The 71,577-nt window shown below is 46.2% G+C and overlaps 1 protein-coding gene and 1 non-coding gene across 2 annotated transcripts; one reads left to right on the top strand and one right to left on the bottom strand.

Moving 5' to 3' along the window:
- Window positions 1–6,188: 6,188 nt before the first annotated feature.
- On the bottom strand, window positions 6,189–6,298 carry LOC136379225 (U6 spliceosomal RNA). Its single transcript, XR_010746716.1, has one exon. It is a non-coding gene; the product is annotated as a U6 spliceosomal RNA (small nuclear RNA).
- Window positions 6,299–21,298: 15,000 nt separating this feature from the next.
- Window positions 21,299–30,027, top strand: FAM124B (family with sequence similarity 124 member B). The gene is made up of 2 exons (XM_066345887.1): window positions 21,299–22,030; window positions 28,764–30,027. Exons 1-2 carry the CDS (start codon window positions 21,299–21,301, stop codon window positions 29,403–29,405), a joined length of 1,374 nt encoding a protein of 457 aa, XP_066201984.1. The 3' UTR covers window positions 29,406–30,027.
- The last annotated feature ends 41,550 nt before the right edge of the window (window positions 30,028–71,577 follow it).

The raw sequence follows: 71,577 nt of genomic DNA, 5'->3' as shown, positions 1-71,577 counted from the left end.
GATTACTAATCAGAGGGTTTTGTGCTGGTTCTCACACAGCATAGGAGAGGCTTTGACTCTGGTCTTTTGCCGTACTGTGACTGTGTATTTCTTTCCTGCTTTCAGATTTTATTCCTGAATTCCTTCATAAGATGTGTTTTGTTGATTTTCTGAATCAACTCACTGGAATGAGGCAGTAACGGGGACAAGAATGTCTGTCTGTTTTATTCACATCTCTATCCTTATCACCTAGACCAGTGGTAGTCAACCCGGCCCCTACCGCCCACTAGTGGGCATTCCAGCTTTCATGGTGGGCGGTAGCGGAGCAACCAAAGTATAAATAAAGATAGATTTAACTATAGTAAGTTGTTTTATAAAGATTTATTCTGCCAAACTTAGCAAAAATCCAACATAAAGTACTTGGTAAGTAATTATTATTATATGCTTTAACTTGCTTTAACTCTGCTTTATAAATTTTATAAAGTAAAGTTACTTCCCTACTTTATAAATCACCATTACTGGAACCGGTGGGTGGTTAGAAAATTTTACTAGTTACAGAGATACAAAAGTGGGCGGTAGGTATAAAAAGTTGACTACCTCTGACCTAGAACAAGGCCTGATGCAACCCATAGTCACTGAACGGATGAATAGATGGTCACTGAATGAATGAATAATGACACTGATGTTTAATTTAAGAGAAAAGAAGCAAAATGTACTGACAGGTATTTTGAAAGGGGAAAATCTTTTGAAGTTTCTGAAAAGAGAGAACTTTCTGCACCATTCCAACAAAAGACTTTTCAGGTTCACGGCCAACAGCCACCACGCCGTGCTCTGGCCTGCGTGCTGCGTGTGTAGCTCGGCCAGCCGTCCAGCTGGGCAGAGCCCGCCACACCGGATCAAAGAGCCAGAGGTCAGGATGCGGAGCGGAAAATAGGTTTTCCTTGTTTTTTTGATATAGTGGGTGACTTCTCACCATGGTGATACTTGACTCTTACCTTATAGAAATTCTTCCTCTGGAAATTGAAATATTTGATAAAATCAGGAGCTGTTTTTCTATGATCATTTTGAAATTTAACATTGCTCCAACAGTCTCTATTTCATAGTTTGCAAAATCTGTCAAAAGTTATTTCACCAACAATTGTGATGTTGGCATATGATAATTCAAGGACATTAACATCTTTTTTTTTTTTTAATTGTTAGCAGTAGCAGGAGCCAATATTGAGAAGATAAAACATGAGCCATTTGTTCTAATAAGAGTTAGAGCCTATGAGGTTTATTTACTACCTGAGAGGAAAATGCTTATTTCAACTCCACTCATTTCATTATTTTAATCCAGGTGGAACTTGAGTGATTCTGTTGAGCCAATTAAAGCACGGTTCTGTTTCCTGGCGCTCAGTGTAATATCAGGGAAATAGGTCGTGATTAGCGAATGTTTGCTGAACACAGCCAGAGTTACTGAGCATTCATAACCATGGCAGCACCGTCAGGAGCAGAGCAGGGCTGTGAGGCGGGCTCTCTGCCCATTGCAGGTGGGCGGACTCTCAGGAGATATTATGGCCAATGAAATGACGGACACACGGTAGCCTAGGGGAAGCATGTGCTAACTGTGCTATTGAGCTGCTCAGAGCTCTGCCCTGGACCGTCTCCTCTCTGTACTCACTTCCCTGGCGGTCTCATTCAGGGCTTCTCCTTTCAAATAAAGTAATTTTATTTTATTATAAGAAGTAAAGTCATATTGTCCACTGAGGTAGTTAAAAGAGTACTCGTCAAGTTTCACTCTGGGCTTCTCATAGCTTTCAACACTGTCCATACCTTACTGACCCTCAAAGGTGTGTGTGTTTGGACCCCCAAAGTCCTCACATTTGCATCTCAAATTCACGTGTTCAAAGCAGCCCTGACCCAGCCTGCTCCTTGACCAGGCACACGACATCGCTGTCCACTCGGCTGTTCAAGCCAGAACCTGGAGTATTTTCATTTCTCCCCTGCCCTCATCTCCTACATCTAGTTTACCTCAAGTCTTGTTGGTCTTCTACCTCCCAAATAATTTTATTTAATTTTCACTGTTCTGACTCCAACCCATTTTTCTCATAGCAGTTGGTGTCTAAAACATAAATCAGGTCGTATCACTCATTAAAAACACTTCATGTCCATCTATACATGGAATAAAATTGAATAGAATGACACATGCATACAAATGAATGAATATGGGTAAGAGTCAGTGAAGTTAAGGTCTGTGGTCTAGTCACCAGTGTTGTACCAATTCAACCTCCTGATTTTGATACTGCAGTACATTCATATCAGATGACACTATTGTTGGAAGTTGGGTTAAAGAGACACGGGAATCTATGTATTTTTTCAACTTCTTATGAGTTTATAATGAGTTAAAAATAAAGCTTAAAATAACTTGCTTAAGAATAAAGAAAACCATTGTTTTCCCTGCAGCAAATCCAATGCTAACCACAACCCCACTGCTTGTTGTGATTTTTGCCAACCCCCTTTTCAACCCCGCCCATGTCATTTTCTCATCAGTTATTCTTCCTCAGCTACACTGGATTCCTGGCAGATCAAATGCCTTTCTGCACCAGGACATTTGCACAAGCTGCCCCATCAGTTTAGGATGTCATTCCCACGACAGTTCTTCCTCTTCCTTCAGATCAGCCTATTCTGACACCTGACAACTCTGTTAGACTCCCACTGAGCTCTTTTCTTTTAGAACTGTTAGTGATTTAGAATGTGTGCTGGCCTGGCATTCACTGGAACATACAGCCTAGTGAGAGAACACAGAAAAGATTATGTCCATTTTATTTACTACTGTATCCTTGGTTTCTAGATGGTGCTTGGCCAGTAATCGGTGTTCAACAAATATTTACTGCCAAAAACAAAGAAGAAAGAAACGTGTTTCAGGATCTCCGAAAATGGGGATGTCAGAGTGGAGAGGAGCTTGGAGAAGAAGTTTCGTATAAGACCTTGTTAAAAGGTGAATTAACAAAGGATAGCTGGTTTGGTAAGTGCTGTTGTTTGGTACGTGTGTTGGGTATGTATATACACGCACAATTAGGATTCTGTTTTCAGAATATAATATCACGGATATGCGCAATTCCATTCTAGGTTTTATAGACTCTGAGAATTTGCAATCTATTTTAAAACAATTGCAGGAACTACTGGAAGGTCTAATATTTTAAGTCTCCCCCAATAATCTTTGAATGTATTTTTCCTCATTTTACTTAATATTTTTGTGCAGGATAAAGCAAGGGGGAGCTGCATTAAGTTACTTGGTAAAAATACATAGTATTTATTGTTTTCTTCTAATTAAAGTTCTAATTAGATAATTTGGAAAATAAAGAATGATAAAAGTGGAAGGAAATACCACAGTTATACCACGACCCAGAGATCACACTGTTCACACTTGTATTTTCTTCCTGTTCTTTTTATGAATATTTTGTTACCAAGATTAGAAACATACTACATATGAAATATTACACCCTGGATTTTAAAATTTAACATTGACATCAGCAGTTTTACACCCATAGGTATTATTTGAAAAAAAGCTTTTCAAACGCGAATGCGATGATTCCCCCCCACACACTGTGTTCTATTCTATAAATGCACTCCGATTTATTTTTATCTTATTCGAAATGTAAGCTATTTTTTTCCCACTTTCACAAATTTTCAAAGTGATAAATCTCTTTGTCCGCAAATGCTTGCCGAAGTTTCTAATACTTACTTGGAGTAGCTTTTCAGATGCAGAATGACTAAGTCACAAGGGACTCCCATGTTTAAAGCCCTTGAGAATCTATGGCCTGACTGTTCTCCAGAAATCCTGCATTCCCAGAGCTGCCCCTTTCTTTCCAAACCACTTCGGCATTTCACTGTGAGGATATTGGTATAACTCAGGCCTGTGCTGGATCTCTTCCAAGAGATGTATTGCTAGGGTACCAGAACGGCCCCACTCCGGGGTGGTCTCACATAAAACATGATTGCAATGCATGAAGACTCAAGACAGTGTGATCCCAAACATCCCGCCCATTTGCTACCTCATTATTCTAGGGAGTGCTATTAGCATTTGGGTCTCGTTCCCTGAGCTTTGAGTTGGAGAGAAAAGTGGAGGAAGTGGGCTGGTTGAAATTCCCAGAGCATTCCTCCGCGTTGGTGAAAAGTTACCATCTTTGAATAGATACCTGTATTTCAGCTGGTCCCCTGGTGCCCGAAGAATTTAGGGCATGATTAAAAGTGTTGAAAGGAATCACTGTCAAAAGACCCAGAAAATCTAGTGTGTCGAGCCTGAAAACAGGATTTCAAGCTTTAGAATTCCACCAACTCACTCACAGCGGTGCATCCTGTTGGATTTGGGCCACAGGGTGAGCGTCGCTGGAAGACAGCGTTTGACATTTACAATTAAAAAAAATAAATACAAATTTTTTTGACGCTGAAGGAACATGAATGATCGCAATGACAATAGGTTGACAAGTTTTCTGGAAAATAGTTATTTATGTTCTTAATGTGTTCGGTCATGACTGCTCTGAGTAAAATGAGTATTTGGGGCTGTTCCATATGCTTCTTAAGTATTTAGTTTCAAAATTGTGTTGACTGAACACAGGATTTTTTTTTTCACAGTTTTGATTGTGGTGACTAATAACAAGCCAACATTGTCTGTGTGCACACACACGTGTGTGCGCGCGCGTGCAGAGAGAGTGTGCTAATGTAGAATTATATATTCTGTAGACCACGGAAACCAGCATATCCCAGCAAGTCCAGAACAACAAAGCTGGGCATCAAAGCAGCAGCAGTTCTAGTGAAGTCGAATTCCTGTAAGTCTGGATTTCCTGCTGCTCCAGAGCGTAGGCTGCTCACAGAAATACAAACCGCTGTGCCTGTGTCACGCTCTCCTTTGAAGTTGTGCTCGGGTGTTAACTAATTACTAAGCAAATGGACAATTATTTCTAAGGTTCTTTTTTTGTTTAAAGCATGTTGGTTGATACTATGATTAGGGTAAGTGCAGTCATCTTTGCAAGCAGTTTCTGAGTCTCTGTAAAAGCAAACATAAAATGAACAGAGAGGGTACACAGGGTGCAGTGAGGTGAGTTCTTTGGGCAAAAACGTGGTGCTAACGAGGGCACGATCCCCTGAAGATCAGAAAAACAATTCCATCGGCACCAGCCGAGAATTCTCACCGCCACCAGCTATCCAAACTTGGGCCCACTCATCATGAGAGGAACGAGGTCAATGTGAGCAGATGTTCAGTGCAAACTTGTCGTTGCCTTTGGTTTTCCTGCTGGTGATGAGAAGTTTACCACTGCCATCCTTCAATATGATGACTCTCTTCCTAGTTAACCGACTATTGAACATACACATGGTGATTCATTCCAAGCTTTACTGTGCAAAACAGCAGGGGTCAACTGTCAAAGCTAAGAGTTGAGTGGGGGTACAGAGAGGGCACTGGCTGTGCTCAGAGGAGGGAGGTGGTACAAGGTGTCCCGAGTGACCACAGGAAGCCCTGGGATGTCCGTTATAAACACGCCTCCTATAAAAGAGTCGGGGGCTTGCTCCTGGGCGTGGCTCTCACCCCATCACAGGCACTCAGGAAATACGGACCTGAACCAAGCACACTGAGAGCCTGCTCTTCCAAAGCTACATCAGTCTACCCCTGCCCTCCCGTTCATAGCTGGCCAAACCTAGCAGTGGGCTTCAGGGACGAGCAAAGGATTTTTCTGATCGTTTCTTTATAACACGTTAAAAATATGTCTTCTAATTTATCAGAACTTCATTGCAGCTTTTTCCCTCCATCATTTTTTCCCCCATCATGTGAATTATAACTGCTTAGAACTCTATGGTCCCAGACCATCACATAGTTCAAACCAAGTGCTGTTAAAGACACTTGTAAGATTTAAAAATTATTATAAGATTATATCATTAGAAAGTTATTTATATTCACTTTCAAAAGATCTTAACTAATACCTAAATGTAAAGTGTTCCATTTCTTTTAAGGAATGTAAAATAAATAAAACTTCCACGGTTCTAGGTAGAAATAGAAGGACATGATAAATCAGGGCATGTCGTACAGAATGACCCTTCTATCCCCTATGGGAACTGTTAAGACTCTGCTTTGGGTGGCTGATGAGTATGGTAGAAACTAACTAGTTAACTTATTTCATCTATTATTTATATTTAAATATTTTAAAGTTATTGTAATATTATGACATTTGTCCTGTGAATAAGGACAATGCATCTTTAAAAAGTAAAGACATTTTCTTGTGCAGAGGCCAAGCTAATCTTCTCTGTATTGTTCCAATTTTAGTATGTGTGCTGCCAAAGAGAGCATGCATACCAAATCACTGATTAAAAAGAAGAAATGCACCCCCATGTTTATGGCAGCATTGTTCACAGTAGCAAAGATCTGGAAACAGCCCAAGTGTCCATCAGCAGATGAGTAGATTAAAAAGCTGTGGTACATGTATACAATGGAATACTACGCGGCCGTGAGAAAGAAGAAAATCTTACCTTTTGCAACAACATGGCTGGACCTGGAAACTATTATGCTAAGTGAAATAAGCCAGGCAGAGAAAAAAAAAATACCGTATGACCTCACTCATTTGAGGAATCCAATGAACAATGTGAACTGAGGAACGGAACAGAGGCAGAGGTGGGATCAAAGGATCCATAGGGAAAGCGGACAGAGGGAAAGGGGAAGAGAGGATGGGATCAGAGAAGGGAAAGAGATGAATGAAATTATATATACATAACACAGCATTATAGAGAACAGGACAGCAAATCCTGGAGGGAAGGGGGGAGGGCGTTAGGAGGAGGGGGCATGGGGAGGGTCAAGGGGGAGGAAGGGGGTGGGGGGAGATATATTCGGTGGGACACTTGAATGTATGTAAACAAATTAAAATAATAAATTTTAAAAATAAATAAATAAATAAATAAAAAGTAAGGACATTTTCTTACCTAACCACAATACCATTATCACAGTTAACAAAGTTAGTTGTTATTCCTTAGCTGTATCTAAAACTCATCATTTTTCCCCAAATTTCTGCAGTTGTCCCTAAATGTCACTTATGGCTGCTTTATTTGACCAGTCCAGGTCAGCACACTGCATTTGGCTATGTATCTTCAGGTCTTTTAATCTAGAACGGTCTCCTTCCTCTCCCCCAACCTTACTGACTCGATGAAGAATAATACCTAACTATTATGTAACTGTTAGGTTCATTTTACTAATTGCTATCCAAGAAGGCAACCACAATGGGCCAAACAGCCTTGCCAAGTTCATGAAATCAGATGTCTCCATTTCATGATCGATATTTTTATTCTGGAGCTTTCTGATATTTAATCTTAAGAGCAAAGAAAGCAAAACAAACGAACAAAAAAACTAAACCAAACTTTGACTTTGACTGGCATGACTGTCTGTGTAGTCGTTCTGCAGAAGAACCTGGTGACTCAGTTCTGTGAATCTGAGTGGAGGCCTGCATTTTCCCGATGTGGTTCCCAGTTACTGTGAATGTCCAACGTGCTTCCTCCTGCCTCCCCTTGCTTCTCAAGTCGGTTTTCAGACGGCTAGCCGTCTCGACCTGGGGGTCGCCTCTCAGAAGGTATGTGATCCCCTGCTAGCGCTCCACAGTGTCTCCCTGGAAAGGAGAGTATAGTAAGTGGAAAATGTTTACCGCATTTCTCTTTCACTGGTTACATCTGACCTTCATCTCCACCCTTTTCTTGTACAAAAAAGAAACCCCCCCGTGACAGAATGGCAGTTAGTACTAGTAATTCCCTCCAGTAACCAGTAACCTGTAACCTAAATCTTCGAGTGCATGTGTATCAGAGCTGTGTGGAAAGGGTCTTTTATTCATAGTGAAAGAAAATTGTCACTTAAAAAGGTGACTCCTACAGGAAGTATTTAGAAAGTCGTACACACTGGTTAACTAGTATGGGTTAGAGGTTATCTTTTCTCGTACCTGTGGACCGAAGTTAATCCATCAGACCACGACCTAGTCCTAGCTGAGTGATATTAAACTGGGAGACCTGAGGCTACCCATCCATCTTCCTTAGCCTCAGAGTCTCAATCTAAGAAGTCAGGAGATTGGACAAGGTACCTAAGGTCCCATCTGGCTTTCGAGCTTGACGACTTAATCATGTTAACAGCAACTCCGGTTTTCCCATTTTGACTCTTGTCTCATCCCATAAATAATCTCTTCCCGAAGGCGCCTACCTTCGTGTGTGCTGGGAGCTTCTGTAATGGTTGGGGAGCCGTGAGTCAAGAGGTCCTTGTTCTTAACCTTTAAGTATGACTTTGTTGAGCAGGTAATTTCATGTCTAGGTTTATGTGCTGTAGGTTTCCCACAGATAGAAACTACTCGCCTTTTTAATTAAGACCAGTGAGTCCAAATCCATTTATATGTTAAACTGTGTGCTATCACAGGGGTGTGTGGAACTGGTTGGACTAAAATGAATACACGAAGCAAGCAAATATTCTAGTACTGAACAGGAGAGCAGAAAGTGGGATATACTATAACACACACTTTCACACACACACACACACACACACACACACACACACACACACAAGAATGCATGCATTATTGGGCGTGTACCTTGTGCAAGGTATTTTTTCACCAGTCCCGACAGTGACCAAGGATGGAGCCTTCCCATTTGGGAAATGAGCAAAGACTAAGCCTTGTGCATAATTCCCACCTGCTTTTCTCCTTCCTCAGACCAGTGTTCTTTCCGACGCTGGAACTCAATCCTTTTCGTTGCATATTTGAGCAATGTTATTGTTTATGCTTAGCTGTGATTCAGGACCTGGCCTCCTTTTTCTCATGCTATCCTTCAGAATAGACACCACAGACACATTTGGAAGCCTTTTCAGAATGATTCATATTTGGAGAAAAATTCAGCCATCGGATATTTGTACTAGGTAGCCATAGAAACTGCAACCTCGATCGGTGTCTTATAAAAAAGTTTTTTTATGAAGTTCAATAGATCAAAATTCTGGCTTGGTGTTTTAAAAACAGGGTGGTTATTAATGTGTGTGGCTAGATCTTCTATTTTTAGTCCCGTCAGCTTAGCCTGCCTTTTGCAGCAGCTGGGATGTAAATACCAAGCGGGAATTGAGGCCCATTAGGAGCAGAGGAACAGCTGACAAGGCACAGCCACACCCCAGCCTGCAGGGCCTCCCGGCCGGCCTGGGCACGTTGGTTTCGGTCTGATTGGCTTGTCGGCGTTATGCTGAGCCGGCTCTAATGATTGAAAGGCTGGCATGGGAAGCGGTGTTTCTTGCCATGAGAATACTCATCTCTATCTGTAACCTGTGTGGTAATTAAGGCCAGACTTTTTGATGGAGCCTCATCTTTGCAGAATTTGAGGCATATTCTGTGCCCATTTCTGGCTCGCTTTTAAAGGTGCACATTATATGTCAGTAAAATATTTAAAAATCATGCGTGCTTGCAAGTGAGCCGACATCGTCCTTACCAGTTCGTAGGTGCGTCCCTTCGCGACCGTAAGCCTGAGGCTGGGAAGGTGCTTGTCTAAAACCACGGTGAGAGTTTGCAACATTCATGGTCCCTTTTACGAACCCTGGCAGGGTTTTTGTTTTTGTTGCTTTGTATTGTTTGTTCTTTAATTTAGTTCACTTTTGGGTCATTTCTTAAACTTCTAATGGAGAAGATTGCAATGGCTTATTAATTATAGTTCACCCGCAACACAAATCGTTGACAACTAGCTAACATTCTTCCACTGGGGGGAGTGGGAAGCCTGTGTGTGTATCCAGTAGAAACTTGGTTATATATACTAGCTAACAGCTTACTGAAGCAAACGTGTAGGAGGTGCCACCAGGTGTCACCAGCCATGTGCCAATGGCAGCATGGAAGGGTGGAGAGATGTGACCTCAGCCCTCCAGGGGCACACAGCTGTTTTCCACAGGTCAATGAATCCTCAATTTTCTGTAAAATATATACATATATACATATAAATGTAAGTTATGAATATAATTATATAGAAATATATTTTATTTTTATATATTACTATACATTATAGTTCATAGATAGAAACTGATATATATTAATTTATTATATTTATTTTCTTTATTAATCATTTAATTTATTAAATTATTTTAAAATGTAATTTGTTAAAGTTATTAATGTGTACAATGAGTTCATATGTTATGTTTATAAACTATTATAATAATAAATTCATATGTAATTGTATATAATAAATATGAGTCTATAGATTCTTTATACAGTAACAAAAAACAAAGATGTCAAATAATGAAAGGTAGTTGTGGTTTTATGTGTCATAGATGTCATATGATTAAAACTTCTATGCTTCCATTTTTTTCTCCATCTGTTCCTCAGTTTTCTCATCTGTAAAATGGGCATAATCACAGTACCTACCTCATAAGGCTATCATGGAAATCAGTTAGCTAGCAATGTACAACTAGTTAGTAGACATCGATATTTAGAACAATACCTGCCACAAAGTACATGCACAGTAGGTCTCACAATTATCATCTGACGAGTGACTGGATTCAGTGACTGGATTTGCTTCTTCTCTGGGTTGCTAGACGCATTCTGCATCATATGACATTTCCCCAGAACTTGAATATACAAAACCCTCCAGCCGAACCTGCTGTTTTGTAGAATTTCATGTGTTTGTATGGTACTACCAGCTCATAAGCCAGCTTTTCCTGCCACCACGCTCCTGCTGCCATGGGGTCTTTGCACTGCTGGTCCTTGTCCTAGAGTGTGTACTACTTTTGCCAGTTAACTTCTCATTTTCAGAGATCGCAGCTTTCTTCTGCTGAAATGGCCTGTCTGACCTCCCTGGACATGTCAAAGCCTGTGTAGCACTTGTCTGCAACTTTTAACACAGGTGCCATTTTACATTTTACTAAGTGATTATTTGATTACTGACTATCTCTCCCACCAGAACATATGGTCCATGAAAACCAGGGCAAGATTAATTTTTCTTAGTCATGATGTCTGTGACATCTAGCCCAGTGCCCGAATTATATAGTAGGTGTTTAATAAACATCTGTTGGAAGAATGGACTCGAAGGCTGTACTTCACGTATTTTTTATCATTTAATTACAAAACTATACATGGTATTTGTGATAAATCCTAACAGTGCAGAAATATAAGGAATGGCATTGCTCTTATACCTTTGAGTCCCATCTCTCAGAATTGTCCACTATTGACATACTTTTGGTACAAACTTGGGTTATGTCCTCCTAGACTTCTTTTTCTATTTTACCAATCATACACACGTGCATATATGCATATATATAGTTCTTACAGGAAAACAGAACCGTAGACTACATATGCTTTTGTTTTGTTTAACACTATACTAGAGCTGTTTCTTGGTTGCTACATAATAGATCTTCCTCATTAAAATGATTATGAAATACTTCAGAAAGTTCTAAAAACAATAAATGGGCCTCATGTACCCCCACCCAGGTTGTTAAATAAAGATAATGAATACACTGGTCACAGTTGCTCGCTCCAGAGCCGAAGTAACCACCATCTCGAACAGGGTGTTTCTCATTCCCATGTGTTTCTTGATTCTTTGACTCTCTAGGACTATTATCTATAACCATGGGAAAGTTTTTGCATACTTCCAAATTTTGTACAAATGGTATGATTCTGTATGCGTTTTCTGCAATTTTTGTTTTCCACTTAACTTTATATGCGAATGAGATTCATTCAGACTGAAATGGGTAGTTTAGGTTCATTCATTTTCGTGGATGTAGCGTAGTCTGCAAGAAGATACAGTTAATCATCCATTGTTTTAATGATGTGCATTTTGGTAGTTTCCTCTCCCCTCCTCATATGTTTTGCTATTTCAAGAATGCAGCTATAAAACAGTCCTGAGTCTGTCTTCTTTCGTGCATGTGTGAGAGAATTTCTCCAGGGAACTTATCTGGGAGAGGAAATGCTGAAGTGGAGGGTGTGTGTGTCTTCAGCCTTCCTAGGGAGTGTCCGTCTCCTTCTCTACAGTTCTTTCATTGTTTTTACAGCTGTTCAGTCTTCCACTAAAATCATGTACACGAATTTATTTATCCATTTTTACTGCATTTGCTGGATATTGTTTGGAGGAGTATTCAAACAACATTAGATATAAAGTCTTTCCTGTTGAGCCGATTGTGCTAGTAGAGCAAGGAGAGCTTGGAAGGCTGGGTGTTGCAGCTCATCGGGCCCCAAGGGGAGAGTCAGGTCAGTTATCACCACTGCTGCCTTTTATCTTCAGGGACTGTGACGAGGCAGACCCGAGGGACGGGGGACCTCAGGACCTGTCTGGGCGAGCCGCGGAGCCCAGGGCTCCGGCTCACAACTTGGTCCACCCTCCCTCTCTGCCTCCTTCTGCGGTTACTGAGTTGGCACAGCCGAGAACTGTAACTGGCCAGAGCCTGGGAAACGATGTCACAGCAGACGACCACAACAAAGAACAGGAGGAAACACGCCTTTTTTTGTTGCACCTGTGAAAATGCAGGGTATCAGCTCACAGGCTGCTTATTGGACTCCATTGTCCCGGCAAAGGGGGAAACAGATGGTCATTTAATAGGAACCTGATAGCATTGTTTGGGGCTGGGCAGGGGTTATCCTGGGGGGGGGGGGGACCAGGAGAGGAGCTTTAGGCTAAGAGCCACTGCAGAGTGGAGAATGCGCTTGCTGTGGCCACGCCTCCCTCCCTCCGCTGCCCCAGGAGCAGCCCCAAGAGGGTGGGTGTACGAGGGGCATCCACTGTGTGCCTGCTGCTGCTGCTGCCAGCGCTCCCCTCAGAAAGCCAGGAGCTGTGACTCAGGGGAGAGCCGGGCCTGCATGCAAGCGCATGCGCATGCGCGTGTTTTGGGAGAAGGGCTGAAATGGTGAAAGCTGAGGACAGAAATGACAGTGAGGCAGGGGTGCTTAGGACGGGGAAACATGTTAACCACAGGTGTGTAGGGTATGGGAAATCAACAACGTGTGTAGTACCCACTCCTCCTACCTTCCTGGGCTTGCGTGGCTCCCACCTGAATGAATAGAGCCGCTGTCCCTTGCTTCTCCTGGGGTGGTGGCGGAACGTGGTGCAAGGCCAGACACCCAGGCGCTGCCGCTCACCAGCTGTGTGCCACTGGGCAAGTCCCTTCACCTCCCGGCCCCTTGTCCTGTAGGAGATGCCAGGTCACCTTCACCACGGATCTCCCTCCGGCCTGCTCTGCAGGGACAGGGCTGGGGGCTCTGCAGGGACAGGGCTGTGTGCTCTGCAGGGACAGGGCTGGGGGCTCTGCAGGGACAGGGCTGGGGGCCGCTCTCAGGGACAGGGCTGTGTGCTCTGCAGGGACAGGGCTGGGGGCTCTGCAGGGACAGGGCTGGGGGCCGCTCTCAGGGACAGGGCTGTGTGCTCTGCAGGGACAGGGCTGGGTGCTCTGCAGGGACAGGGCTGGGGGCTCTGCAGGGACAGGGTTGGGTGCTCTGCAGGGACAGGGCTGGTGGTCCCTCTGCAGGGACAGGGCTGGGGGCTCTGCAGGGACAGGGTTGGGGGCTCTGCAGGGACAGGGCTGTGTGCTCTGCAGGGACAGGGCTGTGTGCTCTGCAGGGACAGGACTGGGGGCTCTGCAGGGACAGGGCTGGGGGCTCTGCAGGGACAGGGCTGGGGGCTCTGCAGGGACAGGGTTGGGGGCTCTGCAGGGACAGGGTTGGGGGCTGCTCTCAGGGACAGGGCTGGGTGCTCTCAGGGACAGGACTGGGTGCTCTGCAGGGACAGGGCTGTGTGCTCTGCAGGGACAGGACTGGGGGCTCTGCAGGGACAGGACTGGGTGCTCTGCAGGGACAGGGCTGGGGGCTCTGCAGGGACAGGACTGGGTGCTCTGCAGGGACAGGACTGGGTGCTCTGCAGGGACAGGGCTGGGGGCTCTGCAGGGACAGGACTGGGTGCTCTGCAGGGACAGGGCTGGGGGCTCTGCAGGGACAGGACTGGGTGCTCTGCAGGGACAGGGCTGGGGGCCGCTCTGCAGGGACAGGGCTGGGGGCTCTGCAGGGACAGGACTGTGTGCTCTGCAGGGACAGGGCTGGGGGCTCTGCAGGGACAGGGCTGGGTGCTCTGCAGGGACAGGACTGGGTGCTCTGCAGGGACAGGGCTGTGTGCTCTGCAGGGACAGGGCTGTGTGCTCTCAGGGACAGGGCTGGGGGCTCTGCAGGGACAGGGCTGGGGGCTCTGCAGGGACAGGGCTGGGGGCTCTGCAGGGACAGGGCTGGGTGCTCTCAGGGACAGGACTGGGTGCTCTGCAGGGACAGGACTGGGTGCTCTGCAGGGACAGGGCTGTGTGCTCTGCAGGGACAGGACTGTGTGCTCTGCAGGGACAGGGCTGTGTGCTCTCAGGGACAGGGCTGTGGGCTCTGCAGGGACAGGGCTGTGTGCTCTCAGGGACAGGGCTGGGGGCTCTGCAGGGACAGGGCTGTGTGCTCTGCAGGGACAGGGCTGTGTGCTCTGCAGGGACAGGGCTGGGGGCTCTGCAGGGACAGGACTGGGTGCTCTGCAGGGACAGGGCTGTGTGCTCTGCAGGGACAGGGCTGTGTGCTCTGCAGGGACAGGGCTGGGGGCTCTGCAGGGACAGGACTGGGTGCTCTCAGGGACAGGACTGGGTGCTCTGCAGGGACAGGGCTGTGTGCTCTGCAGGGACAGGGCTGTGTGCTCTGCAGGGACAGGGCTGGGGGCTCTGCAGGGACAGGACTGGGTGCTCTCAGGGACAGGGCTGGGGGCTCTGCAGGGACAGGGCTGGGGGCTCTCAGGGACAGGGCTGGGGACTCTGCAGGGACAGGGCTGGGGACTCTGCAGGGACAGGGCTGGGTGCTCTGCAGGGACAGGGCTGTGTGCTCTGCAGGGACAGGACTGGGTGCTCTGCAGGGACAGGGCTGGGGGGTGCTCTGCAGGGACAGGGCTGGGGGCTCTGCAGGGACAGGGCTGGGGGCTCTGCAGGGACAGGGCTGTGTGCTCTGCAGGGACAGGGCTGGGGGCTCTGCAGGGACAGGGCTGGGTGCTCTGCAGGGACAGGACTGGGTGCTCTCAGGGACAGGGCTGGGGACTCTGCAGGGACAGGACTGGGGGCTCTGCAGGGACAGGGCTGGGGGGTGCTCTGCAGGGACAGGGCTGGGGGCTCTGCAGGGACAGGGCTGGGCGCTCTGCAGGGACAGGACTGGGTGCTCTGCAGGGACAGGGCTGGGGGGTGCTCTGCAGGGACAGGGCTGGGGGCTCTGCAGGGACAGGGCTGGGTGCTCTGCAGGGACAGGACTGGGTGCTCTCAGGGACAGGGCTGGGGACTCTGCAGGGACAGGGCTGGGGGCTCTGCAGGGACAGGGCTGGGGGGTGCTCTGCAGGGACAGGGCTGGGGGCTCTGCAGGGACAGGGCTGGGGGGTGCTCTGCAGGGACAGGGCTGGGGGGTGCTCTGCAGGGACAGGGCTGGGGGCTCTGCAGGGACAGGGCTGGGGGCTCTGCAGGGACAGGGCTGGGGGCCGCTCTGCAGGGACAGGGCTGGGGGCTCTGCAGGGACAGGGCTGGGGGTGCTCTGCAGGGACAGGGCTGGGGGCTCTGCAGGGACAGGGCTGGGGGCTCTGCAGGGACAGGGCTGGGGGCTCTGCAGGGACAGGGCTGGGGGGGGCTCTGCAGGGACAGGGCTGGGGGCTCTGCAGGGACAGGACTTGGTGCTCTGCAGGGACAGGGCTGTGTGCTCTGCAGGGACAGGGCTGGGCGCTCTGCAGGGACAGGACTTGGTGCTCTGCAGGGACAGGGCTGGGGGCTCTGCAGGGACAGGACTGGGTGCTCTGCAGGGACAGGGCTGTGTGCTCTGCAGGGACAGGGCTGGGCGCTCTGCAGGGACAGGACTGGGTGCTCTGCAGGGACAGGACTGGGCGCTCTGCAGGGACAGGACTTGGTGCTCTGCAGGGACAGGGCTGGGGGCTCTGCAGGGACAGGACTTGGTGCTCTGCAGGGACAGGACTGGGTGCTCTGCAGGGACAGGGCTGGGGGCTCTGCAGGGACAGGACTGGGTGCTCTGCAGGGACAGGGCTGGGTGCTCTGCAGGGACAGGGCTGGGGACTCTGCAGGGACAGGGCTGGGGGCTCTCAGGGCTTGGGAAGTAAGAGTGAAAAGACCCTTTCCGGCGGCACCTCTTGCCTAGCTGTGGCCTTCAGTTCTGCAAGGCCAAGCCCCCAGTGAGCAACTGGGCATCGAAGAAGCAGAGTTAAGGTTGCTTCGGAAACAAGGAAAACAGAGGCTTGAGGGGCCCGGGGTTGGTTTCCTTGGGGCTTCTTTTGCGTTTGCTTGTTTGAAGGAGTGAGTCACACACGTTGTTCTCAAACGCTGAGCTACCACGTCTGTTCAGCCACTTCCTGAAGTCCTTGTCACCTCACACACATTCGCCAGCACAGGCTTAGGATGACACACTCATGCTCTGATTCTCTCTGGGCGCCACTGACACATCACTTGTCCCTTAAACTGGGCACTCCGGGGTCCTGCTATCTTACCTTTTCTGTCCTCATCACGTCGTCTGCACCTGGGTCCTCACACGATTCCCGTGGTTACCTAAAGACCCAGGAATCCCCTTCCCACGTTCTCCGACCTGATGCTTCCCCTAAGTTCTGGGTTAGGTGGCCACTGGCCCACTCCAGCCTGATGTCCCACGGGCACCTGCACTCCCGCGTCCCAGCCTCAGCCCTCACCCTCCCTCCCTGCTGTTCTCCTCGGTGGGTGTTCCCTACTCTGCTCCCTATCGGTGTCTGGCAGCCTCGCCCTGGGAAGCCTCCTGGACCACCCCCGCAGCCGCTGCCCGCACCCAGCCAGCGAACGAGCTGTCCACTGACTCCGGCTTTCCCTGTGTCCCTCCGGCCGTGCTGCCCTCAGAGGATGACTTCCTCCTCCAAGCCAACTCCTCTGTGGTTCGGTTTCCATTAGAAGAAAATCCCAAACCTTCAGGGTGACCTGAGTGAGAGGCCCTGGCCGCCTTCCTGACCTCTCACCTGCTGCCTCCTTCTCTGTCTCCACCCGCCAGCCAAGGTGAGCTGCTTGCAGTTCCGCCAGAGTGTCGCAGGCCCTTCATTCTTCTCCAGGTGTGGCTAGTCCCCAGCAGGTCTCTTTCCCTGGAGTCCCCTCCCCCTTCCCCAACCCGAGCTCCTCACCTGTGGGCCTCCCCCCTCCCCCCCTTTTCCCGGACCTCAGTAGCATCTCCTCCGCCTGGAGGCTTCCTCGGCCCTCTCTCAGATGTCAGCTGCTCCTCCTCCGAGGGACCATCCTGGCATCCTGCAGTGACCTTTATCACAGCCCTGATGGCGTCCTTTCGGGTGCTCCTCCAGAGCGGGGCGTGGTGATGACCTGGTCTCTGCTCCCCACACGGGGCCTGCCTCGCAACATGTGGGATCCATTAGCACATTTATAAAGAGAGAGGCCCTGGCCAGTTGGCTCAGTGGTAGAGCGTCGGCCTGGCGTGCGGGGGACCCGGGTTCGATTCCTGGCCAGGGCACATAGGAGAAGCGCCCATTTGCTTCTCCACCCCTCCCCCCCTCCTTCCTCTCTGTCTCTCTCTTCCCCTCCCGCAGCCAAGGCTCCCTTGGAGCAAAGATGGCCCGGGCGCTGGGGATGGCTCCTTGGCCTCTGCCCCAGGCGCTAGAGTGGCTCTGGTCGCAGCACAGCGACGCCCCGGAGGGGCAGAGCATCGCCCCCTGGTGGGCAGAGCGTTGCCCCCTGTGGGCGTGCCGGGTGGATCCCGGTCGGGCGCATGCGGGAGTCTGTCTGACTGTCTGTCCCGGTTTCTAGCTTCAGAAAAATACAAAGAGAGAGAGAGAGAGAGAAGCGCTTTCTCCGCGTGGTCTTGGGGCGGCACCAGGAGCTCCGGGTTCTAACGCACCCGGTGTGTTTAGGAGAGACAGCAGGGACGAGGCCCGTGGACGAGCACGCGTTCCAGCGCACGCTCACCACTAGCTGCCTCACAGGTTTCCTGGTACCACCTGTCACCGCTCCTCCACTTCGCCTGGGGGTGGGGGCTGACCAATCAGCTGCCATCCAGGAGCTGGTGGCTCACACCTCCCCGGGCGTCACTGCCAAGTTTAAGAGAAACAAGGTAGAGGCTCGGGCGTCAGCTGTCCAGGAGCCAGGAGTCAAGCTGACTTCCCCTCGGATTGGATTTGTGTCCGCACCTTCCACAGAGCAGCTTGCAGAACCGGAGCGCTCCCACGGCGGCAGAGCTGCGAATCCGGGCCCACGGTGGGCGGCAGGCGGGGAGGAGGGGGGAGGGCGGGGAGGAGGGGGGGGGGCGGGGAGGAGGGGGAGGGCGGGGAGGAGGGGGGTGGGGGGGGCGGGGAGGAGGGGGAGGGCGGGGAGGAGGGGGGTGGGGGGGCGGGGAGGCGGGGGAGGGCGGGGAGGAGGGGGAGGGCGGGGAGGGGGGGGAGGAGGGGGGGAGGGCGGGGAGGGGGGGGAGGAGGGGGGGCGGGGAGGAGGGGGGGGAGGAGGGGGGGCGGGGAGGAGGGGGGGGCGGGGAGGAGGGGGGAAGCAGGCGCTCCCAGGGTCAGTATTTCAGGCTGTTCCTGGAGAAATAACTGCAGAGTCAGCCGGTCAGAGAGGAGACAGGCGGGACCTCTTGTCTTCCTGCTCCACCCCCCTTGTTTCTTGGCACTTTGCCTGCCATCAGTTACTAAAATCTTTTCAACCCTGACAGGTTTGACAACCTCGTGAGGAAAAACGTGTGTCTTCGCACTGGGTGGGAGATCGAAACAACATCACGAAGCAAAAGCTTTTCCTATACAAGGGCTGGAACACTTGCCTTGCACAAAATGTTGGGAGTTATTGTCTTTGTCTCAGGGGTATAATTTTTCTCCTTGGACCTTTAGAGTTATTTCCGGAATTGTTAAGGCTGTTTTGAAAGCCACGTCTGAAGTTGAATGTGCTCGATACAGTCAGCGTGGGGAGTGGGAGGAAGGACGGGGAAATGGGGTCGCATCACAGTGAAGGATGAGAAAGTTTATGCCTTCAAATGCCAATGTCTAACATAAATGAGGGTACATTTTAAAACCTTGAGAACGATCACGCCTTAACAAAAACCTCTCGTGATTCTTCTAATGCAAAAGAATGGGACTCACAACAAATGGTTAGATGTTTAGGCTAGATTTAGAAAGAAAAACTGAGTAGAAAGAATTTCTTTCCATGGATACCAATATTTGATGTTGTGTTTGGTTATTATTCAATCGAAGGACTTTTCCTAAATAAAATATTATAAAAGTCAGAGTTAGTTATATGTTTCATCACAAAAGCACTTTTTAATTTAGAAAAAACTAAGTTGCACTGTGTTCCATGACAAGTGTTAATAAATCGCTTATTTTAAGAATTGTGTTTTGAGGCCCTGGCCGGTTGGCTCAGCGATACAGCATTGGCCCGGCATGTCAGGGCACACAGGAAAAGCACCCATCTGCTTTTCCACCCTTCCCCCTCTCCTTCCTCTCTATCTCTCTCTTCCCCTCCTGCAACCAAGGCTCAGTTGGAACAAGGTTGGCCTGGGCGCTGAGGATGGCTCCATGGCCTCCTCCTCAGGCATTAGGATGGCTCTTGCCACAACAGAGCAATGCCCCAGATGGGCAGAGCATCGCCCCCTGATGGGTATGCCGACTGGATTCCTGTTGTGCACATGCGGGAGATTGTCTGACTGCCTCCTCACTTCTAACTTCGAAAAAATACAAAAAAAAAAAAAGAAAAAAGAATTGTGTTTTGAGGCCCTGGCCAATGGCTCAGAGAATAGAGCATGGGCCCACCTAGTGTGTGGAAGTACTGGGTTGAATTCCTGGTCAGGACACACAGAAGAAGCGACCACTTGCTTCTCTCCCCCATCCTCTCCCCCTTCTCTCTCACTTCCCCTCCTGCAGCAAGTGACTCGATTGGTTCAAGTGTGGCCCTCGGTGCTGAGGATAGTTCCATTGGAGCACATCAGCCTCAGGCACTAAAAATAGCTTGGTACTTGAGCATCAGCCCCAGATAAGGTTGGCAGGTAGATCCTGGTCAGGGCACATGTGGGAGTCTACCTCACTATCTCCCCTCCTCTCACCTAAAAAAAAAAAAAAAGAATTGTGTTTCAAAAAAATATATGCTTGGCTATACCTTTTTAGAGCATAGCTATCAGAATGGAAAATGATTTTCAAATAGAAATATGAAACACATTAGGGTGGCTGTTATGTTTGAAGCTTGGATATTTTATTGAAGATTATTCATTTTAAGATTCAACAGTGCACAGTATATCTGGGGCAAGCCTGTGTTTTTGGCATCCTTTCCTTATCCTTAAGAAGAGAATCTAGGCCGGGACTTCCAGGCTCCAGAGAGGCACCTCCTCTCTGCTTCACAAGGGGACCTCTCAGTTTCTACAATAGGTTCCAATTTTTTAGCTGTGAGACCTTAGGTGAGTTACTTAACTCTTTGGTGCCTCAATCTCTTCATCAGTTGTTTGGAGATAATTGTCACTTCTTCACAGGTTTTCTGGAGGGTTAAATCAATTTATGTAGTCTTGGGACGGTTTATGACTGGTGCCTAGTAGACCCTCAATAGAGACGAACACTTACTGATATTGGAAAGCTCTCGCTCTTTCTGAAGAATTGGTATGAATTAAGAGAGACTAAGTTTTGCAACATCTTTTTAGTCCCTACCCTCAGACTTGGCAGTAGAGCAAATAACTTCAAAATTAGACCAGACGTCTTGTCTTCTATGCCATAGCATCAGTTGTTCAAAACAAAATAAAAGGACAAAGGGGGTAAAAATCCTGGCAAGGGGACAAGTGTGGAGAATTGTTTTAGAGCCGTCATTGTGTTCAGGTGGCCTGGCAGGCTCCCGTCAACACCACGAGATAGCTGTGTGCAGGAAATCAGAACCCATTGTGGGTCCGTAAAATGGATGTCTTTTCAGCTAAACAGATTGCTATCGGCCTAACAGAGCCGGCTCGGGTTCCTTTCTGCCGGTCATTTCCTTTCCACGGAGTGTCTGGAAGAACCACCCAGCCGGGTGTTTCTCAGGATTGCAGGTTTTTAGGTCAAACACAAACCCTAGGGAGTGCCTGGAAACTCCGGACAGAGGCAGCTACATTACGCACCAGCCGGATGACATCAACTCCACTGCTGTTGTGTGGCGGGGAAGCTGCTGTGCCCGAATTTGTGTAGATTCTCTCGCTGCAGGATCACCAGCAACCGGGACCACAGGTCAGAGCCTCGCTCTGCAGCAGCTGAAGGTTTCCTGGTGCGCTGCAGGCTCTGCGTGAGAACCACTCGCTCTTCCTTCATTCATTTCAGAAGCCGGGGGCCTCCTCCACGCTTTGCCAACCTCCAGCGATCCAGGATGGACGAGACCCAAGAGCCTCTGGCCATGACTGTCCACCTCCTTGCCCACGCTGGGCATGGCTCGCTTCTGCAGCACACTCTGGACCAGCTCCTGGACTGCATCTGCCCGGAGGTCCGTCTCTTCCTGGTGTCAGAGCGGGCCAGTCCCGTGAGGAACCATGACAGGGGCCACCCCAGGCGATCCCGCTTCCCGGGGATGTCTGTTTTGCTTTTTCTGCACGAAAGCCTCGGAGAGGAGCGGCTGTTCCGCGTGCTGGAATCCTTGCAGCGGTGGCCGTGGCAGTGCTACCCTGCCCCCAAGGCGCAGGGGAAGCCCCGTCCCTACCTTCTTGCCGACCAGGAGTTCTACAGCCTGGACAGTCAGATGCCCGTCTGGGGCGTGAGGCAGGTGCACTGCGGCACCGAGATCCTGAGAGTGACGCTCTACTGCGCCTTTGATAACTACGAGGACGCCATCAGCCTCTACGAGATGATCCTGCAGAGAGAGGCCGCCGTGCAGAAGAGCAGCTTCTGTTTCTTTGTGCTCTACGCCACCGAGAGCTTCACCCTGCAGCTGTCGCTGAAGCAGCTGCCCCTCGGAATGTCGGTGGACCCCAAGGAGTCTTCGGTGCTGCAGTTTAAGGTTCAAGAGATTGGCCAGTTAGTGCCTCTCTTGCCCCATCCGTGTGTCCCCATCAGCCGCAGCAGGTGGCAAACGCAGGACTACGATGGCAACAAGATTCTGCTCCAGGTAGTCCCGTTCGCCTCTATGGTCTTGTGGATGCACCTGGGAGGGGGGGTAGGCCTGAGAGGTGATTTAATTGGGGGGGCTCTCGGCCTTGATTGTACATCAGAATCTCTGGGGTGCTTACAAAAATTCCCAGGCCGGTCAGGTTGGAATCTTTGGAGGTGCCCAGACATGGACATTTTAAAAATGCTCCTTGGATGATTCTAATGTGTAGCATGTAGCAGCGTTGAGAGTCACTGATCTAATAAAATCCCCTTGTCTGACAGATAAGTAAGTTCAGGCTCTGTGGGCAGACAGCTGCTTCAGACCATTTGTTGACTGACTGCTTGTTTTGAGGGGACATAAGTTTGTCTCTTCAGGAAAGGTACATATTCCGAAGCTCGTTTGGCATAAACAAGCACGTGTTTCTTTTTATTGTATCGGCAGACATGCAGCTAAGTTCATGTTTATGTTCTTGTTAGTCATTTAAAGTGAAAGAACATAGTCTTTCGTGAAGTAATTCTTTTTCTTCTTCCTCCGTAGCATTTCTTGATGTCTCCTCTCGCAGTTCTGACTCTCAGCGGCCCTCACTGGGACCCTCTTCCTTCCTCTTCGGTTCTCTCATTTCCTTTCCATTCTCCGTTCCTGTCCCCACGGCACCCACACTGCTTGATTCTGCCTTGAAAGAACACTTGTGGGCATTGCTCAGAGGGCTGCTGCTATAGAATAGCAGGTTCAAGAAACTGGCTTCAACTTTTTAAAACAAATTTTTATTAATTTTAATTTATAGTGTTTACATGGATTCAAGTGTCCCACTGAAATAACTCCCTCACCCCCACCCCCGTGTCCACCCCAAACCCCCCTTGCCCCCCTCCCGTCTAAACCCTCCCCCCATCCTCTGGGATTTGCTGTCCTGCTATCTATATCTCTGTGTTATGTATTATATATATAGTTTCACAAATCCCTTTACCTTCTCGGACCCCATCCCCTCATCCCCTTCCCTCTGAAAGTTCCTGATCTGGTCTGATCTCGGAAGCTACGCAGGGTCAGGCCTGGTTAGTACTTGGTGGCTTCAACTTTTAAATGAGCAAGCGCCCTGCTTGGGGGTTGCTCACCATCCGCACTTGATCTTAGCCGAAAGGCCAGGAAGCGGTTGCTTACTGTCTATATAACTCTTCTCTGTGCAATTTTTGTTTCCTTCAATTTAAGAGAAATCTTTTTTTTGCAATCTCTTGGAATCACATTTGGTAAGAGACAATATTATTTTCCCTTTATGATGTCAGTCTGCCCTTTAAAAGCTTAATCATTTTTCAGTGATGTACATATATGTTCTTGTTCCTATAGTGTTTAGAGCCCATTGAATGACAGATGATCTTCTTGTTCATCAAGATCATATCCCTGAAACTTGAAAAGATGAAGAACCTAGTTCTCCATTTCTAACATGTTACAAGTATTCTTTAGAAAGATGGGCTCTGAATAATTAGAATTTCTACAAATGTATTACAACTTGCCATTTTGGGGGGAGGCAGAAGGAACTTTATTGTTCCTCAAGGAATTTATCTCACTCACTCAGTATTATGTTTCTTCTACAAATGCTTCATTCTGACTGCAAACATCTGCATTTCTGTAACAATAATGCGGCACTCGCTTTTGCCATATGGTCTAAGGATTTTAAACCTTTCATAAAAAGTTGACATTTTCGCCTCTTCAAAAGATTGCAGAGACGGCCAGCCATGTGATGAAAATCACTTTTAATTTTCTCGATAAGACTTTATAAATACCTAATGTCCAATAATTAGGGGCATAATTTATAGAGTCTATATTTCTATATGCAAAAAAAAAATGTTTATATTTTTTAGAAAGCAAATTTTATTTATTCAGCAAGTCTCCAGTGATTGTTTACCATGTGTTAGGCACTGTGCCAATTACTGGAAATGCAGCGATGAAGAATTTATCTGGGCCCCCTGCCCTAGACGTCCAAGTCTGGAGGCAGACCCAGAGGAGACAGCGGGCAGGTGCACCAAACACTGTGGGGTAGGACATGGGGCGTACAGGCTGCTGGCCAGGGAGCAAAAACATCAATTATGATGATGATAACCAACTCTTAGCACAACTATGCCCCAGGCACTCTTATCGTTTAATCTTCTCAAAAACCCTGTGATGTTGATACTTAATTATCCCCCTTTACAGGTGAGGAGACTAACGCACAGAAAGATCAGGTAACTTGTCTCAAGTCCCACAAGTAATGAAAGGCAGAGCCAGTACTTAGGGGCCTCTAACCCAGATCCGATGGTACCAAGAAGGCTTCCAAAAGAAAATGACGCGCAAGCTTGGAGAGAACAGGAGTGGGAGTTTCTAGGACTAAGGGTTAGAGGAGACACGGCCCAGACGGAGGAGAAAAGACACGCAAACCCCGGCACTAGGAGAGAACAAACAATGTCGAGTGAACTGAAAGAAGTTCAGTTTTGGTCAGTGGGGCTTGAAAGGGAGGAAGTGGTGATTATCCGGCCGGGGTAAGAAGGAGCAGGCTGGGGCGTGTGCGCTAGGCCATCCTGAAGGGCGTTGAGCTTATCTCCAGAAGAGCGGGCAGCCACTGAAGCAGGAAGGTGACGGGATCACAACTGTTTTCAAACTCCTCTGGCGCTGGAGTGGAGAATGGATTAGAGCAGGGGTCCCCAAACTTTTTACACAGGGGGCCAGTTTACTGTCCCTCAGACTGTTGGAGGGCCGGACTATAAAAAAAACCTATAAACAAATCCCTATGCACACTGCACATATCTTATTTTAAAGTAAAAACAAACAAACAAACAAAAAAAACAAATGGGAACAAATACAATATTTAAAATAAAGAACAAGTAAATTTAAATCAACAAACTGACCAGTATTTCAATGGGAACTATGGGCCTCCTTTTGGCTAATGAGATGGTCAATGTGCTCCTCTCACTGACCACCAATGAAAGAGGTGCCCCTTCCAGAAGTGCGGCGGGGGCCGGATAAATGGCCTCAGGGGGCCGCATGCGGCCCGCGGGCCGTAGTTTGGGGACCCTTGGATTAGAGGGAGGTGCCGGCGTCCCTGGGGAGCCCCTTCAGCCGGCTGCCTGCCGCAGTAATTCAGACCAGAGCTGATGACAGCCTGCCCTAGGCTTGGCGGCCGTAGGCATGAAGCAGAGGAAGGCCCGAGGGGATCTCTGGGAGGCAGTCAATGGGGATCTGCCACATCGCGGATGAAGAGAGGTAGACGATGCTCTCTCTTGTGTAACACAGGCTGAGGTCGCCGTAGTCTAAGGCAAGGAAAAGAGTAAGTGGAACAGGGTTCGTGTGAAGGGGAGATGAGGTCAGTTTTGGAAATGTTGAGTGTGGTGGAGCTGAGGCCTCAGAGACAGTTGGATAGATAAGTGAGAGGCTTAAGGAACAGGTCTGAGCTGCAGTTATACTTCCGGGAGCATTCGTCATTCAGGTCACAGTCAGGTGCTATAGGAGAGTGTGTACAGTGAGAAGAGAAGAGGGCCCAGGATAGCACTGAAGAATTACGCTCTAACAGGGGAAGAGGCTCCTCCCAGGGGCACTAGGAAGGGTGGAGGGGCAGGAAGAATAAAACCCAGAAGATTGGGTTAACATAGAAGCCTAAGGAGAAGAAGATTTCAAATGTGAAGGGGAAAGGTCAGCCTTGTAAAATTCTACCAGACCACAGTAAAAATGACAAGGAGACTGACTGTCCCCCTACAATTGATCTCGGCAAGAGCGATTTCAATGGAGTGGTAGGAGGCAAAGTCAGTGTCAGAGGAAAGGGAAATAAGGGAAGGTTAGTAGAAAAAATGAGTGTGGACAAGTTTTGTTTGTTTTTGTTTTTTAAAATATTTTATTTATTGATTTTTTTAGAGAGAGAGGAGTGAGAGAGAGAGACAGAGAGAGAGAGAAGGGGGAGGAGCAGGAAGCATCAACTCCCATATGTGCCTTGACCAGGCAAGCCCAAGGTTTCGAACCGGCGACCTCAGTGTTCCAGGTCGACGCTTTATCCCACTGCGCCACCACAGGTCAGGCTGTTTTTGTTTTTTTAAGCGAGAGGAGGGGAGACAGAGACAGACTCCTGCATAAGCCCCCACTGGGATCCACCTGGCAACTCCCATCTGGGTCTCTGATGCTCTGCCCATCTGGGGCCATCCTCACAACTGAGCTATTTTTATCACCTGAGGTTGAGGCTCCACAGAGCAATGGCTGTTGGAAGGGAAGAGAGAGAAAAAAGAGAGAGAAGGGGAAGGGTGGGGAAAGGGGTGGAGAAGCAGATAGTTGCTTCTCCTGTGTGCCCTGACCAGTAATCGAACCTGGGACTTCCACATGCTGGGTCAGTGCTCCACCACTGAGACAACCAGCTAGGGTGTGGACAAGTCTTATAAAGAGGTTTGACTGTGAAGGAGAGGACACAGAGAGGTGGCAGGGGGAAGAGAGTTAAAAGAATGTGTTTTTCAAGATGGACTTAAGCAGATTTCATTGGTCTTGGCAAGGAAGATCTATCTACTTTATCTCTCTCTCTCTCTCTCTCTCTCTCTCTCTCTCTCTCTCTCTCTCTATCATCTATCTCTCTATCTCTCTATCTCTATCATCTCTCTATCTATCATCTATCTATCTCTCTATCTATCATCTATCTATCTATCTATCTATCTATCTATCTATCTATCTATCACCTATCTACCTATCAATTATCTATCATCTATCTATCTCTCTATCATCTATCTATCTACCTATCTATATGAGAAACAGATTGAGTGAAGCAATAAGACAATAAAGTGGGAGAAGTTGAATAACTGATAGGGGAGGACCCCCAGGAGGGCAGACATCGGTGGACTCACTGCACAGCAGAGAGCCGTCACTCACGCTGTGAAGAGGATAGGAAAAGTCGCAATGGTAGGACACTGAGAGAGTTGCTAATTAACAACAGCTTTTGTCTTCTCTGTAATCTAGACAGTGAGACCATCTGGTGAGAGAGAGGCAGAGGTTGTGCCATTGCTTGAGGACAGTTCAGAAGGTTTGAAACAACTGTCATGGTGAACGGAGAGCGGTGGCTAGAGAAGCAGGAGGCTTCCCGGTGGCCCTAATCTGAACAGTCATGTGCCTGGATCAGCAGCCTGGGTGCGAGTTCAGGAGATGTGAGCAGGTGGAGGGGCCCAGGGCTGGGAGGGCTGGAGGGACAGAGTGACAGAGAGGGAGCCGTGCGGGGCAGCTGGAGGTATTGGAGGTACCGGGAAATGGTTGGACCGAGGGCCTTCAGACTCACGCTGACTACGGAAAGCGGTGAAGACAGAAGTGGGTCGAGGAGAGCAGGCGGAGGAGGTGTTGCTATTAAGAGCAGATGCAATGGGAGAACTGAGTGCTGGCGCTCAGAGTGGGTGGAGGCCTGAGAGTGCTCGGCTTCAGTCGGGTCCTGCAAAGGGGGAATGTGTTAAGGTGACAGGCCCAGTGGAGGGGCCATGGGACTGGGTGAGCAGAGTTGAGAGGAGGGAGGGCCCACGGGCTCTGGTTCCGGATCAGGCAGGCACTGCTGGAGGCCCCGGGATGCCCCAGGGCTGGCTGTGGCTTCAGGACCAACTTTGTTCTGATGTGAGACTGACTCAGGGGTGCGGGGAACGTATTCAGGCTTCTCTTTCCATTCATGGTTGTTAGAAAATTAACTGATGTCCCCAAGAAATAAACTTATGGATTTTCTCATTTTTACTTCTGGAAAATAAAAACAAAAAATGAGAAAATAGGTCAATTTTTCTTCAAATATCACAGACACATTTATTGTTTTGCTGTTGACAGTTAGGTCTTAGAAGTTAACATTTCTTTTCAAGTGAGAGGACGGGAGACAGAAAGTAAGACTCCCACATGCACCCCCCACTGGGATCTACCTGGCAAATCCCTCTGAGGCCATGCTCTACCTCCCCACCCCTAGCAACCCTGTTACTGGTTGGTTGACAACCTAGCTATTTTTAGTGCCTGAGGCAGGCTCCAGAGAGTCATCCTCAGTGCTGGGGTGGGGCCCAACTTGCTTGAACCAATGGAACCATGGCTGCAGGAGGGGAAGAGAGACAAGGGGGGAAGGGAGGGGTGGAGAAGAAAATGGGTGCTTCTCCTGTGTGCTCTGATCAGGAACTGAACCCAGGGCATCCACATGCCGGGCCAAGGCTCTACCACTGAGCAAACTAGCCAGGGCTGATGTTAACATTTTTTAATGTTTCATACCATGCATTTAAATATAATCATTTAGAAAATGAACCCTAAAAGTAACCCATCAACACCAAATACTGGTGAAGAGGAGGAGTAATCTAAACTCTGACTTATTGCTGTTGGGAATGCAAACTAGTGTAGTCACTTTAGAAGATAATTTGTCACTTTCATACAAAAGTAAACACCCTCTTACAGTAAGATCCAGCAATATTCTTGTTGGTATTGATGCAAATGAGTCAAAAAAAGAAAAACTTACGGATTTCTTCCACCAAGTTGGGCAGTCTAATACCGACCCCAAAGGATTTCTGGTTGAGGAAATACCATGGCAGTTTCTATTTCCAGAAGAAACGACGTCCCCGGGTCTAATAAAAAGGGAGGATACAATGTCAGACGATTCTCCCGGAGACAAAGTGAGCAGCTCAGGCCTTTGAAGGACTGTGCTTACTGCTTCTCTTCAGCGCAGCCGAGTTACGGCCTGTCGGCCAGTCTGCTCTTAGCACTTCGTGAGTAGAAAACATAGGTGACACGTGTTCATCTCTCCTTTGTCCGACAGATCGCCTCGAACCCAGGACTTGGTGTTAGGGAAAGCGAGCTTTCCTTTCTGAACGGTGCCTCCGGAGCAGACACGCTGCCCCAGGGCTCCCAGGGGGCCCTCGTCTCCACGAGGAGGACCCTCGAGCTGAGAAGGCGGAGGAGCCGGGGCCGGAGGTTCAAGGTGGGTTCTCTGGAGTTCCCCGAGCCCAGCGGGAGCCCAGCGTCACACAGCGCCCCCGGCACCTCGCGGGAAAGGGGCTCGTCCCGGGCCAGCGTCCCGGGCACAGGGGCCCTGCTGCCCCTGCGCTCCACCCACCCCGAGCCTGGAGCCAGAAGGAAGGTCTTCAGTCGGGAAAACGGCTTGGAGAAGCTGGAGGCAGAGACCAATGTTGACACGGGGTGCACCGTGGTCAGCTCTGAACCCAGGCCATCTTTTCTGAACAGACTCCCCAGGGCTCTGCACAGCAGCCAGCCGCCGCCAGCCTCCTCCGTAGGGGCCGCTGCCTCCAGAAGCAACAGAGCCTCGAAGGGAAGGGTCCATCTTCTGTCACTTGCTGCCCACAGGGACCTTGGTGCAAGGAAGATCATCTCCAAAGGCCCCCTTCACCTACCGGCTCAGGGGGAAGAGAAAGAAGGCGGAGAAGAAGAATTCTTTATATAGCACAAAACCCATAGTGTGGTTTTCTAAAACACCAGACCAAACGCAGTGTTCCAGAAACGGAGCACTGTTTATTGTTCTTCTGAGGGGGCCTGAATGCTAGCTATGCACAGGTCTGTATTGCTTTTATTTCAACTCTTCAAGGTCTAATGGCGCTGTAAGCGGTTGTTTATTCGCCGTCATGGTCATAAGGGAACACAGCTAACAAACGCCAAGGGAAAAAGCTTGCGCCTCGGTCCCGGGAGACACGCTAACCCAGCAGGGAGTGTTGAGTTCAGCACCTAGCAGGATAATTGCACTGTATGCAGATGAGTTGAATGTGTTACACAGTGTTGATGAGTGTCTGTAATTTGGCTTTAACTTTTACTGGGGTTACAGAGCTCATCCCCCTGGAGAGCATGGACTATTTATTCGTTAGTGTTTTTTTCATTTCTATGTGACCTCCTTTCATAACTAGGCCCTGTTCACCACATACCCTCTAGTGGCTTTGACTTTCAAGTTGTTTGCCTCTGGAATGAGTTAACATGCAAAGTGTTTTGAAAATTGAAAGTAATTGATTTTTCCCCCTGTTTAATGAGCAGAAACACCGGAAGCCAAAAGAATCAGGTTAAAAGTGAACACCTAGAGGTAGGGTTTTCCTGCCCCTCCGTTTCTCATCTGCTTCTGCACAACTACATGGGGCCAGTGGTTCACCTTATTAACCCGAGAGGAATGTGACAGAGATCTCCACAGAGCGTGGCGGGAAGGTTGCGTTGGTTGGGTTACTGGAGTAGGACTTGGGTTCCTCTGGCCGGAACGTTGCGTTGGTTGGGTTACCGGAGTAGGACTTGGGTTCCTCTGGCCGGAACGTTGCGTTGGTTGGGTTACCGGAGTAGGACTTGGGTTCCTCTGGCTGGAACGTTGCGTTGGTTGGGTTACCAGAGTAGGACTTGGGTTCCTCTGGCCGGAACGTTGCGTTGGTTGGGTTACTGGAGTAGGACTTGGGTTCCTCTGGCCATGTTTGACTTCCTACATTCCTTTGCAATATTCATTCATTCACTCATTCATTCAACAAATATTTATTGGGTGCCTAAGTTTGAATAAGACATTGATATATGGTGCACATGCATTCGGTGGCCATCAAGTCAAATGTGTTTATGGTTTCACCACCATGATAAATCTATTCTATCAACTCAAGAATACATTGGAATCCAAATTTATTTCTCTAGGAACTTTTCCCGCAATTCAGTCGCACATTTGTTGCACGTGACCGTGGTCAGCTTCCACAACCGGCAGATGGAGACTGGGCATAGAATGCGTCGCAATTATAACTGTAACAGGAAAATTTCAGCTGCTCATATGCTCTAGTGTTTTGGTTGGGTCTATCTTCACATTTTAAAAAGTCTGATGTCTGTATGTTTCAGTGAATTGATAACGTTATTCTTTTTTTTATCATATATATATTTTTTATTTCTCTATCACAGGTGACATTCAATATTATTTTGTATTAGTTTCAGGTGGACAGCCTCATGGTTAGACAATCATATATTTTACAAAACGTTCCCTCAGTATTTCAAGATCCCATCTGGCCCCATACAGAATTATTACAATATTATTGACTATAGTCCCTGTGCTGTTCTTCACATCCCTGTGACTATTTTGTAACTGCCAATTTGTACTTCTTACTCCCTCCCCCCTTTCACCCAGTCCCCAAAGTCCCTCCGCTCTGGCTACCACCAGTCTATTTTCCGTGTCTGTGAGTCTGGGCCGCTTTTGTTTGTTTATATTTTTCTTTAGATTCCACATATAAGTAAAAGCAGATGGCATCTGTATTTCTTTGACTGACTTATTTCACATAACATAATACCCTCTAGTTTTATCCATACTGTTGCAAATGGTAAGATTTTATTCTTTTTTATGGCCGAGTAATATTCCACTGCACATATTGACCACAGTCTGATACTCTAGGAACTTTCTTTGTCCAGGACAGATGTTACATAAAATAACAAATATGGATTTATCTCTATCTTTGAGAGATCTGGCTCATTAGTACCTGCCACTGGGGAGAAGAGTGTGTTCAGCCCTAAGGACGAATCTTATGACAGCAAGACTGGGCTGAGTTCAGGGTGCTCTGCCTAGCTTAGGACGACACAAACGGATGAGAGTTGCTAATGGACGAAGACATGACTTCTAAACTGATGTCTTTACAACATCAATATATTCTCATTCTTATTTTCTCTCTTTCTTCTAGATTAAGGTAGACCTTAGCAAGTGGGACAGAGAACCTGATTTCGGTATGGTTTCCTATAATAACATTTAGGAAGGAAAGTCTCATTTAAGCTGAGCTATCCAGCTGCTTTGAAAAGCACAGCAGGGGAACGCTCTGACGTTTCTTCTCCACCTTTAAGAGGCTACCTACATTTCTTTAACGTAATACACAGGGAAGAATGTAAGTGCATGGAAATGAGGAAGGTTATTGAGAAATTTGAATGAATACCTTACAAAATTGAATTGTAAAATTAAACACTCTTAAAATGTCAGCCACTCTATCCTACTCCACAGAGGAATCCAATTTGCAGCACCGTTGAATGCAAGCAGCAGAGGGCGAGGTGGAAGAGGCCCGGAGTTTGGTGTCAAGCTTTAAAATGGACTCGTTTTAACTTTTGGTGATGGGCATTCAACACAGTCAGCAGTTCAAATGCTAATGAGAGGTCCACCTGAAACCTATGTACTCATATTAACGCATGCCACCCCATTTAATTTAATTTTCTAAATAAAAAAGAAAAGAAAGAAAAACTGACTGTTTCTGTGACCCTGAACTGTCAGCCCCTTTGGTCCTCTGTTGTCTTATCTACTATAATGCCAGGTTGTTAGAAGAATCAAGATGATGCATAAGGAATGCATTTGGATATTGTCAAGCATTATAAATATGCAAGATGGCATTAGTGCCTGGTCCTTCAGGCCCACACTTAAAAAATGTCACGGTGGCAAATGAAGAATTTTTTGAAACAAGTTTTAGTAAAATCAATGATACAATAAAAAAATACAGTGATGTAATGATTCCAAATAAAAGAAGTCTTTCTAAGAGTTTTAGTGTGTGTGCCATTTACTTTCATCTGTTGAATAGGAGAATTACAGAGAGAAAGAATTGAAGTATATTTTAAAGCTCAATCGAGATTATATGGAAGAGGTTAACTATACACAAATTTAATCCAACTTATCATATTAGTCAGACTCCTAACTATAATGATACTGTATTCCCTAATAGGTATAATGGGTCACTTTTTCAATCTGAGGGACTCTTGGTGATCTGAGTATTTCATTTTCCCTTATAAGGGCTGCACTGCTGTTGCTTGGCTATTGTTAACCTTGTTAACCGTGTTTCACACTTTTTTTGCAAGTGTTATTTGGACAATACTAAACATTAATAGAAACAGTAACATTTGCAGATTCGTGGCTGCTTTGCTGGTTAGGGGAAGCAGAGCAGTGAACTTGGGGTGCACACACCCTGACTTAGGAAAGGACGTGGACCAACGCCTCAGCTGCGCCTACTATCTACCCTCTGCATCAGGGGTTGGGAACCTTTTTGGCTGAGAGAGCCATGAATTCCACATATTTTAAAATGTAATTCTGTGAGAGCCATACAATATGTTTAACACTAAATACAAGTAAATGTGTGCATTTTATGTAAGACCAACACTTTTTAAAATACAATAAGTCTCTCAATTCTTTTTAATAACGTTGTTATGCTGTTGCTAACCAATGATGAATAAAGTACTTCTTACCATTAATGTGACTTCTGGTGCTGCATGGTTTTGCTGATGGCTTTGTAGTCTGGTTGATATGTGGTGAGGTTAAGCTTCATGCAGGCGTTAACACTTCCATCCGTTAAACGTGATCGTAGGTTGGTCTTAACGTTCTTTAGATGTGAGAAAGACTGCTCACATGCATATATAGAGCCAAACATTGTCAGTACAGCAATACTCACACGTTGCAGTGTGTGGTATGTGATGGGAAGTGAGTTCCAAGTTTTGACAATCAGCTGGTCTGCGGGTTTAAGTTTTTTCATTTCTCCCCACTTGTGTTTGCTCGCCAACTCTGCTTGCTGTTGTGCAAGTCTTTCCAAATCTTCATTCAGTGACTTGAACTTATTCACCCACATGTCTGAGGCCTTCAGGTCAGCAGCTTGTAGCTCAAAATCTCTGATGGAGACACTGGGGATGTAACTCAGGTCGGTGCTGTCCACTGCACACTCGTGTGGATGGGTGATGAAGTTAAAAAGACGAGTGCACTCACAAAATTCTCCAAAGTGTGCTTTGAATGACTGCAGGAGATTAGATGTGAAGCCCGTTAGCTGCTGGAGATGAAGATGTTGAGCAAGGTCACTTGCTGTGCATGCATCTTTAAACTCTCCCAGTTTTTCAAAGTGTAGTAAAACAACCTGTTTCAATGTCAACAATGAAGAGTTCCAGCTTGTTTTCAAATGCAAACACTGCTTGTTGAAGGGATAAGACTGTATTTCCAACGCTTTGCATTTTCATGTTGAGCTGGTTCAAATGTTCAGTCATGTCCATGAGATAGTAGAACTTCAGGAGCCACTCAGTGTTAGCTAACTCAGGATACTCAACATTTTTCATTTCAAGAAAAGTCCAGATTTTGCTCAGACAAGCCGCAAAACAGCTGCGCACCTTCCCTCTTGACAACCAACGCACGTTGCTGTGCAGAAGCAGACCAGAATAATTATTCCCAACTTCATCCAATAGTGTTTTAAGTTGGTCATCATTTAAAGCTCAGGCAACATTAAAGTTGACCACCTGAATGACCAGCAACATCACCTCACCAAGATGCTCGCCACACATCTGAACACAAAGTGCCTCCTGATGTAGGATGTAGTGAAAACTTAGGATGGGGTTTTTTTCATGTTCACAAAGAAGCGCTATGAATCCTCTGCATTTCCCCACCATGCACGGAGCACCATCAGTACACACCGAAATAAGTTTATCCATCGGTAGATTTTTTTCTTTAGCGAACTCAGTGAAAGACTTGAATAAATCCTCCCCTCTTGTTGTCTCTTTCATAGGCAAAACAGCAAGACTTTCCTCAGGTAGTGTGTCACCGACAGCATACCTTGCAATCATGCTGAACTGGGATAAATGGCTTACATCTATTGACTCATCCAAAGCTAGAGAAAAGAATGGTGCTGCATTTATGTCCTTCACTTGGGTTGCCTCAATTTGATTTGCCATCATGATGGTACGATTGTGAACAGTTCTTGCTGACAGAGGCATGTCTTTTATTCGTTTGATTATCTTGTCTTTATCCAAAAAGTCGCCAAAAAGTTTATTGGCAACATCAAGCATAAATGTTTCGGCACACTCCCCATCTGTGAATGGCTCTCCATTCCTCACAATTGCTAAAGCACCAGCAAAACTAGCCGAATTCCAGTCACCTTATTGGGTCCAAATATGGAGTTGCTGCTGACTAGCTTGCACTCTGCACAGGAGCTCTTGACATGCTTTCTTCCTGCTGTCCCTCGCTGGATATTTTGATGCAAATGTAATATGGCGTGTGTCAAAGTGCCGCTTTATATTTGACCATTTCATCGATGCAATTTTATCATTGCATATTAGACATATTGCAGAACCTGCTCTCTCTACAACGGTGAATTCCTCTGTCCATTACAGCTGAAAAGTACGATACTCCTCATCTTTTTTTTCTTTTAGCCATCTTCTTCGTCAAAAGGGTTTCTGTAATTAGCTAGCTGACTACTTGATTAAAAGGAGGGAAGTTTAGGGCCCTGGCCGGTTGGCTCAGTGGTAGAGCGTTGGCCTGGCATGCCGGAGTCCCGGGTTCGATTCCTGGCCAAGGCACACAGGAGAAGCGCCCATCTGCTTCTCCACCCTTCCCCCTCTCCTTCCTCTCTGTCTCTCTCTTCTCTTCCCGCAGCCAAGGCTCCATTGGAGCAAAGATGGCCCGAGCACTGAGGATGGCTCTGTGGCCTCTGCCTCAGGTGCTAGAATGGCTCTGGATTCAACAGAGCAACGCCCCAGAGGGGCAGAGCATCGCCCCCTGATGGGCATGCCTGGTGGATCCCGGTCGGGCATGTGCGGGAGACTGTCTGACTGCCTCCCCGTTTCCAGCTTCGGAAAAATGCAAAAAGAAAAAAAAAAGGAGGAAAGTTTACTTCTGACCTTACAATGACCCGTGCACTTCATGCATTATCCAATAAAAATCTGGTGTTGTCCCGGAGGACAGCTGTGATTGCTCCAGCCACCTGCAACCATGAACATGAGCGGTAGGAAATGAATGGATTGTAATACATGAGAATGTTTTATATTTTAATGTTATTATTTTTTTATTAAAGATTTGTCTGCAAGCCAGATGAAGCCATCAAAAGAGCCACATCTGGCTCGTGAGCCATAGGTTCCCGACCCCTGCTCTGCGTGATGGGACTTTGTCCAGAGGTCTTGGTCCCTCCACCACTCCCCCAACAATCTACTTGCTGTGTCCAGATACGCTCAGAGGTGCCCATGGAGGTGCCCAGAGCGTAGATAAGAATGGAGAGAAGTGTGGGGAGGGGGAGCCCCTTTCTTCCCTCCCAGAGGAAGATGGAGAGAGGGGAAGAGGAGCACAGGGCAGACAGGAGAGCCACAAGCACACACCCCATGCTCTGCTGATGAGCACCTCTTAAATTTCCTCTCCATGTGATACACCAAAGAGGTTCCTGATCACTTCACTCTGCATCTTCTCTAAGCTCCTCTCATGTTTAGACTCTTTTCCCTTTTCCTTTCCTCTTTCCAGTTCTCTTTTTCCTCTTCCTCCCTCTCTTCTCCTCCACCTCCCCCATTTTTTTATTTTTATTTTTTTTTTTCTGAAGCTGGAAACGGGGAGAGACAGTCAGACAGACTCCCGCGTGCGCCCCACCGGGATCCACCTGGCTCGCCTACCAGGGGTGAAGCTCTGCCCACCAGGGGGCGATGCTTTGCCCCTCTGGGGCATCGCTCTGCCGCGACCAGAGCCACTCTAGCGCCTGGGGCAGAGGCCAAGGAGCCATCCCCAGCGCCCGGGCCAACTTTGCTCCAATGGAGCCTTGGCTGCGGGAGGGGAAGAGAGAGACAGAGAGGAAGGAGGGGGGGGTTGGAGAAGCAAATGGGGGCTTCTCCTATGTGCCCTGGCCAGGAATCGAACCTGGGTCCCCTGCATGCCAGGCCGACTCTCTACCGCTGAGCCAACCGGCCAGGGCCTCCACCTCCCCCATTTTTGTGTGTTCCTGTGCATGGATTTGATACCGTCTTCATTCTTCCCTTTTTAAAAACACTTGGTCTTTGCAGCCTCCCCGAGGATTCTCAAGGGGTGACATGTAGCTGCAACTTCGAAAAGGGCTATGCTCTGAGGGAGTGAGGAAGAGGGGGCCTTCCCAGGAAATGCTCCCCGATTCCAGGTCCCCTTGGGCTTCTGTTCTGGGGCTACTGAGCCCACATCCTCGGAAAAACGTTGCCCCCCCCCCCTTCACGCCTACCAAACCGTTCTCTGAGGTCTGAGATGGTTCTGGAACAATTTTCAAGATTGACTGTGGTATGAGTTAGCAAAACAAAAGGCGTTGTGTTCCCTAGAGAGCCCATAATTAGGATTTATGTTAAGAACTTGTTCCTGTTAAACTTTATTTTCAAATAGGTTATTTAACAAGTCTAGTTATTCCAGAGAATCTCAATGAGGTCTCTGCTTAGCATGAGAAGAAAGGTATTGTTTTTTAACAAATTCCATTTTGACCGGAGATGTTTCTTTTAAGGATAATAATTCTAAGGAGGGGCAGTATTACTAAGTCCAAGCTGATGAGGATGGAAGACTTAGGCAGCACCTGTGGCATGAGAGGTGCTGTCTTGAATAGTTCAAGCTTTGCGTTAATCCTGAAAGGTAGGTGCTATTATTACCCCCATTTTACAGATGAGAAAATGGAGGCACAGAGAGGTCAAGAGCCTAACCAGAACTGCACAATGAGTTAGGTATCACAACTGGGCTTAGAATCCAGACTGTCTGGCTGTAGTCTGTGTCCCTAACCACTCTCCCACCCTGCCTCTAGAAGCGGGGTGCAGGAAAGGAGAGCTGAGCTTCAGCAGGTGCCCACAGCACCTCCACACTGTGCCTGGCACATTGCCCTGTTTCCTTTCCACTCCCCAGGCATGTCCTGCTTGTTCTGTCTGCCCCAGGCCTGCCCTGTGGGGGGGCTGCTTGTCCCTGCGGTATCAGGTTGAAATGCCTGTCACGGGGACCTGACCAGATGACACCCTGTTGGAGCGGCCCAGTACCCAGCCCTTTGCCAAGCGCCAGGACCAGCGTACGTGCTTTTACAAACACTGTACTATATTCAGTGGGTGCACAGCAAAGGGTGCGAACACAACAATCTTTCATTTTCTAGATGCCAGAGGTAAGAGACTATCCTAGTCAGCTGGGTTGCCACAACAAAATAGCACAGGCTGGGGGGCTCAAACAACAGACGGGTATGTCTCATGTTCCGGGGGCTGGGAAGTCCAAGATCAAGGTGCTACCATGGTTGGGTTCCAATGAGAGTTCTCTTCCTGTCTTGTGGAAGGCCACGTTCTTGCTGTGTCCTCACACGGCCGGCCGAGAGAGAGACAGAAAAAGCTCTGTTGTGTCTCTTACGAAGCCCTAATTGCACTCACAAGGGCTCCACCTTCATGACCTAACCACCTTCCAAAGCCCCGTCCTCTGAATACCAGCACACCGGGGTAAGGCTTTGACATAGAAATTTGGGGAAACACAAACATTTACTCCATAGCGGAGATGAGCCCTATCATTGTCGTCTGTCCCAAGTGCCAGGTCTCTTCCCACCAGCCCCTCGTTCCATTGCTGCTTCCTCCCTTTTTCAGGTGTGTATTTTTCCTCCATGGGTGGACTGCAGACGGATGACAGCTCACAACTGCGTCTTCCTCATCTCGTCTGTCCCCTCCAGGGTATCACTGCACTTCTCTCTCATTGTCCCTGCGGCAGTGCTCTCTGAACCTCCCCACCCAGGTCCGAGTCCCTCCATCTGTTCCACAGGCATGTCCAGTCTGCCAGACCCCAGGATGCGGGCAGCAGGCACCCGCCCGCATCCCTAGCCTTCATCTTCAGAGCTTGCCTGGGCTGCTAAGAGCCTCAGCCAGCGAGCCTCACATCAAGGCATCCAGTTTTGCCTTCAAGAGACGCAGTCACACCGGACGGTCACAGCAGAAATGATGCTTGCTGTTCTCATCACAAGTGTTTGAATTCCCGCAGGCATGGACCGTGGTTGATTCAAGTTGACGTCCACAATCAGCCACGCTCCTTTTTTATAGCCCTCTCACGGGATAATATGTGCATCTTGGAATTTTCTTTCGGTTTGGTCTCAGTCACAAAACTAAGTGTGACTGAATTTCAACAGGACTTTGTAACGTGGCGTGTAGATATTTCCCTTGTTTTCATCTTATCATCAGTCTGTCACCAGAGGGCACTATTGTGACACAATCAAATCGCTATAGGATAGGGTCATCTGCCAGCTCTTTTTTTTTTTCTTTCTTTCTGTTTCATCCTGATAGAGGATGAAAGATGTATTTTTAAATTAATGCATGTTCAGGAAATTTTATCTTAGGAGTCTGACTAGGAGGCAGAGCCTACCTGAGACAAGTACCATCCACACCTCTCCTGACTTGGCCATGAGACATAGACGTGGCCAATCCGCTGTATTCTCCCTGGAGTTTCGACGCTCCCCCTCAGGGATGGGGAGACTCCTTCTGGATGGGGGGAAGCTGCAGCAGCACTCTGCTCCAGGAAGGAGCGATGTCAGTCCTTGGCCCTGGAACGCTTTGTCCACATTGGTCCGAGGGCCCAATTTTGGTTGTGATTCTATCTGTTCAGCCTCTTTTGTTTTGTTTGTTTTTGTGCATTTTCTTAGCCTGGTTCTCCAGCCTCCTGATAAACTCATTCCCAGCTTGAATCAGCCAGGATCAGTTCTGTTCTTGCACCAAATATCTGAGATTGATAGGGAGTGAAACACTGGTAGAGGTGAAGGCCAGGAGCAAAACTGGGGCACTGTGTTAGGGAATTGAATTTTCAAAGGGATAAACAAAGATGTTCAGAAGTGTTCGTTTGGGGGCTCAGTGTCTCTTTGAAGTTCTCTTGGCTTTGATTCCTTTGACTCTTTTCTTTCTGGGCGGCTTCTTTCTCCTCCCTCATGGCTGTAAGAGGAAGACCTGCTCCTTCCCCTTTATCAGGCTAAGGGGAGAACAAGATGGGACCCACTGGGGGAGGGGCAGTCTCTTTTGAAAAGCAGGTTGGCTTCTAGACTTTGGTGCAGGCTAGACAAAAAAGAAGTCTATGAACTACATGTGCTCTGGACTAGACCACGGGGACAGGACCTCAATGAGTCAGAACCCTTTCATTTATAACCAAGAGAGACTGCGTAAAGCCAGTAGCCACAGCCACTGTCACAGCTGCTTGGCCCATGCAGGTTCAGGTTTGATTCGGACAGATGGTAATGAAACAACAGAGCCAAGAACTGGTGGGCCATTACCTTTAATCCTAGCTTGCACCTGGCAGGCAAGAAATACACACAGTGGGAAAACACTTCCGTTTCCATTCAGGGCTCCCAAAGCCACTGACTCATCTGAGTATTCCTAGAATCAAAGATTTCTACTTCATCAGCCTCATTCACCTCCGTTCCCCATCTCCTTCTCTCTGCACAAACTCTGCACAAACTGGCTTCTCCTTCAGCACTCTGCCATCTTGGCTGCCTCTCCTCTGCAATGCTAATTTTAGGAACCAAGAGCAAGAGTGCCTGGTCTCCCTTATATTATAGTGTAGAAATTAAAGCCTTTAAGCCAGTATACAAATAAGGAAGTCTCTGATACGAAGCCACTTATCTGAGGCATAAATAGAATTCCTCATAAGAGTGCACCACTCCACATCATGCAACAGTCAAGGGTGTGGGGAATAGCTGAGTGTTGAGAATATCTTAGTCTTAAAAGGGTAGGAAAGGCTTAGTATTAAAACTAAGCCTTAGGCTATAAGGACTCTGCCTGCTTACAGCCTGTCCCCCACACCCAATGCAAACTATAAGCAAGCAAACATATACATCATATTTGCAAACTTATTTGATCCACAGACTGAGAAGGAAGGCTACTGAGTCATTTTAAATAACTGTGTCAGGGAACCGTAGCCCCAGCATCATACAGTGCAGGTAGAGCCCCCTAGTGGCCAGAAGGAGTCCCCCCCTCCCCGCCCCCAGCTCCAGAAGAAAATTTCCAGGGAGGTCTCTGATTGGCTTATACTGAGTCACATGGGCCAATCACCGTGTCCCAATAATGTGATCAGTGTCTGTTAGTGTGAATGAGAGCTGGGGAGTCAGAGAAAGGAAGTCAGCTCCACTTGAATAACATGTGGGTCCTGCACAAGAAAGAGGCTTTTTTTATTAATCAGAAGTAAGAAGAGATGTTTGGCAGGCAACAAAAATAGGTATCACCTCCTGGCCCAAACATTATCTGGTAATAAAAGAAGAGCGCCCTCTGCACGTCCCGATGAAGGGGTTTTTGGATGCGGCTCCTGTCACCTCTTCCTTGCAAAGAACCTGCCTGTGAAAACGTGAGACCTCCCCGCATCCGGCCTCCATGAGTCAGCTTCATTTTCTTTAGAGCTTGTATCAGTATCCTCAAGCTGTTGTAGCAAATGGGCACAAATGTCATAGCACAAATGTCATGGCTTAAAATGACAGAAAGATATTCTCTGACAGTTCTGGAGCCAGGCATCCAAAATCGGGGTGTTGGTGGGGCCACACTCCTCCCAGAGGCCCAAGTGGAGAACCGTCCCTTGCCCCCCCCCCCTGCTTTCCCGGCTGCGTTTGCAAAACTTCAAGCTGTGCCTCCGTCTTCATGTCACTGTCTTGTCTCTGTGCCGCTCCCTGTCTCTTACAGGGATGCTTGCCATTGGATTCAGGGCTCATTTGTGTAATCCAGGATGATCACATTTCAAAATCATTGCCTTGATTACATTTACAAAGACCGCTTTTCCAAATAAGATCTTATTCACAGGTTCTCTAGAGCGGTGGTCCCCAACCCCCGGCCGCGGACTGGTACCGGTCCATGGGCCATTTGGTACCGGGCCGCAGAGAAAGAATAAATAATTTACATTATTTCCGTTTTATTTATATTTAAGTCTGAGCGATGTTTTATTTATTTATTTTTTTTATTTATTTTTTTTTTTTTCATTTTTCTGAAGCTGGAAACAGGGAGAGACAGTCAGACAGACTCCCGCATGCGCCCGACCGGGATCCACCCGGCACACCCACCAGGGGCGGTGCTCTGCCCCCCAGGGGGCGATGCTCTGCCCATCCTGGGCGTCGCCATATTGCGACCAGAGCCACTCTAGCGCCTGAGGCAGAGGCCACAGAGCCATGCCCAGCGCCCGGGCCATCTTTGCTCCAATGGAGCCTTGGCTGCGGGAGGGGAAGAGAGAGACAGAGAGGAAAGTGCGGCGGAGGGGTGGAGAAGCAAATGGGCGCTTCTCCTGTGTGCCCTGGCCGGGAATCGAACCCGGGTCCTCCGCACGCTAGGCCGACGCTCTACCGCTGAGCCAACCGGCCAGGGCGATGTTTTATTTTTTAAAAGTGGCCAGATTCCCTCTGTTACATCCGTCTAAGACTCATTCTTGACGCTTGTCACGTGATACATTTATCCGTCCCACCCTAAAGGCCGGTCCGTGAAAATATTTTCTGACATTAAACTGGTCCGTGGCCCAAAAAAGGTTGGGGACCACTGCTCTAGAGGTTAGGATCTGGACATGTCTTTTCAGGGGCTACCGTTCAACCCACGGCAGAGCCCTGACAGTATGTCATCTTTTCTGGGTTAGCTTAGTTGTTTATCTGTGTTGTCTGCCACTCTTCATTCACCCACCTTACTTCTCTCTCTCTTTTTCTCTCTTACACACACTCACACACAAATATAATTCCCTTCAGAGTAAGCACCTCCCTGTCATCTGCATACTGTGTCCACTTATTTAAGGCATAAATAGAATTCCTTATAAGAGTGCACCGCCCCACATCATGCAACAGTCAAGGGTGTGGGGAAAAGCTTAGTGTTGAGAATAGCTTAGTATTAAATCCCTTAGTATTAAATCCTGTGTCCATAAATCCTAAAACAGTACCAGAACCAGAGTAGATGCTCACTGAGTGTTAGTTGATTGAATAAAGGAATGCAAGAGTTGATCTCCTTAGGATGGTATCTGGTTAGCATTTTCTCCATACATTTGGTAGTGTTCCTAACTGGGGGGAAAACAGCTGTGTTAGGCTTGCTCACAGGTTTAGCGGCTGCAAGCACTTTGCCTGATCAGTGTGTGAGCACGTGGCAGCACCGCGTGCGTGTGGCCTCAGTGAGGCTAGGGGCGCTTTCCTTCAGAGACTATCCTCCCAGATCGCCCTCCCGCCACTGTGAGGTGCGCTTTTCCTGCTCCCTTTGCCCTTACTGCGAGAAGCAGGTTTTCCTTGGTTTATTAGCTCTTTTCCTGTTTTGTTTATTTGCTCGCCTGTCTTTGCAAGCCTCCAATAAACAGATATGGCCCGAAGCTTACCGGCACCTCAGTTCCTCTACTGCAGTGGTTCTCAATCTATCTAATGCTGTGACCCCACAATACAGTTCCTCATGTTGCAGTGACCCCAAACCAAAAAATAATTTTTGGTGGCTACTTCATAATTGTAATTTTGCTACAGTTATGATTTGGAATGTCAATACCTGATATGCACTATGTATTCTCATTGCTACAAATCAAACATAATTTAAACATAGTGATTAATCACAAAAACAATATTTAATTATATATTGAGAAATATTTATTACTAATGGACCTCCTTACCTAGTGTAGTGGGGCTACCATTCTGTAAATAGCTGCTTAACTAATGGATCTGTTTTTTCCAGATTAGTGGCAAGTTTTCTATATAGAACAGTGTGAACTATGTCATAGGATACACTGCAGTTTCTGCACAGCATGGTATTTTTCAGGGCTCTTTCACACTATAAAGCAGCGGTTTCTGCGGTGGAATCCACATCTCATTTACTTCAATGGGAGACCCGTGGATTCTACAGAAGAGAGATCCCCTGTACGGCAGAAATGCAGTTCCGACACATTTCTTCCTTTCCTATTCAAGACAATGGGAGGCCGCAGCAGATTCTGTTCAAATATAGAGCATGTTGCTTAATTTTTTCCACGCTAGAACTTTTCCTAGAGCAGAAAAATTCCAAAGGTGGAATCCGCCACCCCCAATAGACTGAAAGAGGCCTCACACTGAGGAATCTGCTGTGTGGATTCTGCAGTGTAAAAGATCTGCCTCCTATAGAAGTCTGTTGGGGGTGGCGGATTCCACCTTTGGAATTTTTCTGCTCTAGGAAAAGTTCTAGCGTGGAAAAAATTAAGCAACATGCTCTATATTTCAGCGGAATCTGCTGCGGCCTCCCAATGACTTGAATAGGAGAGGAAGAAATGTGTAGGAAACTGTCATTTCTCCACCTCTTATTGAAATCAAAAGGAGGCTGTGGCAGATTGTGCGGTAACCGGAGATTCTCGGGAGCTCTCTTCCACAAAATCCGCCGCACTCCCAATGAAATCAATAGGAGGCGGACTCAATGCCGGAAACCGCTGATTCCAGCAGTTTCCTCATTCAAAATATGGGAAAATAGTGGGAGATACGGGAGATAATTATACATTGGGGAACAGTGTGAACTACATCTTATAGTGGTCTCTTATAGTATAAGAACGATGTAGTTCACACTGTGTAAATGTATGGTGCTTTGTGTAAGTGTAAGCTGCTTTGTGTACTGTGTAATGACTACACACAAAGCACCTTACACATACACAGTATTGTGTGTATGGTGTGTGTACTGTTTTTACATTATTAACCTTTTTTACACCAGCAGACTGTCTCTCAGGCTCTCTTGGCTCTTCACCTCTTGCCTCTCCGCCTCCTAGGCTTCTGTCCTCCACGCTTGTTGCACCCGCCCACTGATGACGTCAGCAAGGGCCGGACACACGTAATGCGCTGCTATGGACGAGCAGCCGCGCTGCTATGGACTGTGGAGCGTTCCCCCTGCTTCCCCCGCCCCTTAGGCCCCAGACGGATGATGCAATCACGTCTGCGCATGACCGCAGGCATTCAGTTAGGAACGCACGTCACGTCCATAACGGCGTGCGTTCAAGCTGAATAGCGCTGCTGCAGACGGTAGCGCGGCTTCTCAGCGGCTAAAGCCATCGGAAATATGTATTTTCCAATGGCTTTAGGCGACCCCTGTGTTTTGGTCGTTCAACCCCCGCCGGGTTGCGACCCACAGGTTGAGAACCGCTGCTCTACCGTCTGCTGTCTGCCCGAATTCAGTGAGAACCTGCCTGGCTCACACCACCGGCGATACACTGACCCACTGCGTTGGTGTTGGGCACGTGTGGATCTCTACCCTCATTCGGATGCCGGCTCTCGCTGAGCCTGCTTTTCATAATTCTGGGTGATCACTGCTGTCCTTTATTTCAAAGGAACAAATTTATTTGCTACAATATATGTATATATTACATAGGTTTAATTTTATTTTATTATTATTTTTTTAGATTTTTTAAATTGTTTTTAGAGAGAGGAGAGAGGGAGAAAGAGCGAAAGGAAGGGAGAAGTGGGAAACAAAAACTTGTAGTACTTGCTTCTCATACCTTGACTGCGCAAGCCCAGGGTTTCGAACCGGCGACCTCAGCGTTCCAGGTCGATACTTTACTGAGCCACCACAGGTCAGGCGGTTTAGTTTTAAATGTCTGTTCATCTGAAATAACTTTAGCTTCACTCCTTCCCGGCCTATTTCTAATCTCAAATTACAGATTAAACTGGCAATCCTTGGACCATGTGTGCTCAGGCCTTGAAGGGTTTTTTTTGTTTGTTTTTGGGTTTTTTTTGTCTAGCTTTTTTCAAGTCAGTCACCTTCTTCAGTTTTTATTTCCTTAACTTGACCCTGAACAACTGAGGCGTGAAAGAGAGGCTTCGCATGGACACTACCTAACCTGGTACTGATTGGTTGACTAGCAGCTGGTTATGACGAGATCGGGCGCGTTCAGGGTGGTGTGGCCGTAGACGATTAGCAACTGGTTAAAGCTCGTTTTTGACCGTCTTAAACCTAATGGAAAAAAAATCATCATTAACATGTCCTACCACCTGAGCAGCAGCTGCCCACCAGTCTGAATCACCTACTGGGACGAAGGGTTAATGGAGTCATTTCTATGGAGACACTTCACAGCCACAGAGATGGTTAAATGACAGCAGCGTCTCCCACAGCTCTGAGGGTCGGGGTGTGACACTCACCTGTGCGTGTCTCTCCTGAGTCCCGTGCCCAAGAGCACAAGGCCGGGCTCCCAGGACTGTGTGCCTGGCTCGGAGCAGAGGGACGAGGCCCAGTCCTGCCGCTCTCAGCGGAGGGGAGGTCTCACGCTGTTGAGGGATGTCATCAGCGCACCCCAGAGAACCGGCTCTCAGTTATTGGGTGCATCGCTGTGCGGAGTAAGCAGTCTCTAAAAGGGCCCCTCAGGCAGACGGAAACGCTCCCCAGGTGCGACAGCGTCAGCACATAACTGCCTTGCTGTCGCTGTGGCCCTGCAACCTGACCCAGGACTCCGAGGAAAGGGAAGCCGGGCCGGGGGCAGGTCGCCAGGTGCCTCAGGAGAGAGCCGAGCGCCTCCGAGCGGTGGCTCATGGGTCCCCACCGCAGCCCCGTGGGCCCCCTGCGCGCTTTTCATCACACCCACCCGCGTGTCGCGGGTCTGAGTCAGGGAACGCGGCATCTGACTCTGGGAATATCTGCAGTTGGCAGATAAAAAGGAGCTGTTCCAAAGCGGCCATTGAAATCCACTTCCTAAGGACATTTCTTCCCTTTTGTGGTGAGCGTCATGTAGGAAAGATGCAAAAACATAACTGTGTCCTGGCCGGTCGTTATTAAGTCTGAGAAATGCTTTTACCGTCTCTGGAATATAACGCGCTGGACCCCGCTGAGTTCCGCGACAGGCTGGCGCGTCTGTCCCACGGTGTGCTGAAGTCAAGGGGACCCGTGTCGGTGCCTATGTTAGCTGTGGCAAGGTTGCTTGTCGGGAAAGCCCCCAGAACGGGGTGAAAGTGGAAAGGTCTATAGTGACATAAACCAATGTCCTCTCAGCTGTCACAAGTGGCTGTGACCAGTTCCCTCACCAGACGTGGAGCGAAGAGGAGGGGACAACAAGGAGACATACTTTAATATTTACTAAGAAAGTGGTGCCAGAGCTTCAGCGTTTAAAGGAAGGCAAGAGCTTTGCCTCTTGAAGTCGACAACTCGGTAGTGTCTGCTTCCCCATCCCTGGGTCACAGCCACCCCGAGGGCCAGCCCGATCAGCTGCGGCAGGTGGAGGGGGTGACTTGGGGCTGGGGCGCTGTTGGCCGCGTTCTCTCCTGCGAGGGAAGGGGGCGTGGGGGGGGAGTGTTGTGTCTCTGCGGTGATTTTATTATGCAGACAAGAAACAGCCAGGGAGGAGAGCGAGCCTGCTGGGACCAGAGCCAACCGCAGGAGTGTGAGTCGGGACAGGAACGGGTCCAAGGTCTCCCTCTCCGTTGCCTATGGCCATGGCAACAGAGCCTTTTGTTTAGTGTAACAAAGGGTGGACCTGGGTCCCTGGCACTCTGAGGACAAGTTGCTATGGGGAGAAGTGTTGGCCCCTGAGCATCTCAGATATGGTGCCTTAGCCAGCACGGGCTCAGAGCCAGAGCCCATGGGCTCTGGGCCAGGAACCAAGAGAGGCCATGGAAGAAAAGAGAAAGTGAGACTGGTGTGTGTGTGTGTGTGTGTGTGTGTGTGTGTGTGTGTGTGTACGTACACGTCTGTCTGTTGGTCTGTCTGTCTGTCTAGGGGACACACAGGTGTTTAGTAGGATAACAATAATTAGATGAGGCCTCAATGGTCTGAGGCACTGCTCTAGGTTATTGTTTTGTGTGTACAATTAAAGTTCAAAGCTTTTTATATGTTAACTCCTTCAACCCTCACAGTAACTGTACAAAGGAGGCACTAGTCTTATCCTCACTTAACAACTGAGGAAACTGAGGCAAACAGAGTGGAAGCAACGTGTGCGTGGAGCCCAGGCCAGCCGACCCCGAGTTCCTGATGCTCCTCGCATGTGTGGTCGGCTGAGTAGCGGGCCCCTCAGACACATCCAGTGCCTGACCTCTGGGACCCCTGAGACCTCTGAATGTCACCTGGTGAGGAGAAAAGGGACCCTACAGAGGTGACTGAGGACCATGAGATGGGGAGAGTGTTCTGGACTATCTGCTGGGCCCTGAAAGTTATCACAGGTGTCCTCACAAGACGGGGGCAGGGTGGGTGGAGGGAGAATTGATCACGAAAGAATCAAAAGGTGATGTGAGGGTGAAAACAGGGAGAAGAAAGGTGATATGATTTGAGGAAGGGGAAGAAGTCACCAAATGCCAGTGGCTTGCCTTGTGACAGCTCAGTTTCAGCCTGGTCAGAGACCCGTTTTGGACTTCTGGCCCCCAGAATTATAAGATACTTCCTTTATTTTGTGGTGTTAAGTCACTCAGTTAGTGGTAACTTGTTAGAGCAGCCATGGATAATTAATAGACCATGGTTCTCAACCTTCCTCACAGACACAGACAGAGATGATACCTTCAGGAGAACCTGTGTCCACAGGCATACACACACGGTGACACCCTCAGCGCCCACTAAATTAAGTAATGTGTGTGCGTGTATGTGCGTGTGTGAGTCTGATGATGGCAAAGCATAATAAACACATGCTATAAGTAAGTGACTCAGTAATATAAAAAAAATCTCAAATTGCCAGGCCAGGCGGTGGTGCAGTGGATAAAATGTCGGCCTGGGATGCTGAGGACCCAGGTTTGAATCCCCGAGGTCACTGGCTTGAGTATGAGGTCATTAGCTTGAGTGTGGACATGGTCGCTGGCTTGAGCCCAAGGTTGCTGGCTTGAGGCCAAGGTCACTGGCTTGAGCAAGGGGTCACTAGTTTGGCTGGAGCCCCTGGTCTAGGCACATATGAGAAAGCAATCAATAAACAACTAAGGTGCCACAACTATGAGTTGATGCTTCTCATCCCCCTTCCTTCCTGTCTGTCCTTGTCTTTTTCTCCCCCCCCAAAAACCCTCAAATTTTATTTTTTAAGAAAGTGTAAATATTACTAATCAAACACTATATTTTAAACCTTATTACTTTGACTCCACATAAAATATGAACAAGTAAGTAGTATTAGAGAATCCATTTATGTAAGCCTGGTTTGATTGTGATGATGTGCAGTATTATTTGCCTCATTAGTTTGGTTTGGTGATTGTTAATGTCCCCTGACAGTCACAGAAATGCTCACAGAATTATTCTGACCTCCACAAATGTGGATGGAGATGCTGGATACAGGGTTTTACACCTTCGCATGCATCCATGGTTAGAAGGGTAAGGAAAGGGATCTAAAAGCAGAAACGACGTGAACATGAACCCCAGCGCACCCATTGGGGTGAGGTCTGGGCTGTCGGTATTCTACCAGCGAAAATGTCATCTTTTTTTGTTCTTGTTCAGAGAGCTGATCAGGATGCAAATGACAGGAAGGGAGGTGATAATTGAAATACCCCGGAATCTTATTTAATAAGACACGCAAACTATTTACAAACTTGGGTCCTATGTTACTCTTTGCTAAGCAGTCGTGGATACAGGCCCCCGGTGTTGAGATGGACATGGAAGGGACGCTTCTCTTCTGTAGGGGCAAGCAGAGCTCCCAGGCGGTGGACAGGTCGGGCATGCACACTCCAGGGGCTGCCTTCCTCATCTGAACAGGTGTGGGGCTCTGTTTGTGGGGACAACTTCTCAGAGGCACCTGGAGAGTTAGTTGTAAGGAAAGGTACCCTTTTTCTTTCTCTCTTTTTTTTAAATTTATTTATTCATTTTTAGAGAGGAGAGGGAGAGACAGAGAGAGAGAGAGAGGAGAGACAGAGAGAGAAGGGGGGAGGAGCTGGAAGCATCAACTCCCATATGTGCCTTGACCAGGCAAGCCCAGGGTTTCGAACTGGCGACCTCAGCATTTCCAGGTTGATGCTTTATCCACTGCGCCACCACAGGTCAGGCTCTTTCTCTTTTTTTAAAAATTAAATTTATTGGGGTGACATTAGTTAATAAGATTACAGAGGTCCCAAGTGTACAGTTCTATGATACATCATCTGAATGTTGCATTGTGTGCCCACCGCCCAAAGTCTTCTGCCCCCGTCTATTTGACCTCCTCTACCCTTCACCTCTCTCTCGTCCCCCTTTCTTCTGGTAACCGTCATATTATTGTCTGTGTCTAGGAGCTTTTGTTTGTTTTTCTATTCGTTCATTTGTTGTTTTCAGTTTTACATCCCCCGTATGAGTGGAGTCATATGGTCCTTCATTTTTCCCGTCGGACTTATTGTGGTTTGCATGGTATTCTCCAGGCCCCTTCATGTGGTCGCAGATGGCTCTGTTTCATCTTTTCTTCTGGCTCAGTAGTAGTCCACTGGGGAAATGTATCATGCCTTCTCTATCCAATCATCTACCAGGTCTTGGCCACCGTGAATAATACTGCAATCCTTCTTCTGCATATCCACCTGAAAAAATTTAAAAACATTTGTTAATGAAGATATTTGCCCTCCCTCCCCCCCCATGTTCATTGCATACTGTCTTCCGTAACGCTGTACCAGTTTAGATTTCCACCAGCAATGAATGCGGGTTCTGGTTTTCTTCGCAACCTTTCCAACACTTGTTATAAAGCGGCCCCTTTTCTAATTTACACGAGGGCTGCCTATGGGCAAGCAGGGACCGTGAGAGCGTTTGCACGGGTGCAGCAGGAAGAAGGTCAGTACAGGGAAAGTCACCTAGGAAACCAGGGCTATCTTGACCTCGAAGAGGTGGAGACAGAAACTAGGAAAAGGCAGAAAAGACACCTGCCGTTGGGAGTAAGCCTCATGGGAAAGTCTTCCTGGGATTACCTAGAAATCTTAACTAGAAAACATCTGCAGTCATTTTATGTGAGATGACTCCCCGACAATCACGAAAGAACAAGGTTTTTTAAAGAATGATTTTAATGTCTTTATTAACCTCCACATTCACATTGAAAGGACTTCATTGTGCAGAATAAAGTAATGTAGAATAAATGAGGAAAGATAAAAATGTTGGATTCCACCAATAACAAAATCTCTTCCTAGAGCGAGCTTTCCCTTCCCCTGCCCTCTCCTGATGTCCCTGCACCTCTCTAACTGCAGTGCCCAGCCTGTCACATAATCCCCGAGGTTTATGTTGAATGTGTATCTGACTCATCTAAGAGGTGCTGTTTTAGCTGAGTTAGGTGACTTGTCCAAGGGCATTCTGCAGGTAAATTGGTAAATTAGAGTTATCAACCTGTACAGCTTAGCTCCCAAGAACCACAGAAGGGCCCACTACTTTCAAATGGGGGTGGCATGGAGCAGGTCAAAGAACACGGCAGCAGAAGAGAGAATGAACTTGGTGAGAAGATGGGGGCCGAGTGGACTGTATGTTCTTCTGAGTGCAGAGAAGGATGAAAAACTGTGTTTGGCATGAATGGAAAATACTTACACCCAAAATATCAGCAAGCTAAAAATATATACTATATATATATATATACTCTCAATGTTACTCTATTCTGAGTGTTGGTTCAAATGGACTCAAGCTAATTGTCTTATATGAAAATGCACAATTAAAAGAAAAATGGTATCAAGGCTGGGCTTCAGCAAAGGTGGGCATGAGTGTGTCCCCAGATGTGAGCAGGCAGGAAATAGGAAGGACCACCTAGGGAGAGACATGGCTAACGTCAAGAGAACAGGGGGCTGGCAGTCCCAGTCTAAGTCTCAGTGTCAGAGCCATTAGCGAGTCTGAGGGGTCAGGGTAGGGGGGCTGCATGGAGGTGGTATGATGGTGGGCAGCCAAGTGGAGTTGTCATTGTCAACGGCAAGAATGGGCGAGAACGAGGCCGGCCTTAAAGAACCCCTGTCATTTGTGATAAATTATCAAAAAGAGCACAACCTCAGATTATCTTCACCTGGGAAGATGCCAAGACCATTTCTGATTGGAGTGCCCCAATCCAGTACAACCCCAGTTGATGCTAGCGACCCACTCAAAATTCTCTCTTGTTCTGGACTATGTGTTGAGGTAATTCCTGCAAGGTCTATATCAAAACCAAGAATTTAGGCTTCCCTCCGAGTAGCATTCCAATATTTATTCATCCAATTAATTGTTTCCTTGAGAAAACTGACCTGCACAGCGAGGTGTCGCACATCTTGCTTGTACACTCTCGCCTTGGTGGTACGTGTGTGTGTGTTTGTGAAGTCCCAGGGAGCTGGAGTCATGTACATTCATCTATCGCCACCTTGTGATCAGAGATAAAAGTGTTTTTATTTTGAGTGTATTACTGAAAGAATGTCCTTCATTTAAATATAGATTAGCTTCCCTCGTCTGTTTTTGAGCAGTTCTTTTACCTATTCTTATTTTGTTGCTTCATATGTAGCTAGAGAAACTTATGCTAAAATTAAAAAAAAAATCTGCATTGACCCAAAAGGACAAGGAATACCCCCAAACCGTTAGAAGCAAGGAAGGACACTTTCATCGTCTCTGGTTCACACCTGTTCATCTCAGGTGGGCTGAATTCAGTAGCTTTGGGGCCAAATTCTGAATGGCAGGGCACCTGTTAGATGAAATCCTAGGAACTCCAAACTGCATAAGCCATCCTTCAAAGTAAATACTAAGAATTTCTCCACATCGAGTTGTCAAAGAGATTGGAACTCCCTCTTAGTTTGACTTAGCACATTTTTATTTTTTGGATGAGACGATTATTACAAAATCAAGTTACATATTTTGTATACCTTCTCTAAAAAGAACATGGACAACCATTGGGAATTAAAATAAACAAAGCATCAGCAACAGCCAAAACTGCACGTTGGTTTCAAACTAAACCTTTTTATAAGCTTCAGAAACTAGCCCTGCCCCCCAACTCCTCACCAAATAGGTAGATCATGGATTTAATACCTTACACTTCCTATGTAATCTTCACTCAGTTCTTCCTTATCAGTTGCCTCTGTAACTTGCCCATCTCCTGAGGGCTGTCTGTAGGTGGTTGTGATAGTTAGTATATCTGTGTGGTTGTTCCTTCCTGGTCTGTTATTGCTCCTAACTGGGCCCCTCTCGTCACACTCTCTCACCCCTTACTTCCGGCACCCAGAGCTTTAACATTATCTAACATCAAACAGGGATGCTCTTTGCCCAGCACAGGAGTGTGCTCGTGGAAGGGGCAAATAACAAGTCTTTGTTTTTATCGGCTATAAATAAGACTCTAGCCCTTATTCAGATATTCCCAATAAAAACTTATTGGATAAGAAAAAATAAATCAGGATCCTAATGTATGGAAGCTACCTGGTCTTGAGAACAAAGAGTTGCCTGATCAAATGAAGTTGTCTGAAGTGTTAGTTTGAACCATCTGAAACGGTTATAATAGTCATAACTTTCTGGGGGAAAAATAGGGCATTCAACCAACAAAGTGTATCTTGAGACTAATGTGAAAAGGACTACTTGCTGTTTTAATAGGCTCATCGGAGCCTGAGGGGGAGTAGGACTGGGACCCTGGGGACCCTTCTGCGGCTTCAGGATAACACTTGGATAACAGATTCATTAGGGTCTCCTAAGGACAAGGCATCCACGTTCCTGCTCAGCCTGTGAGTCCCTCCGTCAGAGAAAGGTTGATTTCCTGGGTATACTTTTTATTTCTGGGTCGGTGCCAAGACAGCATGCCTGAGACCCTCCCTAAAACCATATGCTTTTATTTTTTCCTTAATTACAGCATTCCTTTCAGTTTCCAGCTGTGTGTGTGGGGGGGAGGGGAGGGCGAGGCGGAGAAAGCTAGCAATCAAGCGTTCCAGGGCATAGAATCCTTGAGCCATGAGAAGCTTCCTACCACCTTGACTTTTTTGGCGGGCAAGTTACAGAGGCAACTGATAAGAAAGAACTGAGTGAAGATTACATAGGAAGTGTAGGGTATTAAATCCATGATCTACCTATTTGGTGAGGAGTTGGGGAGCAGGGCTAGTTTCTGATGGCTCAACCCCGCCCACAGCCCAGGATCGAGTTCCGCCTGGGGAGGAGGTGCTGAGTGGACACATCTCTCCAGGACGGGACAAGAAGGCTCAGACTGGGTGAGACCGAGGGATGGCTTAGGGCTAGTACACAACTCCCACTTCATACTCAGCACGGGCTCACTCATTGCTTTACAGCTTTCCACGTGGGTCTTGTTCTCCCAGCTAAGGTGGAGCACTTTTAGCGATGGGGAGCTTGTCGACTGTCTTCAGCTTTCAGGGAAGCCCTGGAAACCGGTAGAAACTCAGTATGAGATGGTGCTGGATAAGCAGATGGATCATGAAGAATGAGGAGGGGAAGAAGAAGGTGGAAATAGGAGGAGAGGTCAGCAAGGGGGTAGATATCAAGAGACCCCGGGGAATCCAAAGGGTGATACGGAGACCCAGGGTTCAGAAGCCCTGGATACAGGCAGGATGTGCACAGCTGTTGCGATCTTGGGCTAAAGATGTCTTCGTTTGCATCTTGTCATTTTGTGTGTGGGATCTGGGGGTGTCTACTGGGAGACAAGAAAAATGAGGCGGGATTGTTCATGGACTAGGGGAAAAGTCAAGGAAACTGTCCGGTAGAGGGCAATAGAGAGCTTCTCGCCACTTCCTGCGCTCACCCTGGATCTGCCCCGTGCGTGGGAACGCAGACTAGGGATCCTCTCCAGCAGAACCAGGCGACAGGCCGTTACCAGGCCTATTTGGATCTTGCTGGTGGAAATGTTCCGGATTTTGCCCTCTTCCATATTTAGAGAGCCTTTTTTCCCCTAGAATGTCTCTGAAGTTACAGCACGGTGGTCAGAGATGTCCTAAACTGTTGCCACCGAAAATAAAGTGTTGAAGCCTGGGGGACCTGTATACAAGGCGCTCAGTGGCGGCTGTAGACATAGTGGCAGGGCCAGCACTGTTCCAAGGGGACAGCCGGGGCCGAGCTCCGGGTGGCTGCTGCCCCCGCTGCCCCCGAGGGAGATGGTCCGCTCCACACGCCACTGCAAAGCACAAAATGACCCACGGTTCCAAGAAGAGCTTGACTACTTTAGCAATGGTAATGGGTAAATTTGGCAATAGGTAAAAAGCTCTGAGCAAGGCAGGTGGTGACAGGTGGTGACAGGTGGGGGACAGCATAAGCCCGAGGCTGCGTGGAGGGTGCCCTGGAGGCCTTGGAGTAGTAGAAGCATGTGTGGAGAAGGAAACCAAGTTTTGTTCATGCCTTCTCTGGGCCAGGTTCTCTGCTCAGCATTTTGTATCTGTCACGCTGACTTCTTTTCACTTTAACTGGACAATAGTTTCAAGATGAAAGAAAGTCCAGAAAGCAGAGTGGGCACTCATGTGATTGCACCTGGCTAGAACTGATGTTGACCTTTTGTCAAATTCCTTTCCATGTCTTCTGAGGTCTTTTTCAGCATCTGGGCCTTGAGTCCTTGAGGGCGTTGCTGGGGTGGGGGTGGGGGCCTGTGGTAGAAGCCCAGCTACGTAATTAAAAACAACAGCAACAAAGAAGCAAGCAAGCAAGCCAGAACCAACATTTGAATGCCAAGGAGGCCATATTCTATACGTATTTCTATATTCTTTTAATGTCTTCTTTTCAGAGATATTTTAATGTCTTCTATTATTATAAGTGTGATATTACATAGATCATAATTCCCCCTCCGTACACAACTGTTTCCATCTCCCTGTGCTCTCGTGCACTTCTCTGGCTTTTATGTTGTTTCAACCAAGGTTTCTCTGGAATTCGGACCCCTATTTTCCCTGTCAGGACCACAGAATATTATATGATAAGGTATTATTGTATTCCCTGGTTAGCATCCGTGATAACTTGTGGTGCTTGCCGACCATTCTGTGGAGTTTATCTGCCCAAATTTCCTTTGGGGGAAATATTATGTTATTTCTATTGGTTTTGGGTTTGTTCCTTTTTCAGTGCCAAATTCTGATCACGAAGATGTTTTAGATGCACCGAACTGAGCTGCTCATGCCTGTTTCACGGGTGTAGAAGCACCATCATTTAATGCCGTGGCCTATTTTATTTTATTTTATTTTCTTCTTTTCATTCCTGGCCCCCAATCTCATTCCCTCCCTGTGTTTGGTATATTTGTTATATATCTTTCCAAATACCTTTTAGTGAGTTTCTTTATATGTGTGTTCTATTGCTTTCTGTTTTAGAAAATGTGCTTAAATGCTATCACGCCCTATATCAATTCTGTTTCTTAGTTTCTTTTTTCAATCATTATAATGGTTGTGAGATCTGTGGATGGTTAGTTACCTCTTTCCTGTCTCCTTCCTTCTGTACGCCATTTGCTTGTTTGTGTGGTGCACATTTACTTATATGTTCTGTTTTGTTTTGTTTTAAGCAAGAGAGACAGAGGCAGAGAGGCAGAGAGAAGGACAGATACGGACAGACAGGAAGGTAGAGAGATGAGAAGCATCAATTCTTCATTGTGGCACCTTAGTTGTTCATTGACTGCTTTCTCATATGTGCCTAGACCAGGGGGCTCCAGCCAAGCCAGTGACCCCTTGCTCAAGTCAGCAACCTTGGGCTTCAAACCACCAATTATGATCATGTCTATGATCCCATGCTCAAGCCAGCAACCCTATGCTCACACTGGTGAGCCTGCACTCAAGCCGGCGACCTCGGGGTTTCAAACCTGGGTCCTCTGCATCCCAGGCCAATGCTTCATCCGCTGTGCAATGACCTGGTCAGGCCTATATGTTCTGTTTTGATGAACATCTTCATGGTCTCTCATTCCTGGAAACTGCAATGCTGCACTCCACCCACATGGTCTCTTGGGCCTCTGTGAGGGCACTTTCCTGGAATATAGACTTAGGATGAAAAGCTGTGTCTGGGGGTAGAAGTGTGTCCAGTCTCACAGAATCCTGGCAGGTTGCTCTCCAAACGAACACACAAGCTCTGGTCCCACTACAGTGCACAGAGGTTCACGTTTTTCCACATCCCCAGCAACAAATAATTCTATCAAAATTCTGAGTTTTTTATAATGTGGTAGGTGAACATGGTATCTCAGGGTTGTTTCTATTTGCATTTGTCTGATACTAGTGAGGGGACCATTTTCTTCTGGGATTTGCATATTAATATCCTTTGTCCATTTTTCCTAAGGATTCTGTCTTTTCCCCCTTTCATTTGTAGGAGTCTCACTGATACACGAATAGTGCTCTAACTTGCCTGGTTCTTTTCCAGTTGCATTAAAAATAGGCTACTAACAATTTATCTATGTCTAAATAAACTGACACATAGGGATAAATATTTGTTGCCCTGACACCTGTCAATTTCCAAGCTGGAATTGAGGAAGAAAAAATCAGAGAGGAGAGGTGCTCTGAGCTCTGAGCTCTTGAGTCAGATGCTTTTCTTTGTAAGTAACAAAAACTTAACTCAAATTGATCTAAGCAAAAAGAACTGACTATATCGGCTCACAAAAGTTCAGGGAGGTCAGATTTCAGACACAGTGGGAAACAGGTTTAAAAGAAGTGTCTTTTCATTTCTGGGTTCTGCCTTCTGAAGTGGTCCTGCTCCTGGGCAGATCGTCTCTCCATAGCAACCAAGATGGGCTCTGGGCTGTCCGGGCTAACGGATCTTATCCTTGGTGCCTGTGACCTCCATGTCCAAGTGAGTGTTTGATGTCATCGAGGGAAGAGTTTGTGCTCAAAAAAGATTATTCAGAGTCTCATCAGCTTGTGCAGAATTAAAATTTAACTTTAACAGGTCAAAATTTAACTTTAATAAGTTATAAATCCCTGTCAGGTCACAGTAGTAACTTTAATAAGTTACAAATTTAGAATCCTAATATTTCCTTATCCTTAGAATTTAAATTATGACTCTTATCATTGGTTTATAAACCTTGAAAATTTCAACAGTAACTTTTTTTTTTTCCAAGTGAGAGGAGGTGAGATAAAAAGACAGACTCTCACATGCTCCCCAGTCAGGATCTGTCCTGCAACCTCTGTCTGAGGCCATTGCTCTGCCCATCTGGGGCCATGCTTACAACCAAGCTATTTTTAGCACCTGAGGTAGAGGTTCCATGGAGCCATCCTGAGTGCCCATGGCTAATGCACTCAAACCAATCAAGCCATGGCTGCAGGAGGAAAAGAGAAAGAGAAGAGGAAGGGGAAGGGTGGATAAGCAGATGGTCACTTCTCCTATGTGCCCTGACTGGGAATTGAACCTGGAACATCCACATGCTGGGCTGATGCTCTACCACTGAGCCAACTGGCCAGGGCTCAACAATAACTTTTAAAGGTGGTTTTATAATCTAATAAAATTTCCTTAAACATTTTACACTGCATCTGTAAATTTAATACAATCAGTTTTTTTGAAGTCCTTCAAATGTCTAATTAACACACAAACCTTCCGAATTATTTAGACATTTTGATAAATCAAAAACATTAAAACAGTACATATGGAGAATCATAAATTCTCTTAAATATTCTCATACTGTTTATAGCCTTAGTCAACTTTCTCTTATTCTTTCCATCTTAAAAACTCACAGCTAATCAGGTGGGTATTAGACTTACCGATGTGATCACTTTGTAAGTTATATAAATGTCTAATCACTATGTTGTACACCTGAAACAAATACTATTGTATGTCAACTGTAATTCAAAACATTTTTAAAAAATTAAGAAAAGCCACTTAAGTCTAGATCAATTACTCAAATGCCCTTTACATGGGAATGATTAGATTACTCTGTTAAGAACTGAGATTCTCCCAAGCTTTACCAATGCTGAAAATATCCAATGGGCACTAATTGTTTTTATTTCCATATTTGATGAGGTTGCACACAAGTGGAAGTCTTACTCAGGACAGAAGATCTGGAATCACATGCCAGGTGGGTATTCTTCTCACCATCCAGAAGCACAAACAGAGCCCTCTTTAATGAGCATTAAGCCAAGAGGGACCTGAGTCCAAGTCTGTCAAATGGGGTGGCCTTATGACCTTCTTCAGATTATATATACATTGTTTAATTCTGACATCAGATCTGAGACTACCAGCCCCTGCCCTGGTGCTCTCAATATTTGGTTAGATTCTACTGTTTACCGTAGGATTCTATTCTGAACTCCTTCCATGGTCTTCTAATCTAGCAGCCCCAAAACTCTTATAACTTTGTAAATACATCCAACTGGATCCTTCTACGCACCGCTAAAGGATTGGGTAGGCCCTGCAGTCACAAAGTCAAAGTCATACTACTGACATGCCAGAGAGGAAAAAGCCTTTTCCCAAGTACCTGTATCACTTTCAATCCTGAGGAGAGAGAACTCACTTGTTCTGTTGTGTCATGTGTCCATGTCTGACGTGATCTCTGTATCCCAGGCTACGAAATATTTGGAAGGATCTGTTTTGAGAAAAAGGCTTTCTATTTTTCATGGTGATATTAGGAAAAATACACATATTTATAATGATCTAAACACCACTGCATATTAATGTCTGTATGTCTTGTAGAGAGTTACATGGTGTAGAAATCATGGTATGAAACATCTATATATTTTAAAAAAGGACAGATGTTAGATATTATCAAATGACTTTCTAAAAATAATAAAGATGATAATGTTATTTTTTCTTCAATTTTTATTTTTTATTTTTAAATTAAATTTAATGGGGTGACATTGATCAATAAGAGTACATAGGTTTCAGGTGAACATCTCTATAGCATTTGAACTGTTGATTGTGTTGTGTGCCCATCACCCAAAGTCAAATAATTTTCTGGCACTTCATTATACCCTTCCTCCCCTCCCTCCCCCAGGTCACTGCTTAGCTTTTATCTATGTTCATGAGTCTCAGTTTTATATTCCACCTATGTGTGAAATCATATAGTTCTTAATTTTTTCTGATTTACTTATTTCACTTAGTATGATGTTCTCAAGATCCATCTATGTTGTCATAATTGTCACTACGTCATCATTTCTAATGGTTGAGCAGTATTCCATTGTATAATGTGCCACCTCTTTGTTATCCAATCCTCTACTGAGGGACACTTTGGTTGTTTCCATGCCTTAGCCGCTGTGAATGATACTGTGATGATCATCATGATGATCATCATGGGGGTACATGTGTCTTTGTATACCAATGTTTTTGAGTTTTTTTGATAGATACTCAGTAAAGGGGTTGTTGGGTCATATAGTAAGTTCTTAATTTTTTGAGGAACTACCATAATTTCTTCCATAATGGCTGTGCAAGTTGACATTCTCACCAACAGTGAATGAGGGTTCCCCAACCTCTCCAACACTTGCTATTATCTGTCTTGTTGATAACAGCCAATCTAACAGGTATGAGATAGTATCTCATTGTAGTTTTGATTTGCATTTCTCTAATAGCTAGCAAAGATGAGCAATATTTCATATATCTGTTGGCCATATGTATGTCGTCTTGGGAGAAGTGCCTGTTCAGGTCCTCATCCCATTTTTTAATTGGATTGTTTGCTTGCTTGTTGTTGAGATTTGTGAGTTCTTTTTTTTTTTTTTGTATTTTTTCTGAAGCTGGAAACGGGGAGAGACAGTCAGACAGACTCCCGCATGCGCCCGACCGGGATCCACCCGGCACGCCCACCAGGGGTGACGCTCTGCCCACCAGGGGGCGATGCTCTGCCCCTCTGGGGGGGGGGGGGTCGCTCTGCCGCGACCAGAGCCACTCTAGCGCCTGGGGCAGAGGCCAAGGAGCCATCCCCAGTGCCCGGGCCATCTTTGCTCCAGTGGAGCCTTGGCTGCTGGAGGGGAAGAGAGAGACAGAGAGAAAGGGAGGGGGGGGTGGAGAAGCAGATGGGCGCTTCTCCTATGTGCCCTGGCCAGGAATCGAACCCGGGTCCCCCCGCACACCAGGCTGATGCTCTACCGCTGAGCCAACCGGCCAGGGCCAGAGATTTGTGAGTTCTTTATATATTTTGCATATTAACCCTTTATTGGAGCTGTTGTTTGTGAAAATAGACACACATTTGGTTGGCTGCCTTTTTGTTTTGTTGTCAGTTTCTTTTGCTGTGCAGAAGCTTTTTAGTTTAATATAGTTCCATTCATTTATTGTTGCCCTTACTTCCCTCGCCTTTGGGGTCAAATTTATAAAATGTTCTCTGTGGCCAAGATTCATAAGTTTAGTACCTATGTTTTCTTCTGTATAATTATTGTTTCAGATCTAATATTTAGGTCTTTGATTAATTTTGAATTAATTTTTGTGCAAGGGGACAAACTGTATTTTATTCTTTTGCATGTGGCTTCCAATTTTCCCAGGACCATTTATTTAAAAGCCTTTCTTTTATTCATTATGTATTTTTGGCTCCTTTTTTGAAGATTATTTGTTCATATATACATATGTGGTTTTATTTCTGGGCCCTTGATTCTGTTCCATTGGTCTGTATGTCTGTTTTTCTGCCAATCCCATGCTGTTTTCATTATCATGGCTCTTTAGTATAATTTGAAGTTAGGTAATATGATACCTCTGACTCTATTATTTTTTTCTCTCTCTCAGAATTGCTTTGGCTATTTGGGGTCTTTTATGGTTTCATACAAACCTGGTGATTTTTTGGTCCACTTTCTTCTGGCTTGTAGAACGTCTTCTGAGAAGACTGATGATAACCTGATGGACCTTCCTTTATGTGTTCAGTTCTTTTCCCTAGCTGCCTTGAGGATCCTTTCTTTGTCATTGATTTTTTACATTTTGATTACAATGTGCCTTGGAGAAGTCCTGTGTGGGCTGAGGTAACTAGGTGTTCTGTTTGTTTTTTGGATTTGAGGATCTAACTCTTTCTGTAGGCTTGTGAAGCTCTCATCAATTATTTGTTTAAATAGGCTCTCCATTCCCTTCTCTCTCTCCTTCTTCTTCTTCTGAAATACCTATTATTCTTATATTGCTCTTTCTGATGGAGCCAGACAATTTTTATCGGTGTCTCTCATTTTTTAAAATTCTGGAGTCTCTCTCTTGTTCTCTCAATATCATCTGTCTTGCCTGTCTTTGGTGTCTCCGATTCTCTCCTCTATCTGGCCCGTTCTATTAGCTAAACTTGCTAGTTGTTTTTTCAATTCATGTTGAATTCAGAGTACTTCATCTCTGTTTTTGAAGTTTCAATCTCCTTCATGAGGTATTTTTTTGTTTTCTGAGCTCATTAAGTTGCCTATCAGTATTTTCTCACATCTCACTGAGTATTTTCGGCACTTCAATTTTGCATTCTCTATCATTTAACTCCAGAGTTTCTGTATAATTGAGATTGCTTTCTGAAGATTTTTTATTTTCTTTCTGAACTCCATCTCTTTCTTGGGTAGTTATGGTAATTGCTTTATTCTGCCCTGAGGGCTTTTGAGAGCAGTATTGTTAAGAAACCAAGCAAAAATCAACAACAAAAAATAAAGATAAAAATCAATTTAAAGATAAAATTAAATTAAAATTAAAAATTAAAGAGAAAAAGCACAAAAACAAAACAAAACCCTCAAAACAAATAAAGCCACAAAAATTAAAGAACAACAAAAAATTAGAAAATTTTTTCTTAAGCTTTTTCTATATTTTTTCAGTAGGTGGCACTGGATTAAAAGTTTTAGCTTTGTTATATTCCAGGCTGAATTCTGCTAAGAAGCTGCTGTCACAGCTGCTGCTGTCACAGGTGGAGGTGCAGCTGCAGTCCTGATGATGGGTGAGACTTTTGAGAGCTTTTCAGCTTTAGCAATGGTGATCTCTGACCTCAGAGTGCTCCGATCCCTGCATCCCAATAGAGCATAGGACCAGACAAAGAGTGCCTCTGCTCTTCAGCTGTGCAATATGTTACTGCCACTCTCCATACCTTGGCGGGGAGGGAGGCAGTGTCTGGGAGGTTAGGGGCTGCACATTGTATTTTTGTGTCTCTGTCTGAGTACAGGCTGTGGGCAGACCTTGGGAACCCTGGTGCTGACTTCATACTCTGCTGCTGTGTGTCAGTATCACACTAATTTCCCCGGAATCTCTCTGCTTCTCCCAGCAGAAGGAGACCCAGTCACTTCAGGCTTTTCCCCTTTCCAGAGTCCCCAAGTGCATCTTATCTTCTGTCCCCATTTTATTACCCTTCCCACATATAGTCAATTGGGTGCCCAATCCTTCAAGCACAGCTGTGAGCCCAGCTGGGGCTCTTTTGCTGAGTTATAGCTGTTGAATTTGTTGAAATTTCAAAAGGAGAGATCGAGGGTGTCTCTCACACTGCTATTACTCTGATGTCATTCATTACTTTTCTATAATCTACTAAAGTGATAAGTTAGATTATAAAATGGTTAACTTCCTGATGTTGAACCTTACATCATTAATATGGATTCCACCTGGCATGGCATCAGGCATTTTTGCTTTAAAGTTTTGGTAGTTTCTTCTGGCTAATATTATGTTTCATTATATTAATATTTGTAATAAAAATTCCCCCATATCTCCATTCCTGTCTATCTGTCCTTGTCTATCCCTCTCTCTGACTCTCTCTCTCTGTAAAAAAAAAAAAAAAAAAAAAAAAATCCCCCATAATTTTATTTTCCATGGGTTTTCTTCATCAGGTTTTGGTATTATATGTAACTCCAAGAGAAGTCTGTGCTTTGTCAGCTGTTCCCAGACTTCCCAGCTCTCTCCAGGATTCAGGTTTTTAGTGTTTTCTATGTTTTTAGAGATTGAATTGCCATTGCTATTAATATTTTTTTGTGTGTTTGGTTGTTTTCAGAATGGAAAAGAAGGTAGAGGCACCTTTAACATATTATATAATCCAAAATCCAAAATCCTAGTTTGTAGGGTCTGATTTGGGCAAACTCTACCGTTGGCTGGCAGTTTTCAATAAGTTGGCGCATTTTGTCGAAACAGTGACTTGCTATGTCACTTGCTTAGAGCCTCAGAGCCACCACCTAAATCTGTATTTTTGACAAACTATAAATTATGCTCACAGTATTACAAGAAATGAGGAAACAGACATGTCCCAATTGTGATGCATTAATGATTCTAAATAACGCTGTATTTTCCACAGAGGCAATTCAGGATTGATGAGTTCTATAAATCTGGTGGCCAGTGTTTCTTATGATGGGAGGTGACAGTACCACCAGCAAACTGTGGGTGTCACAGACACAGAGCATTATCTGGATAAAAAAACTCTGGGAGACTGGGAGCCCTCTGCTGCCTTGTGCGACACAGATTTCCTGGACAAAGCCGGCAATTTCCTACGTTTCTGAGTTTTTGCATTCTCTTCCTCTAAATAAAATATACTCGTCATATCCTTAAACCAGGGGTCCCCAAACTACGGCCCGCGGGCTGCATGCGGCCCCCTGAGGCCATTTATCCGGCCCCTGCCGCACTTCTGGAAGGGGCACCTCTTTCATTGGTGGTCAGTGAGAGGAGCATAGTTCCCATTGAAATACTGGTCAGTTTGTTGATTTAAATTTACTTGTTCTTTATTTTAAATATTGTATTTGTTCCCGTTTTGTTTTTTTACTTTAAAATAAGATATGTGCAGTGTGCATAGGGATTTGTTCATAGTTTTTTTTATAGTCCGGCCCTCCAACGGTCTGAGGGACAGTGAACTGGCTCCCTGTGTAAAAGGTTTGGGGACCCCTGCCTTAAACTATAACCTTATGTTAAAACCTTAAAGTTGTAGTGATATATACTCTGTCAGTCTTCAAGTACTCTCCTGCTACACCCAGAGGACCTGAATGAAATTGGAACTCTGAAAATAATCCACCACTTAGAGGCAGTAGTGACCATTTTATTAAAAAGTATGTCACTAAGTGCAATGCCAAGTTTTGGCTTAAGGTGGCAACGTAGGGCAGGACAAGGAGACCTGGTTCTTCAGTGTATTATTTTTTCCCCCCTGCTGTTGTGTACTATGTAGTGGACAGGTGTGATTTTTTTCCAACTTTCTTACAATTAATATCACTACAGGAAGCCAAATAAAATGAATTAGAAAGCGCTTCTAAAAGTTTTAAAAGGATAAACAATTTGGTGCAAATTCTTTTATTCTCATTTAACAAGAGGTACGCATTACTTTTTACAACCCTAGGACTGCTAATCATGTCAGCAAAATGATGCCTTTATCACATGAGTCATAAATCTCGGTCCCATTTAACAGTGAAGGACTATTCATAACTTCAGGTTAATAAATAGGTCTCTTTTTAGTTTCCAAAAATCTTATTTTGAAGTTCTGAGTCACTGATTTTTTCTTTAATGATGTGGTGGCAGTGAGTAATTCCATTAACGTTGTCTTTATTGGAAGCTGTGCTTTGTGTGTGGGTGTTGCTGGAATTTTGATGTTCCATTAAAAGCTTCATGACTAGGTTTTCTGTACTGTTCTGAAATATATTTCAAAAATAAATGTACTTGTATTGACTGGATTTAAAGCTTGTATTGATGAGATCAGAAACACTGATGAAATTAATCAAGCTCTTAATTAATCTGAAATATATCAAAGGGATCCAATCAATTGTTTGGGCGTGGGGTTGTTATTTGCTTGCTGGAGTGTTTACAGCATTTTTTCTTTCCCCGTTTGCTATAGAAAATATTTTATATGTCAAGTTCCTTCCCTCCCTCCCCTCCCCTCCCCCACCCTGGCCATGACCGCTCTGCCCCCTGATCGCCAAGGAGGAGAAGGCCATGCTGGCTGGAAATGAGGTTAGATGGAGCCACAGAAAAAATAAAATTGGAGAAAGGGAAAATAAAAATAAGGTCCTTGAATTGGGATTAGGAAGGGAGTCTGAGGGTGTGGCTTGTGAGAGTTTCCCAAACAGACTTAGGAAGCAGAAGAGGCTAAGGTAGGTCAAGACTCAAGACTTTTGTCCTCTTTAAATATGCTTTGAGGCACACCTGTTAAGAATACACTTCCTTTTTAATTTCTATTGGTTGTTGAATTGTGCTTCTTTAAATGTGACTTCATAGAACAAACCCTAAACAACATGACAGCTTCCTCATCATTTATTCAGGGTATCTCTCTCTCTCTCTATCTAGAAGAGAAACTATAAGGTGATAGTGACTAGAAAATCACTATTTATTTTTGAAATACTTTTAAAAATAATTTTGAAAAATAACACAAACTTTTCAGCACGCATTACCCTTCCCTAAATTACTTATTTGTCATGTTCTCATGATCAATCATTATCATATAATATGACAGAGAATCTTATTGTATTAACTCTTTGTTTAAACATTTGTGAATCACATAATATGTATGGTACCTGGGTTTTCAGAAGGTTTTTTTAAAATGATTTTTCCCCCCTGACTTTAAAATTGATATTTTGGGGGAAAATATAGAACAATAGAAGTAAGAAATGTTACTCACAATGTGACCTATCAGTGATAATTGTTGCTAAAATCTTGGCTTCTAAGATTTTTCTATAATTAAACTGTATTTAAGTTTTGTATCCTATTTTGTCTCTAACAACATTGTTGTGGCTGAGAAATGTATTATTAATTCCAAGAGTCTAGCTGAATTATTTTTCTAAGAGAAGAATGTATATTTGGGACCATCTGAGCAGTCCCTGTCACAGATATCTAGTTCTGAAATTAATGTGTCGGATGTTTCTCACCTTCTGTAAGGCCCCGATATATAGGTGGCCAATAAGTTTCCCAGAAATGTTTTTCTACTTTGTTCTTTCCAGTAGTAAACAAGAGTGTCTGTTTCAGATAGCTCTTGACAACATTTAGTATTATCATTGGAACAAAATATTTGAGTTTATAGAGGAAAAATAAATCACCACTATATTTGCATTTCTATGATTATTAGTAGGACTAAATTCTTTTTACTATGTTCATTGGCAAATTAAACTTTTCTTTTTCTCTTCTTTGCAAATTGTCTTTTTATGTCTTTAGCCCACTTTTTTTTTTTTTTATATCTGCATTCAGACACTTGGAACATTATGCTTGAAATTAGTATGTCTAACAAGTGGGGAAGGTAAGTGAATTGTTTCCTTTAGTGCTGAGAATTAAAAACAATCTTAACACAAACAACAGACTTCCTCAGGCTCACAGAAAACCCCATTGAAAAACAGCTCAATGGAAAACTGTTATTTGGCTCCCTTATAAACTAGGAAACCCAAACTCATATTGGCTTTATCTGGATGCAGCAGGCAAACCAGAAAGAGCAGAAAATGCCCCCCCCCCCCCACGATGAGTCACGGGTTTCATTATTTCTTAGGAAACAGTGGAGCAATGCCAGCTTATCTCTTTCAATCAGAGCTACCCTCGGAGTCGGACTGATGGTCGGTTGCCCTGATAGAGTGCGCACGGCACATGAGGAAAGAGCGTCTTGAGACGAGAGAGAATCCGGAGCCCAGGATGGGAGGGACACGCTCAGAAGGAGACTTGAGAAATGGTAGGTCCTCCTTGGTAAGTTCTGCCACTTGCACTTATGTGTCATGTTGGCCAGAATGCCCATTTTTAATTAAAATATCCAAAGCAAAAAGGGGGTAAGAGTCTCAATACGCTTTCAGCGTTTGCATTTTAGCCTTATATTCAAGCATCTATGAAGCGCCACGTCATTCTGCGCTAACTGGTGTCATAAGTGAAGTGCGTTTGTGCTTTAATTGCACCCAAAGACTTGGACCCTCTACTACCTCAGCAGCAGGGAAGCCTTGGCTGATTGCGCCAATTTCTGAACCATCATGGCAGAGAAGAAGGGGCTTATCAACAGTACATGGGTGACATTTGGTGGTTCTAATGCAGAATTCCTTGCAGTGTGGTTGAGAATAAAATGCCCTGATCTGTTAGTTGCTGCAATGGGCAACAGTGCACCAATCCAAATAAAAGTTGGTTTTTATGGTGAGTATACATTTAACATAGAAAAATATTTCCGTAAGTGGGTGAATCACTTGGTAAGCCAACTGATCACCCACAAGGTGGTCCCACTTGAGCCCTGTCTACCCTGAACCCCTCATATAATATAGTACCGTGAGAGTATCCTGGCTACACACAGTTGATGGTTATATATCCATATCTAAAGGTAACTCACTGGGTTGGCTTTAAAATGGGTTATCTCAATTGTGACTTGAATGGTGAAATAAATCATAGCCTAGATTGCCAAAGAAATAGAAGTTCATGTGTTTGATAGGTATAACTTCTTAATTTCAGAGTTGACCATTAATTCTTCTCTATTCTGTAACCTGCAACAATGAACTATTTTATGGTAAATTACATATAATTACTGTCTTGGGATTTTTGATTGTATAGTAAATAAACACCTGTCGATCACATTATACCGGAATAGGAATAAACTTTGCAATCAGATATTTCTGAGAAAAGTTATCTCAGATTGCCCTGCAGGTGGAATTTTCTATACCATTTAAACATTTCAATGGTGAAGAGTATTAAATACCACAGAATTTCCAGTTTTTTGTAGCTTTGCTATATCCTTATTCTCTTCCAGGTCTACAAAGCCTGAATCAAACTTTTATTCTCTTGCCTCTTTGGACAAAGCAGAGCTGTGTCCCAGTTGATTACTAGATGAAAGCTTGCAGAATATGGCTGTACTTTTTTTTTGCTCTAACATTGTCTTTTTGTTTCATCCTAACAAAAATCATTAAATTTTGAAATTTCTAGATCTCTAGAGTAAAAAGGAGGCCACAGAGAACTTAAAAACATTACATTGTTCTGGTGTTGAACGATCAAAATAAAATTATAATAAATGATCTTGTGTAATTTGTTTTTTTTTTTTATAACCTAGATTATCTTGGAGTTGTTCACAATTCTCTGGCGGCACATGATAGCGACACTCAGAAACGACGAGATGGGTTTCCAGTGTGGCGGTGGAGATGCTGGAAACCCCGGGAAATGATGCCACACTGACCAAGGATTTGAAGTCAGTGGAGGTTGCACGTGAGAACGCAGAGGAAAGTCTTGATCCTGAAAAGATGACATGAACTTAAAATTTTCCACTGTTATCAACCTTTTCTTAAGTTAAGGTCTATTGCTTTGAGGTAGCTCACTGAGGTTTAGCACTACCAAGTAATTTTGACAGTTTGTTACCATCATGTAAGGTCCCAGCCTTCATAGCTGTTTCAGTTTGGTTTGGGGTGGACATCAGAAAGAGGTGATGGGTTTCACAACAGGAAGCTCAAGAGGGCAGGCGAGAGTGTGTGTAGCCGAGGGGTGCCCGGAAGTCCCCTAGAGAAAAAGCAAGCTCCCAGAGAGGAGAAGTGACCCTGGACAGCAGCCCACACGATATTTCTCCCAGCTGGGAGACAGGAGGATTGGGTCTAGTGAGATCACGTCACGGTTCTGGGAGTTTCTCAGGAGCCAAGCACAGGTACCGACTACACTCGAGACTCTCATTCTTCCTGTACAAGAAAATCTTGTGTGTGACTGATTGCTTCTAGTGTGGCTTTAAATGGGAAGAAAGGAGGCTCAAGGAAAAGAGATTCTTAGAAAATAAGGTTCTACTGAAGAGAAGACTGAGGAAGAAAATATAAGATTTAATCCAAGGGTAGAAACTAACGGCTGCTTCCCTGCAGAGCTGTCAGTTACCTGTCTTTGAGGATCCCATCAAAGGCTACACCTGGGTGTATACATTACTTTAAGGGATTGTAAGATTAAGAAAAAAGGGTCGGGGGCTTAAGAGGAACTTTCTTACTTAAAAGGCTAAAGAAAGGTTAAGGGTTACTTCTGGAACTGTCTGAGGACCTACTTTGGGAAAGGAGAATTTTGCTTGCTATGAAGGAATCTGAAACATAAAAGCTCATGGTCAGATTTGATCAAACATCACACACAATTTTGTCCCTCCCTTGTTTTCCCAAGGATTCATTTTGATAGTAAATTTTACCAGTGTGGAGGGAAAAGGGAGGAAGAGGGGCCAGGGGTGTCATTTCCTTAAATATCACCTTTTATATGGCACAGATCAAACGGTCAAATTGGAGGTTCTCTCTCGTTGCAAAGAATTGTGTTGCTCTCTTTTGTGAGAGGCTCATAAAATAAGCTGGGTTCCATGAGCACGTGGATTGTGCAAGTTAAAGGTCACTTAAAAATTCACAAAATTTCAGTAAGGAAAGTCAACAACAGGAGAAAACAGCACAACAAATGGTGCATTAGAAGATCCTTCTCAAAGCACTACAATGTTTGTTCTGCCCAATCCCCGGCTCCTAACACAGCAAAACCGCCCAGGTCAGCCGTTTCTTTCCATCCTTATTAAAAGTTCTGCAACATTTTAAAAACAACATCCTGATCAATCAGACCTCTCTAAGTTTGTTGAAGTTTTTAACCTATGCTGGTATTTAAACCATAGTTTCTGGCTATTCTGGGGGGAATTCCTTAACACTTGATGCATTGGAAACCAGGCACCGCTTAGAGGCTCATTCTAATAAGATTCAGAGAGTAAGAGATGCTGTTTTGTGCCACAGAAGAACTAGCCCATCACCTGTGAATGCATTTATGTAAATCTGGCACGTCTAATGAGCAATTTAGCTTAAAATACATGGCTTGCCGATGGTGAATCAGCGGCAGCATAGAAACGTGCCCAGAGTAAGCGCTGCTGGGGCCGGGGGTGGTGCTGACATTTTTGTGGAAGCTGCACCAGACCTTCAGGCCTGGGGCACTGTCCTGGGTTCTGAGGGTTGATTGCTGAGGGTTACAACAACCCCATCCACCACCTGATCTCTTCTGGCCTCCATGGTGGCTAATGCCCCAGGGAATCCTAGAAGTTGGACCCAGTAGGAATCTTAGAGAACATGGTGTCTGTAAAGCCAGTAGCCACGGCCACCAGCACAGCTGCCTGGCCCATGCAGGTTCACATTGAATTCGGACAGTTGGTAATGAAACAAAAGAGCCACGAACTGGTGGGCCATCATTTTTAATCCTAGCTTGTACCCGGCGGGCAAGTAAAAACACACACTGGGCTCCAAAACCCACTCATTCAGTGCTCACAAAGCTACTGACTTATCCAAGTTTCCTAAAATCAAAGGTTTCTAGCTCACTTATTCACCTCTGTTCTCCATCTCCTTCTCTCTGCACAAACTCTGCACAAACTGTCTTCTCACTCAGCATTCCTCCATCTTGGCTGTTTCTCTTGGCCTCCTCCACGTGGCCTTTCTCTGCTCTCTGCTCTAATGCTAATCTCAGGAACTGAAAAAGCAAGCTCCCAGTCTGCCCCACTTTATAGTGTAGAAATCAAAACCTTTAATCCAATATAAAAAAAGGAAGTCTCTGATACAAAGTCACTTATCTGAAGCATAATGGGATTCCTCATGAGAGTAAACCATCCCACATCAAAAAGGGTGGGAAAGGCTTAGTCCCAAAACCAAGCCCCAGGCTACAAGGATCCTGCCTGCCCACAGCCTGGCCCACAACACACATTAATATAATCATGCCCATCCCAAGCAAGAAGGGCAACCAATACCATCACCTGGGCTATGGGCTTCCACGTGGGCAGCGCCATCTTTAACAAAGTGAGCATAATATATTTTATCTGCCCAAAAGTGTCCAGTTCAGAGCGACGGAAACAGAAGCACAGAGATGTTCTCAGTGAGGGTTTAATATGGGTAACTGGAGTAAAGAGTGGAGTCCAAGGCCAAGGGACAGTTTGTTCCACTGTGTGAAGGACATGATAGTAGAGTCATAACTAGGTCATGTTCACTATGACCAAACCTACTTGTGGAAAATCCACGGGGAACTTAGAAACTCATAATAGTAAATAACAGGTTTTAAAGAGAACAGCTTCTTTCCGCGAGTAAATTATATTCTGGGGCAAACTGGGGTCTCCCAGTGTGACGTACATCTGAACCCTGAATCAAGTGTGGGATGGTCATGTGGTTCAAACTTTGAAGCTCAGGTCCCCAAGCCCAGGCACTCTGGACCATCCTGGTGTTCTGTCTTTGAGCTGGGGTCACAGTCCGATCCCCTGGGCCAGGGGAACCGCTGAGCTTGCAGCGTTATGCACCCCAGTGTCTGGGGAGCAGATGGGGCTGTGGCAGCCGTGTCCCCAGTGTGAGCAGTCACACCGAGCAAGGCTCAGGACTGCAGCAGGCGGTGTCTTGACTGCAAATCTCAGCTCTCCCAGGGACTGCTGCCTGGACGAGCCCAGACTGGTCCTGCTGTCCCCCAGGAGGTCCCTGCAGTGAGTGGACGGATGCACTTGAGGAACATAA

The sequence above is a fragment of the Saccopteryx leptura genome, chromosome 7 (genome assembly GCF_036850995.1).
Source record: "Saccopteryx leptura isolate mSacLep1 chromosome 7, mSacLep1_pri_phased_curated, whole genome shotgun sequence".
NCBI lineage: Eukaryota > Metazoa > Chordata > Mammalia > Chiroptera > Emballonuridae > Saccopteryx > Saccopteryx leptura.
This window is presented reverse-complemented; position numbering and strand designations above follow the sequence as displayed.

What these genes read in the sequence shown, in the direction of transcription:
- FAM124B (XM_066345887.1), top strand. Translation starts at nt 21,299, where the DNA reads ATGGACGAGACCCAAGAGCCTCTGGCCATGACTGTCCACCTCCTTGCC. An exon ending in GCAACAAGATTCTGCTCCAG is followed by an intron (nt 22,031 to 28,763) that starts GTAGTCCCGTTC and finishes TTTGTCCGACAG; the next exon opens with ATCGCCTCGAACCCAGGACT.